This window comes from Citrus sinensis, chromosome 1 (genome assembly GCF_022201045.2).
Source record: "Citrus sinensis cultivar Valencia sweet orange chromosome 1, DVS_A1.0, whole genome shotgun sequence".
Lineage (NCBI taxonomy): Eukaryota > Viridiplantae > Streptophyta > Magnoliopsida > Sapindales > Rutaceae > Citrus > Citrus sinensis.
Window position 1 is genome coordinate 16,615,312 of NC_068556.1, and position 72,089 is coordinate 16,687,400.

A 72,089-nucleotide genomic window follows, 5' to 3' on the forward strand; every position below is an offset into this window, starting at 1 on the left:
TAACTAGATGTCGGATCACCATTTGACTGGTCAATATGACCGTTGGGCTGGATTTTCAAATTGTCGGATCGCCGTTATCTGGATGTCGGATCACCGTTTAGGTCCAGAGGCTAATCTTCAGTTCTGTTCGATATCGGCAAGCCATTTATCAAAATTGTCGGATCGCCGTTTAGGTCTAAAGGCTAATCTTCAGTTCTGTTCGATTTCGGCGAGTCATTTATCAAGCTTGTCAGATCGCCGTTTTCCACATTCATTGCTACAGTGAACTATTTTGCAAAAGAACAGTTTGTCTCCAAATCTTTATAAAAAAAAACTTTATAAAACTTATCAAAATAGATCCATTTACAGGATTTGAAACAATATTTGTTATTATCAAAATTCTCAAAGCTTTTTCAATTGAAACCATTAACATGAAAATAACCAAAAAATATTTTCATAGAATAAAAGTGAGAATGATGATTTAAAAGTATATGAAAATTATTTTGAGCTTTTAAAAGATTAATCAATCTTAATCAAGTTTGTTATCATCAAAATCAAAAATAACGAAATATTTATGTTAACAACTTGTAGTCTAGATTACCCGGTATCTTGGTGGGAGCATTTATGAGTATTGGAGTTATAGATTAACAATATAGAATTTGTACAACACATCTCTTGATGGGTTTTCGGCACTTGATCATAGAATTCTCTGGCCAGAGTGTGTCAACATATTTAGTATGTTGAAAATGATCATTAGAGAAAATCAGTAAGTATCAAGGAATAAGATGTAATTAAATCGATTGGACAGTTGAGATGTCAATTTAATTAACGATGTGGTACAAAAGATTATGTAGTAAAGAAATCAATGTGGCTTGGGACGAATTATCATTCGAGCATACAATTATGGAGGTCAGTTCCAATCTTTCATTGGAGTAGATTTGGAATTAAATAATTGAGCTAATTTAATTACAAGCCTAATTATTATAGCCACTATTGTATGTTCCCAAATGATCCCCGGATTAGCTCATTTAATTGACTGCACCACTATTGGATTAATAAGCAAGATAACTAGTCATTTGGGTCAAAAGCCTAAATATATCATTTAGTGGGAAGCTCCATTTAATATGCTTGTGTGTAAGGGGCTTTATGTTATTTTACAAGATGGGCCCCCTATAGAAAAAGCAAGTAACGTGGCTTTTGATTTTCATTATTTGGAGCCTAGGGTTTTCACTAAAGAGAGATATAAAAAGACTTATTTTCTTTAAAAGAAAGAGAGCAGTCACTTTATACAGATCAGAGAAAAAGATTTTTCTCTCTATTGTTGAGAGAAAAATTTTCTCGTGCTAGTTGCTTTAGTGGTGATAAAGGCGCCCACACGTCAAGTGCAGATCAAACTTGAGTCATAACCTGGAAGATCATTGGTGACAGTTCGTGATCTAACAAGCGTGGTGGTGACGGATCGTGATCTAACAGGAGTGGTGGTGACGGATCGTGATCTGGGAGCCTAAATCACTTCAGCGGAAAAAGCCAAATCGGATTTTCAAAGTACGATTTCTAGATTACAAATTCTTATATATTGTATAAGAGCGATCTTAAAAAATTTTATAAAAATTTAAAAAATTGATTTTTCTCCAACACTAAGAGCAATCAAATTACTCTTGATCAATTTCCTTAGTCTTTGGGGTGATAAGGTCCGATGGGAGGCATTTTGGCATGCGATGCTTCTTTTTCCAATATGAAAAACATAATGTGCATAATAAGGAAAATGCAAGCATAAAACAATAGGGAAGCTCGTTAGTCCAAGGGTAAGTTTGGTATTAAGTGGGTTTATTTTCAATTGGGGTGTTATTATGTAATTATGGGAAAATATCTCTACCCATAATTTTATCACAAAATTTTATTTTAAATGATGTGATATTCATTAAATGTGATATAGTGTAATTAATTTACTAGAATTAGTGAAAAATTATCAACCATTTACTCAATCACATATCACATGCCATATAATTTAAAATAAAATTAAGAATAAAATTTAAGATTTTATCATTACTTTTTTCAGAATATGATATTCAAAATATATTTAAGGTGCAAACAGCTAATGTTACTTAGATTATTGAAAGGAAATAATATCACCAATACGAAGATCACCACCCTATGGAAATTCATACAATGAATACCCTATTTGCTCCCATGGGCCCGGTTAGCATTAATGGTTTCAGCCCATAATTTCCATTAGACGAACGTGGTTTCCAAATTCCAACAAGAACTTGGAACATTAAAAAATAATGATAATAAAAAGGGAAAAAAAAAAGAATGGGATATGGTAAAAGAGAATCTTAATTATAGTTGCCTAGATGGGTGTCTTATATTTGCATACCCAACAAAATCTTGACATCTTAATTATGTGACAAAAAGGGCTGCTGTCATGCACGCTCAGAGGGGAGTGGGTGGCTGGGTTTATTAAGGACCAAAGTTTTGTTTTATTCTCGATAAATTTGAGAAAGTTTGTTTTGGCTAAGGTGGGCCAGCTTTGGAAAGTTAGACATGCCATTTCTCTTCAATATTTGATTTGAAGATCCACTCCATCTTTAGATCTCAACCTGTTTATTTTTTCTGCACTTTTGTTGCCTTTCTCTTCACTGCATCTAAAGTTTACTAGCTGGATATATTTTGACAAAGGAGTGGTTCCCTTAATCATGCTTGTTAGAGATGTATTTTGTTGGCGAATTTCAAATAATTATAGAATTATTTTATTTAACAACTATTTTAGTCTCTTAGACGATCAGACTTGATTTAAAAAAATACTACATTAATTAGGAAAATGCAGTTTAAAAAAAAAAAGGAAAGAAAATGAAGATGGTAAGTTGGTGTCTTTAATTGAGTTTTGAGTTTGATCCTACCATTTAAGGCATATATGAATTTATTAAAGGGGAAAGATGGTGAGGGGGTACGTGTATTATTTCAAACGATAAAATAAACGCTTATTTCAAACGACAAAATAAACATATATAATAAAAGCTAGTGCATACTTCTATAAGCACACATTTGGGAACAAGTTGGTTCAAAATATTCCGCTTACAATAAGAAAAAAGAAAAATAATTTAAATTTTTAAAAAAGAAAAACAAGCTGATTCAAGACTATCCTAATTGCATGTTGTAGGTATGCTGAACAGTTGGATGCATGTAAATAAACTATGGGCTTGTTTGGTATCTCAGATTGAATTGGATTGGATAACACTGGATTATATATAATATTATATTGTGTTTGATGTAATGTTGAATTGAACTATAAATAATCATGTCTTGTGTTTGGTATGCCTGGGATTGACGACTAACTAATAATATGCCATATATTAATTTATCAAAATTATCTTAGATTTATTTTTAAATGACATGAAATATAATCTAACTTAAATCAATAATTATTGGTAAATTTGTTAAAAAATACAAAATCTTCCTTTAATTTTTTTTATATTTAACATGTTATATTTTTTAAACTTATATTTTACTAAATAATATCATTTAACATAACAAGAATATTATCAACAAATATAATAAGAATATTAGTCTACAAATGAAAAACAATTACATAACAATGTCACTAGTTATATATATGAAAATATTACATATCATTAATATCAAAAGGGTGTCCTGGCATATATACTATTATTGAATGATGACATACCAAAAAAAAAACAAAAAAAAATAAAAGTCATCACCCAAATGAAATTACGACACAAAGAGTGCCAGCAAGTTAAATTATTATCAAGTTTCCCAAAAGTCACATCATGTAGCATATTTAACACATGATATCCATCTATGTCAACCACATATATAGTTACAAAAAAATTATATATCAACACTACCTTTGTCAACCATGAAATCCACCCCTCACAATTGACATAATGAATTCCATTTTGTCATGGTCATTACATAGTGTTTTAAAAATCTCGGCACTATTTGGTTCATTTAAAAACTTCTTCATTAACTCAATTCAATCATGAAATGGCAACCCCATTCTCTCGAATTGATCAGTGATTTTTTGGCTTTCACTTTCTTTCTCATTGGTCATACTTCGAACTAGTTGTGCTACATTTTTATTTGACCTCTCCATAACATCCTTAAATACACCAACAAAATTCTGAAATGTACTGTCAACTGGATCTTTTGACCTCTTTCTCTTCTTACCAATAGTTTGAGATTCATTTTGATTTATAAAAGTGGTCAGTTTCAATTTGATTAAATGATAGTGGAGAGAAACTCATACCTAAATCAAATTCATTACCATAAAATCCTTCCTCATTAGCATTAATCGTCATATCATTGGAAGTTCTTACTGCCCTTCTATTGGCACGATCTTTTCCCCATATTTTAGCGAATCTCTCATATAAAGGAAATGGTTTGCCTCTCCATCCTTTTGCATCTTTATGATTCTACAAAAATACTAATACTACTACTACTACTAATAATAATAATAAATACATCTAGACACATAACAATTAAAAATAATACAAACTAAATGATAATGTTTATTTAAAAATTATTGCAAACCTGCACATAAGATTCTCATGCTTCATCATTGTCAACTTCAATGCACTTCTTCTCATTATTCCATCCAAATCTACTCGTGTTCAGCATATAAAAAATGATTGAATATTGTCATTTCCAAGCCTTCATTTTCGAATCAATATGGGGGCTAGCCTTCAATCCAGATTCAGGAAGCAACTATTGTAGCTTCACCTCAATTTTTATTGTAGTCCCTGCTATAAACTACCCACAATCAGCACGCCCACCATTTGCTACTATTTCCTCCAACACATCCAATAAAGTTTCTTCTTCTTCTTTAGTTCGTACGCCTGCTCCCTTTTTTGTCTTGTTCATTGACTTGAGCATTACCACCTCCATCCTCCATTTCTATACAAGGTTAATTTCACTCACTTTTTATTATAATAATAATATGAAAAAAGAAGATATTACATGGAATATAGCGCCCATGTTCAATAACTAACCAATAAAAAATATTACATAATCAAATAAATTTCAAGAAATAACTTTCATGAATAATTTATAATTGAAATAAATATGAAAACAAATATATATTTATATATTAAAACAACTCTAATATTCAAATACAAAAAAAAAAAAGAACATCATCTTAATTGAAAAATCTTAAGTTCTACGACTTCCCTTCCACTCATTAAACATTTGTAAAGCTAAGTTGCTTCTCCATGTAGACAACTGCTCTAATGAACCAACTTCATTAATAGTGTTATAGTCAGCATGGCTTTCGCTATTAACAAGTTGATCTATCTCATGTTTCTCTCCTAAAAAGATTGTGTAAAAGACAACAAGCAGTTATTATTTTGCATTGCGTCATTAATGGATAAAAAGAAGAGCTTCTTAAAATTGCCCAACGAACTTTAAGAAGTCCAAAACAATGCTCTATTCCATTCCTTGCTGATGAATGTTCCATGTTAAAGTACTCCTCATGATTAACTGGGGCACATCTATCTTTCCATTCCGACAAATGATATCTTATTTCTCTATATGGCGCAAGAAATCATTCGGTATTTGCATACCCAGCATCCACAAAGTAATAATACCCTATCAAATGTTAAAAAAATTAATAAACATAAGTCAGTTATATAAACATTAATAAATAATATAGCATTATATTCAAAACAATATAATGCATTATTTATTTATTAGCTTATGAGTTGGTACTTTTAACCCATTTTGTCTAGATAATGCATCCTGAAGCACTCTTGAATTTGAATCTAAACCCTCCCAGCTAGGAAACACAAATATGAACATCATATCTCATGAGCAAACTCTTAAGACATTAGTCGTAATTTCAATTTCTTGTTCTATATCGTGGTTTATCAACTTTAGGTACATGTACTTTGATGTACGTATCATCTAATGCCCCCAAGCAATTCTATTAATCCATTCGAACATAAAAAAAAAATTACAATATAACATGGCAAACTCTCTTTATTAAAAGAGAAAATAAAAATCAAGAATTTAAGCATGTCATACCTTAAACCATGTCCATCTCTTGTCAATGCAATTTTCAGTTATAGAGTTAGGTGTTTTTAATAAGGTATTTTCCAATTGTAAAACTGCATTTAAAACCAAGTTGAAGTATCTACTAATTGTCTCCCTTGAACGTAAAAATCTACTATGAATTGTTCTGTTTTTTACATGATGGGCAAGTATATGTAGAAACATGCATACTTGTTCCTGAACAAAGACTATACCATCAGCCTTCAAACCCTCATTTATACAAAGTAGCTCACATAATAATCTGAATGTCCTCTTATCCATCCGTAGTTGATTCACACATTCTATGTCACTACCTAGATACTTTCTAGATAAATGAGGCATGTTGCATGCCTAGTGAATGTGCGATTTGCAACTGTATATCTTTCATTTTGTCGACTTCTGCGATATCAAAGTACAACAACCAATACACACAAACATAATTGTTGTAAATGTAACTTGTGTATAAGAGAGAATAATATAATTTCTCTTTCATCCATATCTAGACATTGGAAGATATATAGTGTGAGCATATCATATGAATATTAAAGTAAGTGAAGTAGATATCAACATGGAGAATTATGATAATTGGACAGATAAGGAACTCATCGAGATACATTTTATATGAACAAGTTATTAGCTCAGTTCCAAAAAACTTATAAAGCGACAATTTTCTTTTCAAAATATCTAAATCTTATCAACATAAGAGATAAAGTTTAATTATTGTATTCTTAAAAGCATAAAGATAAAGTTCTATTAAATAGCAAGCAATAAAGTAAATTCACATAGGTAAGAACAAATTTCTAGAATTGCTATCTTTTTTTTTTTAAATAGAAGAAATTCACTAAAGAACAAAATGACAAGATCCAACTTTAATCAAAAGCAAATCACATAAGCTAACAAAGAATCTAGACCACATGGCTAGAAATTGACAGCTAGATTTGCTAGCTTATGAACAATCCCATTAGGAAAAATAAAAGAAATTCTACATAAATGTCTCTTTTTAATTCATTCTGAATTTTAGTCAAAACCCAAAAAAAAATCCTTCATCAAGCTACTCTTTCCCATGAACAAATCTATAAAATAGCTCACTCAACAAACAATTAACTTCCCAAATTGATTTATAACATGAAAATTAAAATAGAAACTAAGAAACACTCAAATACCATATAAAACATGAAAATTTCATCCTATTGAATAATTACAACACAAACAATTAACTTCCCAAATTGATTTATAACATGAAAATTAAAATAGAAACTAAGAAACACTCAACTACCATATAAAACATGAAAATTTCATCCTATTGAATAATTAAAACAAATAAACTAAATTGAATTTTTTAATCAAGATTTGAGGAGACTAACTGCATGAACAGAGAAGATCTAGCGAGAAGAGAGATTGGCGTCGAGAGGGATGGAGAGAAATTTTGGGGCTTTTTTTTCTTATCCTGTGAACAGCCTATGGCTAAATTTTATCTTATCCCACACCCCCCCCTCGTTATAAAATTTTGAAACTGTATTGGATTAAATGGTGGGCTCCACTGATAACTACATTTATTTTTGGGCACCAAACACTGCATTAGAATAATTTTATCCTAAAATTATCCAATCCCATCATTTTATACTTGAGCCAAACGATCCCTATGAGTCTTGGATTGTAATAGTAACAAGCATTGAACTTACTTAATGCTTTCTATAGTCCACATATTAATAATAAGTGTGTGACATATAAATAATATCAAGCATCAACTCATAACAATTTTATATAAGTTGCAAGCTTTAGTCATTTTATAATTCAGTTGAGTTTAATTTGTTCTCCCATTTCAAATATTTTAATATGTATATTATTAGAAATCTATATAATTTAATTGGGACTAATTTAAATCAATTCTATTCATATTTATCATTTATGGAACATGTTCACTCTAACCACATTTTACTAGATGTAATATACGCTATCTTAATATAAAGAGGGGAATAAGAAGTAGATTCTCTATTACTGCAAGATTCGAACTCACTTATTTAATCTATGAGGATCTTCCAAGTTATATTAGATATAACTTACAACCAAGAAAAATTCACTGTTAGTTTTTACATTAAAAAAAAAAAACTCTAATTGTAAGTTACAATGATGGTGTGTTTACTTCCTAGATCAAAATCATGGGACCCATCCTAATTTGAGAATAGAGAATGGTGAAAATTAGTCTTCCATTCCTAGGATTCCCCATTTTGCCCCATCAAAATCTCAAAATTATGAAAATACCCTTATTCAATTAAAAAAATTAATAAAAAACCAAAAGTCTTTGTCATCTTTCCCAAATCATCGCTACCAAACGTAGTCATTCATCGCTAGTCATTGAGAAACAGCTATAGAGTCGTTGAGCACCACCACCACCACAATCCACCACCAGCAGCCATTGCCGATGATGATGTCAATGATGATGATGATGCCAATGACGACAACAGCGATGATGATGATGATCATCATCATCATTATTATTATTGATAAAAATCTTATAATTAATTAATATATTAATATATTGTTAACAATGATTATTAATAACAATAATTTTTGAATAAACAATCACAATAATTAAAAATACAAAATAATAATTATGACAACAGTTAATTTATAACAACATAACTCATTATGATTCTAATTATAAGACAAAATAAATACATTAATGACAATTTAGTTTATTTCAATTTCAATTCCTATAGTTTAAATAAATAATTTATTCTAAATTTCATTTCTCATTTCTATTTTAGTCCATTTTAACTTACGTTTTAGTAAACACATGATAAATATAACTTAGAAAAACCCAATCTTTGATATTACAAATGTTATGAAATTACAGTCATTTTCAAAGAGATGTGGTGGTGAATTTGATGAACGTGTTACGAGAATTGAGGGCCCCATGATTGAGGTCCAAAAAGCTGCCAGAAAGAAATCCCTCGCAATGAAGCTAAAGGTGACATTGCATACTTTGTAACTCATGGCTCCTAACTAGTTTTAGAACTCAACAATAAAATCTCAGTTGGGTTACTGAGAGAGAGTCAGTCTAGGAATCAAAACAGGAGCTGTGGAGCGAGGATTTGGGCGACAATTGAGAGAGAAATACATATTGAATATTATTATTATTATTGTCTTTTTTTTAATATCATTTTTGCATGGTTTTGAATTTTGAAACTTCGAACAATTATAGAAAAATAAAAATGTTGATCTACCTCTCAGACAAACCAGACAACTGGGTTTGGAGAAAAATCTGAAACATCTGAGATACTCATTCTCTCTCTCTTCAATCTTTTCATCGCTGAAAATTTGGCTAAGCTCATGGGTTTGACGAGATTTTGGGTCATCTTTTTCAAATTGGGATGTTGATATTCCACTAGATTTTGCTCAGGTAATCCTTTTTACCCCTAATTTCAAATCATGCTTTGTTGCTTTTTCCCCTTCCTCAAATTCAAGATTTGATTCTCCCCCTCTCTCTCGCTCTCTTTATAAATACCCCTCTCTCTCGCTCTCTCTTTAGAAATCCATCTATGTGCCTTTGCTTCTATCCCTTCTTCAAGAATGTATGTAACAAGTAGGTGAAATGATGGAAATTAAAATTTAGGGTCCTTCTCCAAATCTTTGTCCCCTTTTTTTGTTCTTTAAATTAATATTGTGTTTCTTGAAGGTGACCAAAATCTATGGGTCAGGAAGATCAAACGCAAAAGTGCAGCAATAGTAGTAGCGGTAATTGTAGTGGTGGTGGTCTTGGTAATATTGTTAGATCTGCAAAAAAACAAAAGCCTAAAAAAGTACCACAAAGAGGACTTGGTGTGGCACAACTTGAAAGAATTAGAATAGAAGAACAAAAAAGGAAAGATGCATCATTAACCGCATCTTCAAATCAACCTTGCTCTTCTTCAATTTCATCACCAAATTCAATGTTTATGCCTTCTTCTTGTTCATCAGTCATCCAAAATATTGAAATTCTGAATTCAAAAGCAAATACTGTTCCATCGACAAATAATCCTGCTGGTTGTTCATCATCAAGTGTTTCAATTCATCATGGACATGCTGCAAATGTTCATAAATTGCATAATTCTTGTGATTATAGCCTCGAAAAAGAGAGCGCTGGGGTGGATCCGGGATTGAATTTTCGATCAAATTTTAATAATTTGCCTTTTGACTCGGTCCCAGTTTGGCCTTTCCCTAGCTCGATGCAAAGACCACAGCTATTCCTGCATCCTTCTTCTTCAATGGTATGGCAATTAATTTCATGATTTTTCTTTACTTCTGACTTATTTTTCTTATAGGGGCTTTATTTTTATTTTGTTTTTATTTTTCTTGATGCATGGAATTTGTTTAGGTGTTTGAATCTTCATCAGCAACTTCATCATCATCTATAATAAATTTTCAGATGGAGCCCCCTTCAAACCAAAGCTATTATAGCAATAATTATCCACCTATGTGGCCAGAGGAAGATAAGGTATATAGATGCTCTATTTTGAAAAGATCTCATCTTTCATAATTTGCTCAGATTTAGTAATTTAATTCAATTTTTCTTTAACAATTGAATTTGGTTAAAATTTAGTATAGATGGTTGGCATGAAGAGGCCATATCCTTTTTCTATTGACCATCCACCAGCATTCTCAACTTTGCACTACAAAATACCACCCATTGTTCATCCCAGAGTGATCAGCAGATCAGAAGACTCAGCTTCATGTGGCAGAGGACACACACTCATTTTTGAACCCGGTTTCGCAATGTCCAGGTAACTAGCATAACTTGTAATTTTAGTTTCATCCCTTATATGGCAATTTAATGTGTGTATACTTTCTTTTTGCTTACATGTTCATTGCTTTTAATCATTCCAGAGAAGGCTCTTCATGCTCAGCGTTCATGTTAGAGCCTAATAATTCCAAGAAAAGCATAAAAGAAAATGGGGTTCTGAATGGAGGGTTTCTCACATTAGCTCCTCCCACAAGTACTTCATTGTGTCAAGGATCAAAATTCAAGCGCCCTCCACATTTTCTAGCTTTCACCAATAGTGAATTCCCTGATTTTGAATTGTTACCTTATCAAGTGAGTTTATTTTTAAAACAATAGCACTTTAATTTTTCATTCTACTAATTTATTACGGTTGATTATTACGTTCAACTTACATTTCTTGTTTGATTCTATCATTTGTGAAAAAGGGAAGTGTTGTAGATCAAATGCATCGGCCGGGCCAAAATCAAAGGCAGCCTTACTATAGCTTCTTCCCACAATCAATGGCTCAAACTGGCCAAGCAACAAGCACAATGACGAATTGTAACAATGGTGAAGTAGGTGAAAGTGTTGATCTCAATTTGAAGTTATAAGTTGTTACAATAGCTCATTTCTGTACCCAATTTTTTTTCCTCTGTTTACTAGGCCACTTGTTAGTATCAATGAGATCACATACTAGTAGTTGTTTTCCTTTTTCCTTTACTTCACAAGTGGGTTGACATATAAATTTGCTTATGTAAGCTTGAATGTGAAAGCAACCCCAAATCTTGCCCATGTGAAGATAGAGAGAAGAGGAAGATAGGGTGATGTAGATTTGTATGTTTTGATGCTATACTTTCATGAAGCAAAATTAATATTTGGTTGGCAGTTTCATAATTCATTGGTTTAATGCTTTAATTTGCATTTGGTTATCATAAAGTGAAATATTATAATTTTTAAACTGACATCAATCTACGTGTATTACAATGAAATTTTATGCATACACTTGTAGTATATCTCAATGGCTTATTAATGTAGCTAAAAATTTTACTATCACTATTATATGAAAGATCTACATCTATCTACTTATATTTTTACAAAAAAAAATGTTGGGGTCCCCATAACGACGACGAACTTGTGCCCTCAACTAGCCCTCACCATTTTGGCTAAGTCCCTAGTGGCAAAATGAAATTGAAATTTTTGTAACCTAAATTTCAAAACTTATGACATGAAATGAAAAATTAAGGATAAAAATCTTGTAAGTGTTGGATTTGTCATATAGATCTTTATATGTTAACTCTTAGGTTTGATCATTGAAGTCCGAAGATTGAAAGTAACCCCAAATCTTGAACACGTGAAGATTGAAAGAAGAGAGATACATGAAGCCATGACTTGGTTGTCTTGTGCCTTTGATTTTAGGCTTTTCTGCTTCTGTTGGTTTGGTTGGTTGATGAGTCAGGCAAGCCAGGCACTTGATTTGGTAACAAACTCTCAGTATGTGTGTTGTGTGGGGTCTTCTCTTTGATTCGGTGGGTTCCCTGAATCTGACTCTTCATTATGGTTATATCAGTGATAAAGGTGGAGGACCACATTACAAAAGAGAAATTTGCCAGCAAAATTTATACAACTGCCACAGAGATAAGCAAATTATTCCTCAGTCCCGCGGCCCGCCAGACTATTTCTATTTGCATACAGATTTTTACTTAATAATGTTTATGTAGTGGGAGTATCCTCACTTTACTTTAATAAATAAGAATGTTACTAAAAAAATAAAAATAAATTAAAAAAATACATATTTTAATAAACTAACAGATAAAAAAATATAATTTTTAATGTATTAAAATAGGTATTTTTTTTAATTTTAATGACATCCTTATTATATATATATATATATATATATATACTTTTATTATAATATTTTTGCATTATACTTCAGATATTTAGCAATAATTTTCCTCAAATCTATTTATCTTTTTCATTTTTTATACACGTCATTTAATTTGGTATTCTTGCTCGATTTGGATGAAGAAAAATTATCATATTGTCTGGTTCTTTCGGAGGATAGATCTAAAAGAATTCACTTATCCCAACAACACTGAAAAAAAAATAATGTCTGCTTACCTTGTAGAAAGTATCTGGCCAACTATGTTAGGTATTAGCATTATCATTATGGCTTTGAACCAAAGAGTTGGACGATTGACACCCCTCTAATCTTTTAATAAATCTCCTTTTCTAATCATTTTTATTTTAATTTCAAAAATGTCATTTTTTCTTTTAAATACACTCTTCTATTTTTCAGTTTATTTTGTTTATTGCTAAAATTCAAAGTAGTATTTCACTATCTTAATTTTCTTTTGTAATCTTGTTGTTACCCTAAACATAAATTAAAAATTTTCTGGATGATAGATTTTTTAATGTCAATTATTAAATTAAATTATACATATTTTAAATTACAATTTGAAAATAATCTTAGTTATAAAATTCTTAATCATTAAGAATTAATAAAATAACAATAGATTATTCTAGATTTTTGTAATTTATTTTGGTTTGAAGGAAAAGAACAATAGATTATTCTAGATTTTTGTAATTTATTTTGGTTAGAAGGAAAAGAACAATACATTATTCTAAATTTTTGTAATTTATTTTGGTTAGACGGAAGTGCTAGGTTGAAAACAAAAAGAAAAAAAAATGGATTGACTATGATGAAAGTGATTTGCTTGAAAAATTCTTAAATGTGTTTAATTTTTATTTGTCCTTAAATATAATTTTATTTGAAGTGTGATTCTATTTAGATAATCGAGGAGTGCCAATAACTTCACTCAACCTAAATACTTTTAAATTTCAACAGGCCAGGGAATACTATACTTTTATTTACCATTCTTAAGTTAATGCACCAAAACGATATCGATAATAAATGACAGGAATCAGGATATGATTGGGATACAATGATTAATGAAAAAGAGTTACTTTGAGGTTTCCTGTAAAACAAGGCATGGAATGAAGCCACTGCAAAGGAGTTCCAAAAGCTACGAAGGAAACTTTGCCTGTTATCCCTAAAGTAATTAACTTTTATCCATTGAGTGATGGTCCTTTCACTAGATGCCATCGGATCACTAAGACAAATGAGGCAATGAATTATCTACCAATGCTGGGATGGAGCGACACACACATGCATATATGTTTGAAATACGCTCAAATATCTATTTAATTAGCTTAGAATTCTACTCCCACTAATATTTGGGAAGAAATATTCTACCTCCGCCCATAAGTCATAGTGGCGCCCATAACAAAGAGCACCACAAAGCGAAGGCCTAAGTGGGTTATTTTTGTTTTAGCATTGCAACGTTTTCTCATTTTTTATTTCACTAAAATATTTTTGGAAAGGAGAAAAAAAGAAAAAAATTATCTGAATGTATGCTTTTATGCATATAATATCTACATATTTTGTTCTTAATCATATATTTTTTAGTTTTTTTTTTATTTTTTATTTTTAGTTAATTAAACCATTTTACTGTTGGAACTTGTGGGTAAAAAAAGGCTTAAAGAATAGTAATTTGGAAGCATTGAAGAATTAGTGGAAGCCATGTCTCAGGTCGAGTGTACAGCACGTAAAGAAAAATTTAATTTGCGTTAAAAAGGAATTTTAATTTTACAATTGTACTTCTGCTCATAAGTCTGTTACTTATTAAGTAATGGTGGATTGAATTTCATAAAAAGGATTCTTTTAGCTTTTTTTTTTTTTTTTTTTTTTTTTTTTGATGAGAAAATATAGCTTTCATAGGACTAAACTGAAAAGAGTGACATGATATGGGGCGGGAAAGATCCCTGCCAGACAGCTTGATGATCAAATACAAGAGCTTCTTTTGCCAAGGCATGAGCTATAGTATTACAATCTCTTCGGACACGCTGTACTCTTGACTGACTCATCCTAGTTAAATTGTCTTGAATTGATGACACAGTCCAGAAAATTTCTGTCTTGCTACCTTGTTCTGAATTAGATCAACCACTACACCCAAACCTGCAACCTGATCTTTGATTACATTAACTTTGAACCAACCTTCCGGGGGAGGACTCCATGTCTGCTGCCTTTTAACTTGCTGATTTTTGTATTTCTGAGTGTCTGGTATTTTAATTCTTCGATATGATTCCAGCATTGCTTCAGCTCTTGCAGCTGATAATTGCGAATCTTCTTTCTTCCATTCAAAGATGAGAAGATTCCTTGAATGCCAAATGGCCCAACATAAGGCAGCTATCAGCTTCAGCTCCTTTTTGCTTCTTTTTCTACCCATTTCATGCAAGACACTCAACATATCTTGGTGATTGAGCACCTTCACTTCCTCAGTAAAAACTGTGTTCTTCCAAACGTTTTGTGCAGCCTTGCATTCCATAAGAGCATGAAATGCATCTTCACTTTTCAGGCCACATCTATGGCAAAAAGGATTTGGTAGAACCTTTCTTTTCTCGAGATTTTCAGCTGTCGGTAGGAGGTTCCTTGCTGCCTTGCACATAAAAACCTTGACTTTTTCCAGAATTTCTACAGCCCATATAACTCCCCAATGGCTTTGAGAAGTATCTGAAATACTAGGCTTGTCTGGAAACTTTAGCTTCATAGCTAACTGATACCCACTTTTGACTAAATACATTCCATATTTGTCATAATGCCACATGTACTGATCCGGTTGGGGGGTTCTTGGTAGTGGAATCTTCAGGATGCTGTCAGCATCTTCCTCCATAAAGTGCTGCTTGATCTCTCTTTCTTTCAAGTTCTGTTCCTCATCAATCAAGTCAGATACCATAACATATTGATCAATTGTTTGAGGTGAGAATTTGAAAGTTTCTGGTCTTCGCAACCAGTTGCTTTTGTAAATGTAGACCCGATTCCCTGTACTAATTCTCCATCTGAGCCCTTTTTTGAGGATCTGTCTATCCCATAAAATGCTTCTCCACATAAAGGATGGATTTGATGGTAACTTTGCCTCCATTAAATCCACATGCTTAAAATATTTCGCCTTTAGAACTCTAGCCATTAGAGATTTGTTAGACCAATGAAAACTTGTGTAAAGCACAAATATAAAGGGGCAGAGGCAGTTTAGTAATTTTATTATTAATTAGGGTTCAGATATAACTAAGATATTAAGGAGTCATTTAGGATTTATGTTGAGTTTTGTCTAGTGTTAGGAGTAATTAGGAGTTTGGGTGAAATTGACCTACACCTTGAATTGTAGGTCAGGATTGTTCTTTCTTTTGATTTAATCAATAAAAATCAACCTTAATTTAGACTTAAGTCCTATCAAAGTGGTATCAGAGCAAGAATCCTAGGACAATGGCAGCAAAAAAAGTGGACGCGCTTGAAGAAAAATTGAAAGCAGAGATTGGATCACTCAAGGCCACCATTAACGAGCGATTTAATAACGTTCAACAACAATTTTCATCCCTTGAAGCCATGTTGCTGAAATTGATAGAACTCCACCTCAACCCACCACTGGCAATATCAACAAGCCAAGGCGGCATGGTGGGGAGAAGGATCTGGCGACACATGACTCGTGCTCGGCGACGGTACAGAGGGCGGAGGGCTGAAATCCACTAGTCTCGCACAGCCAGGGGCAACTGTTCATGGCAGATTTGATGGCGGGGAGATCGACCCAAGGGACTTACGGCCTAGGGGAGCCTTTCTTGGCATTGGGCGTGGCGAATGAGGCTAGGTTGCGGCTGGGGGCGGTGGATCTAAGGGTTACGTGGCTGGAGGAGGCACTTTAGGGTTGGGAATCGGCGTTTCGGCACCGAAATAGGGCGCGCAGGAATTGGGGGTGGCTGGGCTTGGCGACTCGACGACGTTTGAGGATGATGCACGACCTAGGCAGTCTGAATTTTGGGCTGGACAGGGCCGTTTTAGGCCAAGGTAGGTTGGGCAAGGTTGCTGTGGGCTAGGGCAGGGCGGTTTGGGGTCTGGACAGGTTGAATTTAGGGGCAGATGGCCGAAAGGATGGGTTACTGACAAGAGAGGGAGCGATTATGACCGGAATGCAGTTGGGCAAGGGATTTCAGCCCAATATGGGGCTGAGTAAGGAGAATTTTGGGCTGGATCTTAGGGATTTGTTGAAACTACAGTAAATTTGGGAGGTTGGAGAGCTTCGATAGTGCGAAATTGGGCGGAGCTAACTCAATTTAGAGTAGATTTTGGGGTAAGAAAACTTAAATGCCCATTTTTTAAGGCAATGAAGCTTATGGATGGGTGTGTAGGGTAGAGTGCTATTTTGCCATCAATGGACTCTCAGAAAGGGAAAAACTAATGGCGATGGCGTTATGTTTGGAGGGAAAGGCTCTTGCGTGGTTTCAATGGTGGGAACAACGATAACAATTGAGGTCGTGGGGTGAATTTAAGGATCGGCTGTTGGAGAGGTTTCAGGCCACTCAAGAGGGAGATCTACATGAACAGTTTTTTGCCCTGGACTAAGACAGAACGGTCATGGAGTATAGGGTGAAGTTTAAGTTGCTATCGGGGAAGTTAGGGGGAATCCTAGAGGTGGTATTGGAAGGGAATTTTATGAAGGGACTAAAGCCAGAAGTTCGAACCTTGCTATGCTTGCTAAGGCCAAGAGGATTAGGGGAAACAATAGAGTTGACACAAATGATTGAGGATGAGAACACAACAGAACGAGTTAATAGGAGCAATTCAATCAGTTTTTCATACCGAAACAACACACCTTTAGTAGGACAGAAAACCCAGACCTTCAGCGAGAGTTCTAAAGCACACAACTGGGAGGCCAAAAAACACAAATATTGGGGTTACAGAGAGATTCCCAAAGGGATCGAGTTAGTGGGGCACGACTAGGCGTGACTTTCAAACGCCTCACAGAGACAGAGATTTAGGACAAGAGGACAAAGGGATTGTGTTTTCAATGCGATGAGAAATTTTCACCGGGGTATTGATGTAAGGACAAATCACTACAAGTTCTGACTGTGTGTGATGAGAAGGAAGAAGCCAAGGAAGAAGAGGCAGTAGTTTCCTGGATTTCACCTTAAGGACAAGGTGTCATTTTGGGAGGGGAGTAATGTTAGACCAATGAAAACTTGTGTTAAGGGCAAATATAAAAGGGTAGGGGCAGTTTAGTAATTTTATTATTAATTAGGGTTCAAGTATAAATAAGATATTAAGGAGTCATTTAAGGTTTGTGTTGAGTTTTGTCTAGTGTTAGGAGTAATTAGGAGTTTAGGAAAAATTGACCTACCTCTCAAATTGTAGGTCAGGATTGTTTCTTTTGATTTAATCAATAAAAATCAGTTTTAATTTAGACCTAAGTCCTATAAAGATTCTGCGTATTGAAGAATCTGCCACCCTTACTTTGCAACTAAGGCCTAATTGAAGGTAGAAACATCCCTAAAGCCTAAGCCTCATTTTCTCTTTGCACGACATAACTGCTCCCATTTAGTCTAGTGTATACTTCTATGATCTGTCTTTGAAGTCCACCAAAATCTCGCAATAGCCTTATGGATATCTTCATTGACACATAAAGGGGTCTTGAAAACACTCATTGTGTAAGCTGGGATAGCTTGGGCCACTGCATTGATGAGAACTTCCTTCCCCTCGCTTGAAAAAAAATTGTTCTGCCAGCTTAATAACTTATTTAAGATTCTTAACTTGATGTCATTTAAGAAGTTAATTTTTTTCCTCCCCACCATAGATGGTAGACACAAGTACTTCTCATGTTTGAAAACTACATTAAGTTGAAAGATTCTCTTAATGTTATCCACCAGGCCAGCTTGTACATTGCTACTGAAAAACATGAAGGATTTATTGTAGTTGAAAATTTGGCCTGATGCTGAGGCATAACAGTCAAAAATACTCTTCAAGTTCTTGCAACCTTCACTTGATGCTTTTGTAAACACCAAACCGTCGTCAGCAAATAGTAAATGGGTGATTGAGATGTTGCTGCTAAACTTAAACTAGGGGTGGGCATGGGTTGGTTTGGGTTGGATTTTAAGTCAACCCAAACCAAACCATAAAAATTTGGATCCAACCCAAACCAACCCAAATATTTTTAACCCAAACCAAACCAAACCATTTGGGTTTGGTTTGAATTTTATTATTAAAATAATTTTTTTTTTAATAAAATTTAATTATATCAAAATTATAATAATTATTAATTGTTATTAATTATTAAATTGATATTAAAATATAAAAAATATAGTGGATAAAAATTATAAATTTTACAATAACTTAATCCTTAAATTAAAGAATACTAGAAAATCAAAATAAAGTTTAATCACAAAAATTATTATTTTTCAATAAATAAGAACCTACACTTTAATAATAAACTTTCACAAACATGACATTAACAATCTAGTAATAAATTTTGCCACTTGTTATTTATTTAATTATTCAATATTTATTTTTATTTATCGTTTTGGTAGTTTTACGTTATGTTGTCTACTTATATGTTTAATTTTAGGGAGATTGCCAGTTTCCCCCCTACAGTAATCAACATATATTGTTTTTCCCCCTTCTGCTTTTATAATGGCCAAAAACTCCTCTAATAGTATAAGTTTACAATATTACCCTTATTTTCAACTACTCTTTTATTTATATTTATTCTAAATTAAATAAATCACATGAATAGAAACTAAATAAAAAATAAAGCATTAAAAATAAGAAATATTTGTTTTGATATGAACAAAAAAATTAATAATAAAATTTTTTTATACTTATTTATTTTTTGAAAATTTTCTTATAATAAATATATAAGAAAGTTATTAGTCAAATGATAAAAAAATTATTATAAGAAAACTTCATTGACAAATAAAAATTTATTATAAGATAAATAATAAAATATTTTACCTATACTTTTTACATTTAATTTTAAAATATTACAAAATATTTATTATAAGAAAATGTTCACAAAATAAATAATTACAAGAAAAAATTTTATTATTAATTTTTCTACTCATATCAAAATATATATTTCTTGTTTTAATACTTAATATGGGCATTACATTCAATTATTAACCAAAAATTAGCCGACATCTAGCATATCGGACCTAGTCCAAGCCGAATTATTATTGATCATTAGTAGAGTCTCCTGCTCTTTCTATGATGATCTTTCCATGTGGGAGGAATTATTTTTGTAAATAAGAAAAAAAATTTATGTTATTTACAACAATATTTATTTAATATAAATTTATTTTTACTGTTATTTTTATTTTCTAACTGTTGACGATTAATCACGCCGTAAAAAATTTAATGGTGGTCTTTCACTTATTTGTGTTAATTTATTTTGTTTTCATTTATTTTATTTGAAAATTTAAGTGTTGGGGTTTTATCCATAACCCATGGGTAAACCATACCCAAACCATAATGAAATGGTTTTCTACATAAAACTCACATCTAACCCATTTTAATGATTTACCCAACCCAAACCATTTAATTTGGTTTGAGTTTCGATAAACCCATGGGTTGTGGGTTTATGCCCACCCCTAACTTAAACCCATAAACGACCTTGTTTTTCTCTGCTTGCACTAGGAGATTAGAAAATGCTTCTTTCTCATTGAGACCATACTAGAGCCGATTAAGAATTCGAATTAAAATCTAAGGATTCGACTACTAGCTTAGGTCACCTAGTATTTTATATAATGTTGAGACACAAAAATACAAGCTAGATCGCACAAGAGAGGCACAGGCAAAGACTAGCAGCAGTGTCGTCTAAAGCTTTCTACAGTTGGTTCTATTCATTCTATTGCTCTCTATTTAAGCATATATTGTTAATTTTCTTATATCGAAGTTAAGGATGAAACTCATTCAATGAAATAATTATCTTTTTGTTTAATTAATTTCTTACATATCGAAGTTAGATCGCACAAGAGAGGCACGGGCAAAGAATAGCAACAGTGCCGTCTAAAGCTTTCTACAGCTGGTTCTATTAATTCTATTGCTCTCTATTTAAGTATATATAGTTAATTTTCTTATATCGAAGTTAAGGATGAAACCCATTAAATAAAATAATTATTTTTTTATTTAATTAATTTCTTACATGTACTCTTTGATTATAGTGTTTGTTTCACATGATTAATTGAATAATTATTTTTTTCATATTTAATATCTTATATTTCTTGATGGTTAAGAGATTGTTTGATTAAATATAAGTTTGGTAAAATAATAATTAATGTTTCTCTTTGATTATTTATTTTTCAATAAATTAAATACATAGGATGCTTAAAAATGATACCTTGAAGCGTAAAAGGACTTACATTAGATTTACCAACTTGAGCTTAATTATTATATCCATGAGATTATATAGATTGATTTTAAGTTAATACTTTAAAATTAGGGTTTAATAATAATTAGATAATTACTAGTTGAATAGTAGTGAATTTTGAAACTTTAGTAATCTTTATATTATTGAAATCTCCCTTGCTTTAATTTTTTTCTTAGTTTAATCACTTTAATTTCTATCAAAATTGAATTTGTTCAAGTAATTTAGGATGACTATTGGTTTAGATTTAAATTAGACTTTTCAATGTTTAATAATTTATGTGCGTTCAATCTCATAACTGATACGACTCAAAAGTGTATTACTCTCAAGTATAAGAGTGTCTAGTTATAATATAATCGGGTGAGACCGGGGTTGAACCATAGGAAATTTTAAATCTAGTAAAACTAAGAAAATTAATTGTGGGGAAAAGAAATTATTTGAAATCAATTTAAAAATAACCTAAGTTTTAGGATCCACTCTCTGTATTCAAACTATAATTTTAATACTCTCTCATTTATATTTTGCCTCACTTTTACCAATTAATTATTATATCATTTTATTCTCAAAAAAATATTATATCATTTAATTCTATGTGTGTGGATAAATATAGAATAAAGTACCTAATGTGCCACACTATATTAATGTGTCGACATTATGTCAAAATACCATAAAATCCAGTGAGATTTATAAATTAACATGATATAAAAATAATTAGAAAAGAATTAAATAAACTTAAAAACTCATTTGAGAAAATAATAATAATTAATAGTTTGAAACATTGAGCTTCATCATTCACCTCAGCTTAATAAAATTAGCTACTCATATTAAAAGAAAACACAATACTCTTTTTATTTGATAAACTTTTTAAAATATATTATAAAGAAAATTGATACAAACGGAAACAAGAAAAGAAAAGAAAAAAAGATAGAAAGTCTTCAATCTCGGCTTCAACTCTCAAAACAGTTCTCTCCTTTCTGGCCTGCATCCCCTTGCCTTTTATAGGCAAGGGAATCGTCTTCTTTTCTTTTATTTTATTAATATTAATATGTTATTTTATTTTTATATTATATATATATATATATATATTGAATTGTGTAATGGTCAGGAGGCCATCACACCAACATGCTTTTGTTCGTTTGTTCTTTTTTTATTTTTTATTTTTTTATTTATTATTTATTATTACATCTTTTCAATTATGTTCCAGTAGTTCTTTTTTGTTCCCGCTTTTAATTCTAATTCCATCTTTATTCTTGAAAAATATTTACAAGATAAAAATTAACAAATTACGAATTAATTTAACATAAAATATATTTGGGGAGCATTAAAATAATTTAGAAATAACGAACGCATTAATCGACATAATAAGTAAAAAACTAATAATTTTATCCTTATTAAATGTATACTTTTTAGTTTCAATCACACCCCCCAACCAACTTATTGCTAGGCCCTAGCAATTTAAGAGATAAAAATTTAGAGAAATTTCAAAACCAAATTGAAAATCTTTTTTTTGTTTTTGAAAAATTGTGTTTACTTCCTTCATCAGATTAATGACAACAATCAAATAAAAGTATAAGCATTATCTTCAGCCCAAAGAAAATCACACCCGCTCAAAACAGTTCAGTAAAATCCTATAAAATGATCAATCATCAGAGCGACATTAATCAAGCCACTTTTAAGAATGATACATCAAACCCCAAAATCTCACGATTAAGAGTGACTCTCTCAAAAGAAGATATACCCCAAATTAATTTGTCACTCTAAAAAATGGTAAATTTGAGAGAATAATAAAACAATATTACACACTCTCATCAAGATGAAAAAATAATGCCCACACCTTAGAAATAAAATGATCTCAAGTCTAATGAATTACTAACAAAATTTATTTTTATTTTTATGCATCACCACATCTTTTAGTCCATATTACCAGCTTTTACTTCAGACTATAGTTCCCAAAAATCTAGAAAAACTTTATTAGGACGTAACGTAAGCTAGGGTTATGGCTAACAAAAAGAGTAATAGGGAAAACAAAAATATATGTTTGAAAAATAGGGGACTTTTGGAGATTATAAGGTGCTTTTTTTCTTTTTCCTTGGATATTTTTCTCTTTTTTTATTTATTAATTGATATATACATATCATCTTTTTTTTTATAGCACCATTATTAGGAATACATAATCATCCCTATTTTTAAACATAATTGGGTGATGGAAAACATAAAACATAAGATGATACTCCTCATTGGAGTAGGAAAATATGATAGGTTACCAAAGAAAAAGTTTTTTTTTTTCAAAGGCTCAAAGGGGTTAACTATAGATTCTTTATAATAGGGTTGGCTAGAAAGGCTCAAACGAATCAAAGATGGCATTCTGTCATCTTTGAGGGTTCTATATAATCTTTCATATCCACTAGTTCAATAGACTTTTAGATGCGGTTGCACAAACTTTCTTTTTTTTTTCTTTAGAAAATATTGAGATCTTGTACAATAAATTGTGAAGCTTTATAGGCAAACAAGGTTACTCTCCAAGGATAATAGGCTCAAAAACTCGCTTGGTCTTTTCATAACATGTACATTCCTCCAAATGGCTTAATCAATTTCACTCATTCAATTTCTCAATTTACGTTTCAACATGCAAAGGGAAAAAACATAGTGTAACATAACTCAAGGCCAAAGATAATACGAATACCAAAATTTGAAAATCATCATGTTATCCAATGTTAAAAGATCACACTGAAAAAGAAAATAATTTTTTTTTTAAGAAAACACTAAAAAATTGGGACTAATTACAGAAACTTAAGGGAGATGATTAAGAGAAAAAGAGAAAAAGACCGAAAATAAAAAGTTAGAAACATTTTTTTTTAGAAGAAAACACAAAAATTAAGAAGATGCGTTTCTAGAGACACTACATTCTATATTCTGCCATCTTCGACTCAAATTTTTATCCAAAGTTAGTCTTTACAACAAAAATTAGTAAAAACATCACTAGGACTGAGACATTCGACAATTATCAACAATTCTCTCCCCCCAACCTGAAGGAGACATTGTCCTCAATGTCTAAAGAAAGGAGTAAAGTTTATAAGATATCACCTGGCCACTGCTAGAAATATTTACAGACGGAAAGTTAAATTTAATTTACACTTTTTACAAGAGTTACTGCCATCGTCATCAGTTGCCCAATCCAAAGCCAAAGTCATGGGATCTGGCTCTGGTTTGTAAGCGATGGGTTTTTGATGGATAGTCAAATGGGCCTAAGAAGCAAATGTAATTAGCGCCTCCAAAGTTGCAAGGTCTCTTGGCAAGAAAATAAAAGCGTCAGCATGATTCAACATTTCAGATATTCTTTCTTACATACCTGAGACAACTAACTCTTCTCCAATTGGTGGGTCTAGTAGACATCCTAAAGGTTTTAAGGCTTTTGGAATGATGCCTAACACTTAACTTCCTCGAACGAAAGCAGCTTCAGAGACAAGTTTTGATAACCCGCAGTCACATCCTCCATATACAAGATGTAGTTTCCTCTCTGCTATAGCACGACCAAGATCTACAACTACTTGAACGAACTCCTTATACTTTTCATAGCGAAATCCAGAAAGCACACAAATGTTTTTAAGTTGACTGCTTGAAGTTGCTGCCATTAGAACAATTCTAAAAAGAAACAATTTGTGAGTGTTTGAAAAAAAGTTCTTATTTAAGGATCTTGGTGATGGACATAATGATATACATCTGTAAATGGAGTGGTGTATTTGTCAAATGACGCGTGAAGCTTTTAGCTTAATAATTCAAAGGCAAACAGTGAAAAGAAAAAGCAAACGGTGATTAGATAAAATAAAAAAAAACACACAATAATAATAATAATGCAAAAGATAAAAGAACAATAAAATAAAAGGATACTTACTGGTAGTTGTGATTGTGGCTCACATCTTCCTCTGGTTTTACGTCCAGTAACGGCTTGAACGCATTCTATGGGTTGAGGATAGACTTCCCATCCAGTTTTTTTATAAACTGGCAAACAGGGTCTTTTAGAGTCAGATTCCCAAGACTAAACCGTGTACTTTCCTTTTGGAACAGCTTCCACAAATTTTGAATTTCACGTTGAACATATCCGCTCGGATGCGTCTCAAGAGATCGTAAGATATCATCCAACGATTCTTTACTCATGCCATCCTTAACGAATTTGATTTTATCTTCACGATTTACAGAAACCATTCCTAAAGCTTTACAACGTGGATTTTTGCAAGCAAGTCTTACGCAGTGAGAACATTCAGAGCCAAGTCGCTTAGCTCTTCTTTTTGTAGCAAATGTACTTTTACCAAAATCAGGCATGTAAGAAATGAATGGATCAGAAAACTCACCTGCCAATCGGACATTTGCTTCAATTAACCAGCGAATGTCAACAAGAATCCTATTGATCATTAACAAACGCAGTCGTTCACAACGAGCTTTGTAAATCTTCTTAAGAGCATTTTGAGGGAGAGAAAAAAAATTTTAATGCAAATTTTGTTGTATTTCTTCTATACTTGACATTGAGGTTTCAGTTATTGTGAGAAACTGAGAATACCGACTTAAAAAGTCATGGAGTACCGTTATCCGCCATTTATACGGGAGAGTGAATCAAAACAAAACGAATCAAATCTGCAAAATCAAATCAAAAGTGAAGAAGAACAATAAAATAAAACAACAACACACAAGGAATATAACTCACCTTCGTCCTTTTATTGAATTTAGTTCTAATTGCAGATTATAAATACCATCATCTATTTCTTTGAGTTATCTTTCTAGATCTTTCACGTGAGATACTAACTCTGGTGGTTGCAGATCCCAAATGGGATGTAATTTACAAAATCAGAGCAATTTCCTCAGGTGAAATTTTACATGAAAAAGCGTTTTAAGATGATCGAAAAGGAAATTTCTCATGGAGGTACTCATGACAAGTATAAAAATTTGGTGAGCTAAATCACAATTGTCAAACAACACACAATTAAAACAATGCAATGCACTCCATTCAAGACATAGGGGAAAGGAAAAAGAAAAAAAATCAAATAATTCAAATGATAAAGTAACTGTAAATCAAATTCACAAAACGTTAAAATGAAAAAGCTTAATCAAAATTTTGGTGGGTCACTCAAATGGATTTCGGTATCTGCTTCATGTGGTTGGTATTCCAGATATGATTTCAATCTTTGGCCATTAACTTTAAATGTGACACCATTATTTGGATTTTCAATTTCTATGGCTCCATATGGATACACATTTTTTACAACAAATGGACCATTCTACTTTGACTTTAACTTCCCTAGAAATAAATGAAGATGAGAATTATAAAGCAATACTTTTTGACCAATTTCAAATGTTTTCCGAAAAATTCTTTTGTCATGAAAAAATTTGGTTTTTGCCTTAATAATTCTGGAATTCTCATATGCATCATTCCTTAATTCCTCAAGTTCATTTATTTGCAATTTACGCACATTGCCATCATCATCAAGATTTGAATTAAAAGCTTTAATGGTCCAAAATGATTTATGTTCAAGTTCTACTGGTAAGTGGCAAGATTTTCCATAAACAAGTCGATAAGGTGACATTCCTAAAGATGTTTTAAAAGCAGTACGATATGCCCAAAGTGCATCAATTAGTCGAAGAGACCAATCTTTACAGTTTGGATTAACTGTCTTTTTTAAAATTTGTTTTATCTCCCTATTTGCTAATTCAACTTGACCACTTGTTTGAAGGTGATAAGGGGTAGCAACCTTATGGGTAATTCCATATTTCTTCATTAAGGACTCAAATGGCTTATTACAAAAATGCTTACCTCCATCACTGATAATGGCTCGAGGTATTCCAAATCTGTTCAAAATATTTGCTTTTAAAAAGCGGATCACAATCTTGTGATCATTGTGCCGATAAGGAATCGCCTCGATCCATTTTGAAACATAATCAATAGCAACCAAAGTGTATACAAATCCAAATGATGATGGAAAAGGGCTCATAAAATCAATTCCCCAACAATCAAATATTTCAATGACAAGGATAGGGTTTAAAGGCATCATGTTTCGCTTTGAAATAGACCCTAGCATTTGACAATTCTTACACATTTTACAGAATGCATGTGAATCTTTAAATAATGTCGGCCAATAAAATCCACACTGTAATATTTTTGCAACTGTCTTTTTTAAAGAAAAATGACCACCACATGCTTCAGAATGACAAAATTGAATGACCATACTTACCTCGTCGTCTGGTATGCATCTTCGAAAAATTTGATCGAGGCAATACTTGAACAGGTATGGTTCATCCCCGTAAACGTTTTTCACTTCTGTTAAGAATTTCTTCTTGTCTTGGGAACTCCAGTCACATGACATTTCACATGTTGCAAGATAATTAACAATATTAGCATACCAAGGCATTTTGTTTATAGAAAACAAAAATTCATCAGGGAAAGAATCATTGATGGGTGTTGTTTCAATTGAAGACTCATTTGTAAGTCTTGAAAAATGATCTGCAACAACATTTTCAGCGCCCTTTTTGTCTTTGATTGTCAAATTAAAATTTTGAAGTAGCAAAATCAATCGTATCAACCTTGGTTTGGCATCCTGTTTTGACATTAAATATCTCACAGCAGCATGATCAGAATAAACAACAGTAGATGAACCAATTAAATACGAACGAAATTTATCCAATACAAATATTACAACAAGTAGTTCTTTCTCAGTTGTAGTGTAATTCATTTGAGCACTATTCAAAGTTCTACTTGCATAATAGATGAAAAAGGGCTTTCCTTCATTTCTTTGACCCAGAACAGCGCCAACGGCATAATCACTAGCATCACACATTAGCTCAAAAGGCAAAAGAGTAGTTATTTTTTTCAAAAACTTGTTGACAATTTTTAGTCCATTCAAATTGTGTGTCTTTTATTAGGAGGTTACAAATTGGTCTAGATAAGGCACTAAAGTCTTTTATAAACCTTCTATAAAATCCTGCATGTCCTAAAAAAGAACGGACTTCTCTAATTGTTTTTTGTGAGGGTAATTTTGAAATGACTTCAACTTAGGCTTTATCAACTTCGATTCTTTTTTAAGACACAACATGGCCCAAGACAATTCCAAAAGTGGTCATGAAATGGCATTTTTCTCAATTTAAAACTAGTCCTTTTTCTTTGCACCTTTCCAAAAAATTTTCTAGATTATCAAGACATGTATCAAAAGAATTACCAAATACAGTTAAATCATCCATAAAAACCTCTAGACAATTTTCAACCATGTCACTAAAAATGCTTAGCATGCACCTTTGAAATGTTGCAGGAGCATTATAAAGTCGAAAGGGCATTCTCCTAAATGCAAATGTTCCAAATGGACATGTGAATGTGGTCTTTTCTTGGTCTTCTAAGGCTATATGGATTTGATAATAGCCAGAGTAGCCATCAAGAAAGCAGTAGTAGGGATGTCCATCTACTCTTTCGAGAATTTGGTCTAGAAATGGAAGGGAAAAATGATCTTTTCTAGTGGCATCATTTAATTTTCTGTAATCAATACACATGCGCCAACTAGATGGAACTCGTGTTGGGATTGGTTCACTTTTTTCATTTTTTACAACAGTTATTCCAGATTTCTTTGGTACTACTTGAGTTGGACTTACCCATTGACTATCAGAGATATGGTAGATAATTCCTACATCTAGTAGTTTAAGAACCTCTTTCTTTACCACTTCTATCATATAAGGGTTTAGTCTTCTTTGTGGTTGACGGGTTGTTTTGGCATTTTCCTCCAAGTGTATTCGGTGTGTGCAAATTAAAGGATTAATGTCTTTTATGTCTTTTAAGGTCCAACCAAATGCAGTTTTATGCCTTTTTAGTATAGATAACAACTTACCTTCTTGATCATGCGTAAGCTGAGAAGAAATTACCACCATATATGTCTGCTGCTCTCTAAGATAGGCATACTTCAATTCTTCTGGTAAGGGCTTTAATTCGAGCTCTGGTGCTTCCTCTTCGTTTGCTTCTTCAGGTTGTATTGTATCTTCAAAGCTTGATTGGTCATCGTCACCTATAGGTACCTGCATAGAATCAAGTGTAGGGCATATTTTAGCAGTATCAAAATCTAATTCCTTACTTGATTCAACAGAACCAGCAAAACAAATTTTCGCAGATTTTGTAAAATTCTCATCCTAAATGTGTTCCTCAATGATTGGCTCGATGATATCAATTTCCTCATTCTCATTATCATCATCTTCTTGGTGGTGAGGTTGTTTACACATGTTGAACACATTGAGTTCCAGTGTCATGTTGTCGAAAGATAAGTTTATTAATCCATTCCTGTAATTTATCAAAGCATTGGCAGTAGCTAAAAATGGTCGACCCAATATAACAGGAATTTGTTTGCATTTATTAGCAATTGGTTCCGTTTCCAAAACAATAAAATCCACATAATATATGAATTTATCGACCTGGACTAATACATCTTCAATTATTCCTTTTGGAACCTTAATCAATCTATCAGCAAGTAAAAGAGTGGTAGAAGTTTGTTTTAACTCACCGAGATTGAGTTGTTGGTGCACTTAGTAAGGAAGTAAATTAACACTGGCACCAATATCAAGTAAAGCATGTCCAACTTTATGATCCCCAATAGTGCAAAAAATAGTTGGACAACCAGGATCCTTATATTTCAAAGCACTATCGGTTGAGAGAATAGAACTTACCTGTTTTGCTAGAAAAGCTCTCTTTTGCACCTTATGTTTCCTTTTCACCGTGCACAGATCTTTCAGAAATTTAGTATAAGAAGGTACTTGTTTAATGACATCCAGCAGAGGAATGTTGACTTTTACTTGTTTAAAAACTTCATAAATTTCTAGACTGTGATTTGATTTCTTTGGCTTTATTAGTGCTTGAGGAAATAGGGGTACAGGAAGAGAGTTGGTTATTTCTTCATGGTTTAAAGGTTCGACAGACTCTTCCTTATTTTCTGAAATTGAATCTTTACTAGTTTCACGAGGGTCCACAATGTGTTTTTCGACCACTTTACCACAACAAAGGGTTATAACCGATTTGACTTGACTCATATTTTGGTTTCCTGAATTTCCTATATGAGGATGTTGTTGACTCTTGGGGTTTGATTCAGGTTGAGCTGGAAACTTTCCTTTTTCATGTATGGTCAAAGCAGATGTAAGTTTGGAGATAGTTTCTGTCAAATTGGTTAAGGTTTACATCGTTTGGTTATTGATTGACTCTTATTTTTCAATAAACGAATGCAATGTGTCTTCCAGAGTTTTTCTTGGTGGTGAGACATATGGTGGGTAACTCTGGGAGTTTTAGAAATTTTGACGTGGAGTGACTGGTTGTGAAGGTTGTGCATGATTGTCATTTCTCCAACTGAAATTTGGGTGGTTTCTCCAACCAGAGTTGTAAGTTTGGGAGTATGGATTTGGATTTGGCCTTTTGAAATTGTCAACGACATTTACTTATTCATGCAAACTTTCTTTCAGAGCTGGCAAAGTTGGACTTTCCTGCGTAGAATGGTCAGTAGAATCGCAAACATAACATGAAATATTTTGAACAGACTTTACATGATCATTCTTTTTCGACTCTAATGCTTCAACTTTTCTAGTTAATGATGCAAATTTGGCTTGAAAATCATGGTCTTCCCTAAGGTTATGCATGCCTCCACCAGATGGAGATGACTGGGGTTTACTTGATGACTCATAAGAACCAACTGTATCCCAGTGTTGTGCATTTTCTGCTATATAATCAAGATAGTCTAATGCATCTTCAAGACTTTTATCCCTAAACTCACCATTACACATCATTTCAATGACTTGTCTACCTTGGGATGTTAATCCCTCGTAGAAATAAGACACTAATCTCCATGTTTCAAAACCGTGATGTGGACAAATGTTAAGTAGTTCTTTAAACCTATCCCAACATTGGTAGAGAGTTTCTCCTAATTTTTGAGTGAAAGTGGTGATTTGTCTTTTGAAAGAATTTGTTCTGTGGGGTGGGAAGAATTTTTTCAAAAATTGTGCTTGCATTTCATCCCAAGTCCGGATGGATTCTGACCTAAGATTTTGTAGCCAAGTTTTAGCTTTATCCTTTAGTGAGAAAGGAAAAAAATTAAGCCTAATTATATTCATGCTACAATTTTGATCAGTACATGTGTTACAGACTTCCTCAAATTCCCTCAAATGCAAATATGGATTTTTAGACTCAAAACCATGAAAAGTAAGAAGAAGTTGAATGATACCAGATTTGAAATTAAAACGTGATGCATCAGGAGGGAAGATTATGCATGATGGTGACCATGTTCTAGTAGGATGCATAAAGTCTCTAAAGGTCCTAGGTTGTTCATGAAGATTTTGCAAGGCTTGGTCATTTTCGTGCTTCGAAAAATTTTCAGCTCTTGTGTCAGCCATATCTAAGAGTGGTGAAGGTGATCTTCTAATTAATCTGTCATTATTTGTACGAGACCAACGACGCATGCAATGCTAATGATGTGTGCTAAACTAATGATGCAAAAAAACGCGAAATGAAAATTGCAGAAATAAAAATAAACTGGAAATTAAATAAACAAAAAATGCGAAATAAAAATAAACAAACTAAAAAATAAATAAAATAAACAAATTAGGTGGTGAAACCAGCCATAAACAAAGAAATTAAAAGAAACAGTTTAGGTGGTATTTTAAAACCAGCCATATAATAAAACATAAAATTAAATAAATTAATGCACAAAAATAAATGAACTGAAATTAAAATGTTAGGTGGTAGAATCGACCATATAAATAAAAATACATAAATTAACAAAATTTAAATAACAGTCAAGCGGTAAAACCGACCATTTAAAATAAATGCGGAAAGTAAATTGCAGAAATTTAAAGAAATAAATTTGATTTGGGGATTGATTTGCAAAGGTTTCTGGGCTAAGATAAGGTTTCTCACAAATTTTATGGATAATGTTAAGGTGTGAAAGGAAGAGGGGTGCTAACTGAAGTTTTACAAAAAGAGAATAAAATAGAATCACAGAAAAATGGTAACGACAAAAAAATTAAAATAAAATAAAAATAAAGAAAAGACAAACTAAAACCAAATTTAGAAAACTCCCTGACAACAGCGCCAAAAACTTGACACGACTCAAAAGTGTATTACTCTCAAGTATAAGAGTGTTTATTTATAATATAACCCGTTGAGATCGAGGTCAAACCACAGGGAGTTTTAAATCTAGTAAAACTAAGAAAATTAATTGTAGGAAAAAGAAATTATTTGAAATTAATTTAAAAATAAACTAAGGTTTAGGATCCACTATCTGTATTCAAACTATAATTTTAATACTCTCTCATTTATATTTTGTCTCACTTTTACCAATTAATTATTATATCATTTAATTCTATGTGTGTGGATAAATATAGAATAAAGTGTCTAATGTGCCACACTATATTAATGTGTCGACATTATATCAAAATACCATAAAATCCAGTGAGATTTATAAATTAACATGATATAAAAATAATTAGAAAAGAATTAAATAAACTTAAAAACTCATTTGAGAAAATAATAATAATAATTAATAGTTTGAAACATTGAGCTTCACCATTCACCTCAGCTTAATAAAATTAGCTACTCATATTGAAAGAAAACACAACACTCTTTTTATTTGATAAACTTTTTGAAATATATTACAAAGAAAATTGATACAAACGGAAACAAGAAAAAAAAAAAAAAGATAGAAAGTCTTCAGTTTCGGCTTCAGCTCTCAAAATAACTCTCTCCTTTCTGGCCTGCATCCCCTTGCCTTTTATAGGCAAGGGAATCGTCCTCTTTTCTTTTATTTTATTAATATTAATATTTTATTTTATTTTTATATTATATATATATATATATACCAGAAGGAAATAGGATCGAAGGATGGATGTGCTTTCGTTAGATCTCAATATTAAAAACTTTAAATAAATCAATTAATGGATCGGCTTTTCCAAATTTTATAAAATAATAAATTACCAGCTTTGATTATGGGATTCTTTGGATCATACAATGTTCAAACAAATTTGAACGCGGTTAGTCAATTTTAATAACTAATTGATACGTGGCGTTGTTAAACCAGATCGATGCTACACAGAGTGAAGCCTTTGGACCCAGATCTGACTTAGAACAGATCAATAGCCCGCACGTTCGGGTTTCCAGCCGATATACCAAATCAGTTTTAGTTTACCAAATAAAGTTAAGTTGCTTTAAACGTGGTTGATTCTTTTTATTGGGCTATTATCAGATTTAGATTAGGTTCTTTTAAAGGTTTGGGTACATACACAGTACCAGATCCGGATCCCGGAAATGGTGCTCTGAAGGAATGGAGGAAGAAGAGAAGATTTACAACTGAGGATCGAGATCCGGTCTCTTTGCCTCAGAGGAATGTAGAATTTATATGGCAGATCTGATACAGATCAGTCTGCTAACATGCTTTGAAAAGAAAAATGCTTTAAAATAAATTGCTGAAATTTAAATGTGCATAAAATTAAATTGCAGAAAAGTAAATGCTTTAAAGTAAATTACGAAAATTTAAATTACATTGAAATTTAAAGAACTGAATTTAAACATACATCTTTGCTTTCTGGCTTTACAAATTTTCAAATCTTTCCAGAAGGGAAGATTGAAAGACGGGAAGATTGAAGGTAAAGAACTAGTCTGATCACCCAAAGCTCTTGTGATAGAACTATTGTGTAAGCAGAAAACTTCTTTGGAACCCTTCGGAGAGAGAGAGAGAGGTTTTAGAGAGAAGGAAGAGAAGAAGAGAGAGAAGCTTTGAAGAGAGGAATGAAAAACCTGAGGAGTCTAAGTCTTCCTCTCGGTTTATATACAAAATCTTTAAACTGTTCACTGTAGCGGGATTTTAAGTGCACAGTAAACTCTGGAAAGTTGCACTGTTCACTGTAGCGGGATTTTAAGTGCACAGTAACAATTGGATCGTAGCTTTGAATAGTAGACTCTTTGTAGAAAAATACAATACGGGTGAAGAGACATGTGCGCTCTCACTTGTGTCCAGGGGACCACCCGAAAATACATCTCTTTTTTCTTTTTCTTTTTTTTTTTTTTTTTTTTAAGTAAATAATCAAATAATTATTTACAATGCTTTATCGGAGAGAAAATGCCGAAACAGTCATCTTCATTATCGTCTCCGAGAGAAATAAAAGGCTCTTCATCATCATCAACATCTTCATCTTCATCTTCAGAGGAATCTGCAGCTGAGGACTTTGATCGAGAGGCGAGGAGCTGTTCCATGGCTTTGAAATACTCATCTTCCGTTTTGGCGCTTGCCAAAAGAGACTGGGCTTTGGATTTTTGGGTTAGGAAGGTCTGTTGGGCTTTAGAGGCTTCCGGGGTTGGTTGTAGGAGGTTTTTAGAGGAGAGCCAATCTTTGATTATGTTGACAGTCAATTTGGACTGTTCATCAAATTTTGACCACCATTTGACTTTAAAGGTTCTTTGAAGGATGACTTGGGAATCTTGGTTGTGAAATCGTAGGTTCCACGAACAAACCCAAGGAAGAAAGAAATTTGCACAAAAGCAAAGAAAGGGGGGAAATCTTTTTTCTGAGACAGAGGGTAAATAATGGGCTTTGAAGAGGTTTAGGCAATTTGTAGCGTTTGGTGATAAGATTTGTGGAATTGGGCCAAAATGATTCCACCAATGCTGAAACCAATTTGGAAGGCTTTGAACGGTTATCTTTGTGTTGAAGAAAAATAACCAAGAGTGGGATTTTTTAGGGTTTTGGATAAAGAAGGTGTTATACCATGCTTGTTGGTAATCCCAGTAGGAAAAAGTCCGACAATGTGGTAAACGGGTTTCAAAATTTAGAGGGAAGGTTTTACAATTGTGGAGTAGGTCACCCCACTGATTTGGGCTCAATACTTTGAGGATTGTGGCCGTTGAATAAGCCGGTTCTGGATGGGCTTTGTCAAGAAAGAAATGTTTGAATTTAACTGATTCAGTTATTTCCAAAATGCTTTGATAATAAGACTGGGGTTTTGTCAAATCCCATGGTTTGAAAAACCAGCCTTTGGGAAAAAACTTTGAAATGCTTTGAAAAGGATCAGAATGGTAAAATCCATCTTCTAGAGAAAGAATGTTTTGAAAATGGGTTTTATCAAACCAATCGGAGGTTTTCTTTGAAGGTGTTGGCTGAGAAAGCACAATTTGGGAGGATGAGCTTTCAGAGCCAAGGGGAGGATAGTGTAAAGCAGTTTATAGTTTCGTGTTTAAAAAACTTGTGTTTTTATTTTGAAGTTTTGTTGTTTGGTGAATTTTTACTGGTAGTAAGTCCCGCCATAGGATAAGGACATCCGTTTAGGGCTGTAAACCCATACCTGTAGCCATTCTGACAAAGCCATAGATAGACCATAGGTTTCTATTCATGGACCATATACACTGTAGAACATCATCCTTTTCTAGCTCTTCTTCCGGGAAGACTAGTGATTCAAAGCATGTTGTGAGTTCAGAGGAATTCATTATTGAGAACTTTGATAAAGCAATTGATTGTTGGGAACTTCCAAAAATTTCCAAAGAAAAGATTTACAAAACAAAAATGCTCGATCTTTTAAAACATGATTATATTATAAAGACTGAAGAACGTGATATAACTCTTTCAGAGCCTTTTGAAACAATTTATTTGTTTTCAGAGAAATCTTTAAAGAAATTAAAAGAAAAGAATTTCAAATACATTCACATTGGTTTAATCCAAGTAGGAATAAAACCTTTGACCAAAGAAGGCTTGGATACTTCTATCCTTGCTGTCCTTAGAGATGGTCGATTCATCTCTTTTGATGATTCTTTACTAAGTAGTATTGAATGTAGTCTATGTAAAGGTCCCATATCTTTTGATTGCTATCCAAATATAACAATTTCTCTTAAAGACAAAAATATTTTAAAAAGCATGATTTTACAAATTAAAACCCATAATTATAATATGATTAAGGGATCCATCCCAGTTGCATTAATTTTTAAAATCTCTTACAAAGCCATGATTTCTGCATTTAGCACACAGCATAAATACCAGTCAAAAAGAGATGAAACCCTTCTCTTGCAGACTGATCTGTCCAAAGCAAACACGGTCATTCCCAAACCAATCCAATGGAAAGATGTAAATCTTCCAGAGGAATGGATCCTTGAAGGAGCCGCTCCACCAGCGATTCCGAAACAACTTGAGCCCAATACAGAGTTGCAAAATGTGACTCAGTATTCCGATGGTAAAGTCAAACTATCGTTCAGAAGATCTACCTCATCCAGATTTTCTGATAAAGCTTCATGCTCAAGTATTCCTTCCTTAGAAAGGAAATTTACAAAAGTCCCTTCAGTAATAAATCTTCCTTTCCAAAGTCACCCTAGGTTCTCTACTTCAGATGTACCTAGTACCTCCATCCGATCAGTCGATTACACCACTAGTGTTCCACATCCAATCTACACTAGTAGTCAACATATTCAAAGTCAGGAAGAGAAGGAACCTTCTCCTCCAACATCCCCTACATTTTCTGCAGTCACAGAAAATGTCATTAATGTCATCGAAAAAGAATTTGAATTGGATAAAACTCTTTTACATAATGATTTTTATTCTGATTTAAACAAAGAAAAAAGACTTTGGTTTTTCAAACACTTTTTAAACCAAAGAAAAGAAATCCAACAATTTTATTATGAATTTGTGAATCTTCATAAAGTTCATATATTGTTTTTTGATTGGTTCGAAATATATTCCTCTAATAACAACATTTCTTACCCTTTCAAAGAGTCAAACCCTATTACTATTAGGAAAAAGACCACTGAGTGGAAACTCTCCGATAGTAATAGAACAATCGATTCTGAGCATCCACCTCTCCGGAGTATAACCGTTGACCACGGCGAACCTCCTATAGACATTAGAGCTTCACCTTACAAAATCCCTAAACCAAATGATACTGATAGTAATTTAAGTAGTATTATTCAGCAGAATAATTTCTGCAGTACTAACTTAAATACTATAGGAAAACAGTTGACTAGAATAGAAAACCAATTTCAACAGTCAACCATATCTGTTTCTCCTAGTCAAAAGCCTATCCCTTCAAAATCAGATTCTGATAAAAAGCTTAAGGAACCTATTTTCAAACCCTTCCAGGTTTCGAAAATTAGCCAAAAGCTTGTCCATGAATCAAAATCGGATTTTGCCAAAGCCATTAGAGAACAACTAGATAGGATAGAAGCTGCTTCTTCCTCATCTAGTAAGGTTCAAATAGCTCCTGATACTCCTCAATCTAGCAAGATTGGAGTATTAGAACAAGACCAGGTTTCTATTGCCTCTTCTGACTTAGAAGCCTTTACCGAAGGACCTGTTTCTAAAGCCAATAAAATCCATTGGGAACTTGCTATCCCTACTTCCAAATCTCCACCTGATTTGACTATAGACAACAGGCCTAGTGCATTAAACCAAGCTCGATATAATGCATCCTCTGTCTATGAGTGGAATATAGATGGAATGTCTGAGTATAACATTTTAGGTGTATTGCAACAAATGACCATGGCAGCCAATGCCTATAAAACCCAATCAGGAACTTCTGACAAAGCCATTGCAGAAATCCTAATTGCAGGTTTTACTGGTCAACTCAAAGGATGGTGGGATCATCTTCTCACTAAATTGCAGCAATTAGACATTTTTAATGCCATCCAAACTGATGAGAATGGTGCTCCCATTCTTGATGAGTTTAATAACCCTATTCAGGATGCAGTTGCTACCCTGATTTTAACCATTTCCCTTCACTTCATAGGTGACCCTTCTCACCTTAGAGACAAAAACGCCGAGTTACTACACAACTTAAGATGTAGGAAACTCAGTGATTTCCAAGATTACAAAACCACTTTCTTTACTAGACTCTTCCTTAGGGATGATGCAAATCATGTAACTTGGAAGGAAAAATTCCTTGCAGGTTTACCTACCCTATTGGGAGAAAAGGTTAGAAATTCCATCAAAGCTCTCTATGACAATCGTATTCCTTATGACGAGCTCACTTATGGTGAACTAGTCAGTTTTGTCAATAAAGAAGGTTTAAAGATCTGTCAAGATTTGAAATTACAGAAACGTCTGAAGCAGGAGCTTAGGAGATCTAAGCAAGAATTAGGCGGTTTTTGTAAACAATTCAATTATGACCCCTTTAAAGCTTCTACTTCCAAAGATTGTAATGGTAAGTGTTCTTCAAAACCTTACAAGAAATATTACAAATCTAAAAGCCATAGGAAACCCTTTCACGAGTTTAGAAAACTTCCTTATAAGAAACCTTCGAGGCCTTATAAGAAACATAGTTTCTCTAAAAAGAAAGAGTTTAAAGCCAAACCTAAAACCCCATTCAACTTCAAAGATGCCACTTGTTTCAAATGTGGTATGAAAGGTCATACTGCAAAGTTTTGCAGAATGAACAAGAGACTCCAAGAGCTTGACCTCAATGAGGACATCCTTTCCAAAATAGCCCCTCTTCTTGTAGAATCTTCTGACTCTGAGTCTTCCATGTCAGGAGACAGTGATCCTCTTCAGGTCGATGAGTTATTTGACTCAGATACCTCTGCATCTAGCAGTAGCGATTCTGATTCGGATTCCTATTTAAAGAAAATCAATGTTTTGACTAAAGACCAAGAAATTTTTCTTGAACTTGTAAAGCATATTTCAGATCCAAATCTTCAAAAAGAATATCTTGATAAACTTTTGAAAACCATGGATTCTGACAAAGCCGGAACCTCAACTGAAATCTCTAAGGTTCCAATTATTAAGAAGAATTCTTATGATCTTACTCAAATTTTGGATAAGAAGAAAACAAAAAAGGCAGTTCCTAATATCCAAGATCTTCAGAAAGAGATAAAAGAAATCAAATGTGAAATCAGAGATTTAAAAGAAAAACAAAAAAGTGATTCTGAGACTATCCAACTTCTTTTACAAAAACAATTGCAAGAAAATTCAGACAATGAATCCAATCCTGATGATGGTGAGGATATTAAAGTAGAAAACATAGAGTTTGTACCCAATGATTTTCTATTTGTTTTAAAGCAAATCACCACAAGAAAGTATTTGATTAAAGTCACTCTCATCTTTTCTGATGATTTTGCTATGGACGCCATTGCCCTTTTTGACACTGGCGCTGATTTAAATTGCATTAGGGAAGATATCGTCCCCAAAAGATTTCATGAAAAAACAAAAGAAAGACTTTCTGCCGCTAATAATTCAAAATTGAATGTTAGTTCCAAAGTTGAAGCTTCGGTTTACAATGATAAAATTGAATTTAAAACTTCTTTTGTTCTTACAAATGATATTCACCATGCTATCATTTTAGGAACCCCTTTTATAAATCTTATTACCCCTTATGCTGTCAACTATGATGGTATATATTTTAAAGCAAAATCTAAAGACCTTGTTTTCCCGTTTATTGAGAAACCAAAAACTAGAAACCTAAACATTGTCAAAGCTTGTTCTGTTTACCAAAAGAAAATTAATGCCATTCTTAAATCCAAACAAGATGATTTATTTTGTTTAAAAAAGGATTTAAATTTTCGTAGAATTGAGAGTCAACTCCAAAGTAATTTTTTACAAAGAAAAATTTCCGATTTCAAAAGTCTTATTGAAAGAGAAATATGTGCCGATTTACCATCTGCTTTTTGGGATAGGAAACAACATTTGGTAGATTTGCCTTATGAAAAGTCGTTTGATGAAAAACAAATACCCACCAAAGCTCGTCCAATCCAAATGAATATGGAATTGGAACAGCATTGTAAAGATGAGATAAATGATCTTATTAACAAAAAGCTCATTGTAAAATCCAGATCACCTTGGTCTTGCGCCACTTTTTATGTTAATAAAAATTCTGAAATTGAAAGAGGCGTACCTAGACTTGTAATAAATTACAAACCCTTGAATAAAGCTTTAAAATGGATTAGGTACCCAATACCTAACAAAAAGGATTTGCTCCAAAAACTCTGTTCAGCTTTCATTTTTTCAAAATTTGACATGAAGTCTGGTTTTTGGCAGATTCAAATTCATCCAAAAGACCGTTATAAAACTGCTTTTACTGTTCCATTTGGACAATACGAATGGACTGTTATGCCCTTTGGTTTAAAGAATGCACCCTCGGAATTTCAAAGAATCATGAATGACATTTATAACCCCTACTCCGAGTTTTGTATAGTTTATATTGATGATGTGTTGATTTTTTCTCAAAGTATTGATCAACACTTCAAACATTTAAAGACTTTTCATCTTGTTACAAAAAAGGCTGGCCTGGCTCTTTCAAGTACAAAGATTTCATTATTTCAAACAAAAGTCAGGTTCCTTGGTCACCACATTTCCAAAGGCACTATTACCCCTATTGAGAGATCACTTTTGTTTGCGGATAAATTCCCAGACAAAATTCTTGACAAAACCCAATTACAAAGATTTCTTGGTAGTTTAAATTATGTTCTTGATTTCTGCCCTAATATCAATAGGATGTCTAAACCTTTGCATGATAGGTTAAAAAAGAATCCTGTTGCATGGACAGAAGAACATACCAAAGTGGTTAGACTAATAAAGCAATCTGTAAAAAACATTCCTTGTTTATTTCTTGCAAATCCTGCATTACCTAAAATTGTTGAAACCGATGCATCTGACATAGGTTATGGAGGAATTTTGAAACAAAGGGATAATGATAAAGAACAGATAGTTCAATATGTTTCTGCTCATTGGAATGACTGCCAGAAAAACTATTCTACTATCAAAAAAGAAATCCTTTCCATTGTTTTATGCATTACAAAATTTCAAAGTGATTTATTAAATCAAAAATTTTTACTTAGAATTGACTGCAAAGCTGCAAAACATGTTTTAGAAAAAGATGTTCAAAACATTGCATCAAAACAAATTTTTGCACGTTGGCAAGCTATTTTAAGTGTTTTTGATTTTGATATTGAATTTATTAAAGGTGACAAAAATTCTGTTCCTGATTTTCTAACTCGGGAATTTCTTCAAAACAGATAATGCCGCCAAAGAAGAATAAAGGTAAAGCAGTTCTCAAAGACACTGGTTCCCAAGAACCTTCCAAAGAACTCCAGTCAACCCCTTCTAAAGAAAAATTACTTTCTTCTGCCATGCCCATTAAATCTTGGATTGAAATGGTTGAAGAACATGGAGCCCAATACAAATCTATTTCTTCTGATGACCAAGTAAAGCAATGGATGAGTTCCATTACAAAATCACCTGAGCTCATGCTCGCCCTCCAAAACCTTTCTCAGAGCCAAATTTCTCCCCAAAAAGAAATTGAAATTTCAAAACCCTCTTCCCAAAATGTTGTTGTCTCTGCTGAAAGCTCATCCTCCCAAATTGTGCTTTCTCAGCCAACACCTTCAAAGAAAACCTCCGATTGGTTTGATAAAACCCATTTTCAAAACATTCTTTCTCTAGAAGATGGATTTTACCATTCTGATCCTTTTCAAAGCATTTCAAAGTTTTTTCCCAAAGGCTGGTTTTTCAAACCATGGGATTTGACAAAACCCCAGTCTTATTATCAAAGCATTTTGGAAATAACTGAATCAGTTAAATTCAAACATTTCTTTCTTGACAAAGCCCATCCAGAACCGGCTTATTCAACGGCCACAATCCTCAAAGTATTGAGCCCAAATCAGTGGGGTGACCTACTCCACAATTGTAAAACCTTCCCTCTAAATTTTGAAACCCGTTTACCACATTGTCGGACTTTTTCCTACTGGGATTACCAACAAGCATGGTATAACACCTTCTTTATCCAAAACCCTAAAAAATCCCACTCTTGGTTATTTTTCTTCAACACAAAGATAACCGTTCAAAGCCTTCCAAATTGGTTTCAGCATTGGTGGAATCATTTTGGCCCAATTCCACAAATCTTATCACCAAACGCTACAAATTGCCTAAACCTCTTCAAAGCCCATTATTTACCCTCTGTCTCAGAAAAAAGATTTCCCCCCTTTCTTTGCTTTTGTGCAAATTTCTTTCTTCCTTGGGTTTGTTCGTGGAACCTACGATTTCACAACCAAGATTCCCAAGTCATCCTTCAAAGAACCTTTAAAGTCAAATGGTGGTCAAAATTTGATGAACAGTCCAAATTGACTGTCAACATAATCAAAGATTGGCTCTCCTCTAAAAACCTCCTACAACCAACCCCGGAAGCCTCTAAAGCCCAACAGACCTTCCTAACCCAAAAATCCAAAGCCCAGTCTCTTTTGGCAAGCGCCAAAACGGAAGATGAGTATTTCAAAGCCATGGAACAGCTCCTCGCCTCTCGATCAAAGTCCTCAGCTGCAGATTCCTCTGAAGATGAAGATGAAGATGTTGATGATGATGAAGAGCCTTTTATTTCTCTCGGAGACGATAATGAAGATGACTGTTTCGGCATTTTCTCTCCGATAAAGCATTGTAAATAATTATTTGATTATTTACTTAAAAAAAAAAAGAAAAAAAGAAAAAAAGAAAAAAGAGATGTATTTTCGGCTGGTCCCCTGGACACAAGTGAGAGCGCACATGTCTCTTCACCCGTATTGTATTTTTCTACAAAGAGTCTACTATTCAAAGCTACGATCCAATTGTTACTGTGCACTTAAAATCCCGCTACAGTGAACAGTGCAACTTTCCAGAGTTTACTGTGCACTTAAAATCCCGCTACAGTGAACAGTTTAAAGATTTTGTATATAAACCGAGAGGAAGACTTAGACTCCTCAGGTTTTTCATTCCTCTCTTCAAAGCTTCTCTCTCTTCTTCTCTTCCTTCTCTCTAAAACCTCTCTCTCTCTCTCCGAAGGGTTCCAAAGAAGTTTTCTGCTTACACAATAGTTCTATCACAAGAGCTTTGGGTGATCAGACTAGTTCTTTACCTTCAATCTTCCCGTCTTTCAATCTTCCCTTCTGGAAAGATTTGAAAATTTGTAAAGCCAGAAAGCAAAGATGTATGTTTAAATTCAGTTCTTTAAATTTCAATGTAATTTAAATTTTCGTAATTTACTTTAAAGCATTTACTTTTCTGCAATTTAATTTTATGCACATTTAAATTTCAGCAATTTATTTTAAAGCATTTTTCTTTTCAAAGCATGTTAGCAGACTGATCTGTATCAGATCTGCCATATAAATTCTACATTCCTCTGAGGCAAAGAGACCGGATCTCGATCCTCAGTTGTAAATCTTCTCTTCTTCCTCCATTCCTTCAGAGCACCATTTCCGGGATCCGGATCTGGTACTGTGTATGTACCCAAACCTTTAAAAGAACCTAATCTAAATCTGATAATAGCCCAATAAAAAGAATCAACCACGTTTAAAGCAACTTAACTTTATTTGGTAAACTAAAACTGATTTGGTATATCGGCTGGAAACCCGAACGTGCGGGCTATTGATCTGTTCTAAGTCAGATCTGGGTCCAAAGGCTTCACTCTGTGTAGCATCGATCTGGTTTAACAACGCCACGTATCAATTAGTTATTAAAATTGACTAACCGCGTTCAAATTTGTTTGAACATTGTATGATCCAAAGAATCCCATAATCAAAGCTGGTAATTTATTATTTTATAAAATTTGGAAAAACCGATCCATTAATTGATTTATTTAAAGTTTTTAATATTGAGATCTAACGAAAGCACATCCATCCTTCGATCCTATTTCCTTCTGGTATCAGAGCCAAGGGGAGGATAGTGTAAAGCAGTTTATAGTTTCGTGTTTAAAAAACTTGTGTTTTTATTTTGAAGTTTTGTTGTTTGGTGAATTTTTACTGGTAGTAAGTCCCGCCATAGGATAAGGACATCCGTTTAGGGCTGTAAACCCATACCTGTAGCCATTCTGACAAAGCCATAGATAGACCATAGGTTTCTATTCATGGACCCTATACACTGTAGAACATCATCCTTTTCTAGCTCTTCTTCCGGGAAGACTAGTGATTCAAAGCATGTTGTGAGTTCAGAGGAATTCATTATTGAGAACTTTGATAAAGCAATTGATTGTTGGGAACTTCCAAAAATTTCCAAAGAAAAGATTTACAAAACAAAAATGCTCGATCTTTTAAAACATGATTATATTATAAAGACTGAAGAACGTGATATAACTCTTTCAGAGCCTTTTGAAACAATTTATTTGTTTTCAGAGAAATCTTTAAAGAAATTAAAAGAAAAGAATTTCAAATACATTCACATTGGTTTAATCCAAGTAGGAATAAAACCTTTGACCAAAGAAGGCTTGGATACTTCTATCCTTGCTGTCCTTAGAGATGGTCGATTCATCTCTTTTGATGATTCTTTACTAAGTAGTATTGAATGTAGTCTATGTAAAGGTCCCATATCTTTTGATTGCTATCCAAATATAACAATTTCTCTTAAAGACAAAAATATTTTAAAAAGCATGATTTTACAAATTAAAACCCATAATTATAATATGATTAAGGGATCCATCCCAGTTGCATTAATTTTTAAAATCTCTTACAAAGCCATGATTTCTGCATTTAGCACACAGCATAAATACCAGTCAAAAAGAGATGAAACCCTTCTCTTGCAGACTGATCTGTCCAAAGCAAACACGGTCATTCCCAAACCAATCCAATGGAAAGATGTAAATCTTCCAGAGGAATGGATCCTTGAAGGAGCCGCTCCACCAGCGATTCCGAAACAACTTGAGCCCAATACAGAGTTGCAAAATGTGACTCAGTATTCCGATGGTAAAGTCAAACTATCGTTCAGAAGATCTACCTCATCCAGATTTTCTGATAAAGCTTCATGCTCAAGTATTCCTTCCTTAGAAAGGAAATTTACAAAAGTCCCTTCAGTAATAAATCTTCCTTTCCAAAGTCACCCTAGGTTCTCTACTTCAGATGTACCTAGTACCTCCATCCGATCAGTCGATTACACCACTAGTGTTCCACATCCAATCTACACTAGTAGTCAACATATTCAAAGTCATGAAGAGAAGGAACCTTCTCCTCCAACATCCCCTACATTTTCTGCAGTCACAGAAAATGTCATTAATGTCATCGAAAAAGAATTTGAATTGGATAAAACTCTTTTACATAATGATTTTTATTCTGATTTAAACAAAGAAAAAAGACTTTGGTTTTTCAAACACTTTTTAAACCAAAGAAAAGAAATCCAACAATTTTATTATGAATTTGTGAATCTTCATAAAGTTCATTTATTGTTTTTTGATTGGTTCGAAATATATTCCTCTAATAACAACATTTCTTACCCTTTCAAAGAGTCAAACCCTATTACTATTAGGAAAAAGACCACTGAGTGGAAACTCTCCGATAGTAATAGAACAATCGATTCTGAGCATCCACCTCTCCGGAGTATAACCGTTGACCACGGCGAACCTCCTATAGACATTAGAGCTTCACCTTACAAAATCCCTAAACCAAATGATACTGATAGTAATTTAAGTAGTATTATTCAGCAGAATAATTTCTGCAGTACTAACTTAAATACTATAGGAAAACAGTTGACTAGAATAGAAAACCAATTTCAACAGTCAACCATATCTGTTTCTCCTAGTCAAAAGCCTATCCCTTCAAAATCAGATTCTGATAAAAAGCTTAAGGAACCTATTTTCAAACCCTTCCAGGTTTCGAAAATTAGCCAAAAGCTTGTCCATGAATCAAAATCGGATTTTGCCAAAGCCATTAGAGAACAACTAGATAGGATAGAAGCTGTTTCTTCCTCATCTAGTAAGGTTCAAATAGCTCCTGATACTCCTCAATCTAGCAAGATTGGAGTATTAGAACAAGACCAGGTTTCTATTGCCTCTTCTGACTTAGAAGCCTTTACCGAAGGACCTGTTTCTAAAGCCAATAAAATCCATTGGGAACTTGCTATCCCTACTTCCAAATCTCCACCTGATTTGACTATAGACAACAGGCCTAGTGCATTAAACCAAGCTCGATATAATGCATCCTCTGTCTATGAGTGGAATATAGATGGAATGTCTGAGTATAACATTTTAGGTGTATTGCAACAAATGACCATGGCAGCCAATGCCTATAAAACCCAATCAGGAACTTCTGACAAAGCCATTGCAGAAATCCTAATTGCAGGTTTTACTGGTCAACTCAAAGGATGGTGGGATCATCTTCTCACTAAATTGCAGCAATTAGACATTTTTAATGCCATCCAAACTGATGAGAATGGTGCTCCCATTCTTGATGAGTTTAATAACCCTATTCAGGATGCAGTTGCTACCCTGATTTTAACCATTTCCCTTCACTTCATAGGTGACCCTTCTCACCTTAGAGACAAAAACGCCGAGTTACTACACAACTTAAGATGTAGGAAACTCAGTGATTTCCAAGATTACAAAACCACTTTCTTTACTAGACTCTTCCTTAGGGATGATGCAAATCATGTAACTTGGAAGGAAAAATTCCTTGCAGGTTTACCTACCCTATTGGGAGAAAAGGTTAGAAATTCCATCAAAGCTCTCTATGACAATCGTATTCCTTATGACGAGCTCACTTATGGTGAACTAGTCAGTTTTGTCAATAAAGAAGGTTTAAAGATCTGTCAAGATTTGAAATTACAGAAACGTCTGAAGCAGGAGCTTAGGAGATCTAAGCAAGAATTAGGCGGTTTTTGTAAACAATTCAATTATGACCCCTTTAAAGCTTCTACTTCCAAAGATTGTAATGGTAAGTGTTCTTCAAAACCTTACAAGAAATATTACAAATCTAAAAGCCATAGGAAACCCTTTCACGAGTTTAGAAAACTTCCTTATAAGAAACCTTCGAGGCCTTATAAGAAACATAGTTTCTCTAAAAAGAAAGAGTTTAAAGCCAAACCTAAAACCCCATTCAACTTCAAAGATGCCACTTGTTTCAAATGTGGTATGAAAGGTCATACTGCAAAGTTTTGCAGAATGAACAAGAGACTCCAAGAGCTTGACCTCAATGAGGACATCCTTTCCAAAATAGCCCCTCTTCTTGTAGAATCTTCTGACTCTGAGTCTTCCATGTCAGGAGACAGTGATCCTCTTCAGGTCGATGAGTTATTTGACTCAGATACCTCTGCATCTAGCAGTAGCGATTCTGATTCGGATTCCTATTTAAAGAAAATCAATGTTTTGACTAAAGACCAAGAAATTTTTCTTGAACTTGTAAAGCATATTTCAGATCCAAATCTTCAAAAAGAATATCTTGATAAACTTTTGAAAACCATGGATTCTGACAAAGCCGGAACCTCAACTGAAATCTCTAAGGTTCCAATTATTAAGAAGAATTCTTATGATCTTACTCAAATTTTGGATAAGAAGAAAACAAAAAAGGCAGTTCCTAATATCCAAGATCTTCAGAAAGAGATAAAAGAAATCAAATGTGAAATCAGAGATTTAAAAGAAAAACAAAAAAGTGATTCTGAGACTATCCAACTTCTTTTACAAAAACAATTGCAAGAAAATTCAGACAATGAATCCAATCCTGATGATGGTGAGGATATTAAAGTAGAAAACATAGAGTTTGTACCCAATGATTTTCTATTTGTTTTAAAGCAAATCACCACAAGAAAGTATTTGATTAAAGTCACTCTCATCTTTTCTGATGATTTTGCTATGGACGCCATTGCCCTTTTTGACACTGGCGCTGATTTAAATTGCATTAGGGAAGATATCGTCCCCAAAAGATTTCATGAAAAAACAAAAGAAAGACTTTCTGCCGCTAATAATTCAAAATTGAATGTTAGTTCCAAAGTTGAAGCTTCGGTTTACAATGATAAAATTGAATTTAAAATTTCTTTTGTTCTTACAAATGATATTCACCATGCTATCATTTTAGGAACCCCTTTTATAAATCTTATTACCCCTTATGCTGTCAACTATGATGGTATATATTTTAAAGCAAAATCTAAAGACCTTGTTTTCCCGTTTATTGAGAAACCAAAAACTAGAAACCTAAACATTGTCAAAGCTTGTTCTGTTTACCAAAAGAAAATTAATGCCATTCTTAAATCCAAACAAGATGATTTATTTTGTTTAAAAAAGGATTTAAATTTTCGTAGAATTGAGAGTCAACTCCAAAGTAATTTTTTACAAAGAAAAATTTCCGATTTCAAAAGTCTTATTGAAAGAGAAATATGTGCCGATTTACCATCTGCTTTTTGGGATAGGAAACAACATTTGGTAGATTTGCCTTATGAAAAGTCGTTTGATGAAAAACAAATACCCACCAAAGCTCGTCCAGAAGGAAATAGGATCGAAGGATGGATGTGCTTTCGTTAGATCTCAATATTAAAAACTTTAAATAAATCAATTAATGGATCGGCTTTTCCAAATTTTATAAAATAATAAATTACCAGCTTTGATTATGGGATTCTTTGGATCATACAATGTTCAAACAAATTTGAACGCGGTTAGTCAATTTTAATAACTAATTGATACGTGGCGTTGTTAAACCAGATCGATGCTACACAGAGTGAAGCCTTTGGACCCAGATCTAACTTAGAACAGATCAATAGCCCGCACGTTCGGGTTTCCAGCCGATATACCAAATCAGTTTTAGTTTACCAAATAAAGTTAAGTTGCTTTAAACGTGGTTGATTCTTTTTATTGGGCTATTATCAGATTTAGATTAGGTTCTTTTAAAGGTTTGGGTACATACACAGTACCAGATCCGGATCCCGGAAATGGTGCTCTGAAGGAATGGAGGAAGAAGAGAAGATTTACAACTGAGGATCGAGATCCGGTCTCTTTGCCTCAGAGGAATGTAGAATTTATATGGCAGATCTGATACAGATCAGTCTGCTAACATGCTTTGAAAAGAAAAATGCTTTAAAATAAATTGCTGAAATTTAAATGTGCATAAAATTAAATTGCAGAAAAGTAAATGCTTTAAAGTAAATTACGAAAATTTAAATTACATTGAAATTTAAAGAACTGAATTTAAACATACATCTTTGCTTTCTGGCTTTACAAATTTTCAAATCTTTCCAGAAGGGAAGATTGAAAGACGGGAAGATTGAAGGTAAAGAACTAGTCTGATCACCCAAAGCTCTTGTGATAGAACTATTGTGTAAGCAGAAAACTTCTTTGGAACCCTTCGGAGAGAGAGAGAGAGGTTTTAGAGAGAAGGAAGAGAAGAAGAGAGAGAAGCTTTGAAGAGAGGAATGAAAAACCTGAGGAGTCTAAGTCTTCCTCTCGGTTTATATACAAAATCTTTAAACTGTTCACTGTAGCGGGATTTTAAGTGCACAGTAAACTCTGGAAAGTTGCACTGTTCACTGTAGCGGGATTTTAAGTGCACAGTAACAATTGGATCGTAGCTTTGAATAGTAGACTCTTTGTAGAAAAATACAATACGGGTGAAGAGACATGTGCGCTCTCACTTGTGTCCAGGGGACCACCCGAAAATACATCTCTTTTTTCTTTTTCTTTTTTTTTTTTTTTTTTTTTAAGTAAATAATCAAATAATTATTTACAATGCTTTATCGGAGAGAAAATGCCGAAACAGTCATCTTCATTATCGTCTCCGAGAGAAATAAAAGGCTCTTCATCATCATCAACATCTTCATCTTCATCTTCAGAGGAATCTGCAGCTGAGGACTTTGATCGAGAGGCGAGGAGCTGTTCCATGGCTTTGAAATACTCATCTTCCGTTTTGGCGCTTGCCAAAAGAGACTGGGCTTTGGATTTTTGGGTTAGGAAGGTCTGTTGGGCTTTAGAGGCTTCCGGGGTTGGTTGTAGGAGGTTTTTAGAGGAGAGCCAATCTTTGATTATGTTGACAGTCAATTTGGACTGTTCATCAAATTTTGACCACCATTTGACTTTAAAGGTTCTTTGAAGGATGACTTGGGAATCTTGGTTGTGAAATCGTAGGTTCCACGAACAAACCCAAGGAAGAAAGAAATTTGCACAAAAGCAAAGAAAGGGGGGAAATCTTTTTTCTGAGACAGAGGGTAAATAATGGGCTTTGAAGAGGTTTAGGCAATTTGTAGCGTTTGGTGATAAGATTTGTGGAATTGGGCCAAAATGATTCCACCAATGCTGAAACCAATTTGGAAGGCTTTGAACGGTTATCTTTGTGTTGAAGAAAAATAACCAAGAGTGGGATTTTTTAGGGTTTTGGATAAAGAAGGTGTTATACCATGCTTGTTGGTAATCCCAGTAGGAAAAAGTCCGACAATGTGGTAAACGGGTTTCAAAATTTAGAGGGAAGGTTTTACAATTGTGGAGTAGGTCACCCCACTGATTTGGGCTCAATACTTTGAGGATTGTGGCCGTTGAATAAGCCGGTTCTGGATGGGCTTTGTCAAGAAAGAAATGTTTGAATTTAACTGATTCAGTTATTTCCAAAATGCTTTGATAATAAGACTGGGGTTTTGTCAAATCCCATGGTTTGAAAAACCAGCCTTTGGGAAAAAACTTTGAAATGCTTTGAAAAGGATCAGAATGGTAAAATCCATCTTCTAGAGAAAGAATGTTTTGAAAATGGGTTTTATCAAACCAATCGGAGGTTTTCTTTGAAGGTGTTGGCTGAGAAAGCACAATTTGGGAGGATGAGCTTTCAGCAGAGACAACAACATTTTGGGAAGAGGGTTTTGAAATTTCAATTTCTTTTTGGGGAGAAATTTGGCTCTGAGAAAGGTTTTGGAGGGCGAGCATGAGCTCAGGTGATTTTGTAATGGAACTCATCCATTGCTTTACTTGGTCATCAGAAGAAATAGATTTGTATTGGGCTCCATGTTCTTCAACCATTTCAATCCAAGATTTAATGGGCATGGCAGAAGAAAGTAATTTTTCTTTAGAAGGGGTTGACTGGGGTTCTTTGGAAGGTTCTTGGGAACCAGTGTCTTTGAGAACTGCTTTACCTTTATTCTTCTTTGGCGGCATTATCTGTTTTGAAGAAATTCCCGAGTTAGAAAATCAGGAACAGAATTTTTGTCACCTTTAATAAATTCAATATCAAAATCAAAAACACTTAAAATAGCTTGCCAACGTGCAAAAATTTGTTTTGATGCAATGTTTTGAACATCTTTTTCTAAAACATGTTTTGCAGCTTTGCAGTCAATTCTAAGTAAAAATTTTTGATTTAATAAATCACTTTGAAATTTTGTAATGCATAAAACAATGGAAAGGATTTCTTTTTTGATAGTAGAATAGTTTTTCTGGCAGTCATTCCAATGAGCAGAAACATATTGAACTATCTGTTCTTTATCATTATCCCTTTGTTTCAAAATTCCTCCATAACCTATGTCAGATGCATCGGTTTCAACAATTTTAGGTAATGCAGGATTTGCAAGAAATAAACAAGGAATGTTTTTTACAGATTGCTTTATTAGTCTAACCACTTTGGTATGTTCTTCTGTCCATGCAACAGGATTCTTTTTTAACCTATCATGCAAAGGTTTAGACATCCTATTGATATTAGGGCAGAAATCAAGAACATAATTTAAACTACCAAGAAATCTTTGTAATTGGGTTTTGTCAAGAATTTTGTCTGGGAATTTATCCGCAAACAAAAGTGATCTCTCAATAGGGGTAATAGTGCATTTGGAAATGTGGTGACCAAGGAACCTGACTTTTGTTTGAAATAATGAAATCTTTGTACTTGAAAGAGCCAGGCCAGCCTTTTTTGTAACAAGATGAAAAGTCTTTAAATGTTTGAAGTGTTGATCAATACTTTGAGAAAAAATCAACACATCATCAATATAAACTATACAAAACTCGGAGTAGGGGTTATAAATGTCATTCATGATTCTTTGAAATTCCGAGGGTGCATTCTTTAAACCAAAGGGCATAACAGTCCATTCGTATTGTCCAAATGGAACAGTAAAAGCAGTTTTATAACGATCTTTTGGATGAATTTGAATCTGCCAAAAACCAGACTTCATGTCAAATTTTGAAAAAATGAAAGCTGAACAGAGTTTTTGGAGCAAATCCTTTTTGTTAGGTATTGGGTACCTAATCCATTTTAAAGCTTTATTCAAGGGTTTGTAATTTATTACAAGTCTAGGTACGCCTCTTTCAATTTCAGAATTTTTATTAACATAAAAAGCGGCGCAAGACCAAGGTGATCTGGATTTTACAATGAGCTTTTTGTTAATAAGATCATTTATCTCATCTTTACAATGCTGTTCCAATTCCATATTCATTTGGATTGGACGAGCTTTGGTGGGTATTTGTTTTTCATCAAACGACTTTTCATAAGGCAAATCTACCAAATGTTGTTTCCTATCCCAAAAAGCAGATGGTAAATCGGCACATATTTCTCTTTCAATAAGACTTTTGAAATCGGAAATTTTTCTTTGTAAAAAATTACTTTGGAGTTGACTCTCAATTCTACGAAAATTTAAATCCTTTTTTAAACAAAATAAATCATCTTGTTTGGATTTAAGAATGGCATTAATTTTCTTTTGGTAAACAGAACAAGCTTTGACAATGTTTAGGTTTCTAGTTTTTGGTTTCTCAATAAACGGGAAAACAAGGTCTTTAGATTTTGCTTTAAAATATATACCATCATAGTTGACAGCATAAGGGGTAATAAGAATTATAAAAGGGGTTCCTAAAATATATATATATATATATATATATATATATATATATATATATATATATTGAATTGTGTGATGGTCAGGAGGCGTGATGGCCTCCTGACCATCACCAACATGCTTTTGTTCTTTTGTTCTTTTTTATTTTTTTATTTTATTTATTATTTATTATTTATTATTACATCTCTTCAATTGTGTTCCAGTAGTTTTTTTTTTGTTCCCGCTTTCAATTCCAATTCTATCTTTATTCCTGAAAAATCTTTACAAGATAAAAATTAACAAATTACGAATTAATTTAACATAAAATATATTTGGGGAGTATTAAAATAATTTAGAAATAATGAATGCATTAATCGACATAATAAGTGAAAAACTAATAATTTTATCCTTATTAAATGTACACTTTTTAGTGTCAATCAATAACCATTAATTTATATTTATAAATTAATGTACTTGCAAGTATATTAAAATTTTTCACAAACGTATGTTTGTAGTAGGTCACAGGTTGTGTAGAGCTGGCAAAATGAGTCATCGAGTCGTGTTCGTATCATATCAAATTTAGGTCGACCCAAACACGATCCATTTTATAATCATGTCAAAATATTAAGACTCAAACCCGCCACGGAAAATAAACAAGTTACCCAATAACCCGCTTAATATCTATATGTTTAACAAAATTCACATTAAATACACACACACACACAATTTATTGATATTATAAATTATATATATCAACCAAAATATTACACATTTTTTACTATTAAAGTTTTAATACATATATGTAAATAGTATAATATATTAATCTTATAAAATATACATATCCACTAACATTTTACATATTTATACTATTGGAGTTCTAAATTGAAATAAAATTTTATAAATGAAATATTATATATATGTTCATCCTTAAAAAAAATAAAAAATAAAAATATAGAATCATGTCCAATATTTAAATTTTGATGATAAGAACCTACAAATTAATTTATAATAAAAAAATATAATTAAGTCATTGATCGGGTAAATGGGTCAAGAACTTTAACCGCAACCCGACACCGAAAAAATCGTGTCAACTAAGACCCAACCCATTTAATAATTGTGTCAAATTTGATTACTCATATTCATTTGTTCATATCGTATTCGTGTCAAATAATCGAATCGTGTTAAATTTTTTGTGTGACTTTTACATAATGCGCTCTAACACACAGATTTAGATACTGTAACACATCAAGCCCAAGATATCAACTATTTTAGATTTTGAGGGTTATTCAAACATTTTTTTTTAATTTTAAAAGCACCTCATTAATTATCATTTTTCTAACAAATAATATGATTTTATTTCCATTCCAAATTTATCTAATTAATCCCCCAATATCTTCAAAACTTTGACTGGTGAACGGAACTCTATTGTTGGTCCTATTTTTACCGTTGCGTAGCCTCCAATAATACTGAAATTTAATTCAAAGGACACCGAAAAACGATGGAACTTCACAACAGCATACAATACTCTTTGTAACGAAGCAAGTTACAAGTTGCAAGCTGGAATTGACGTATAAATTTGCTATCTTAAATTTGACCATCAAAGACTGAAGTAACCCAAAATCTTGGCCATATGAACCATGAGAAATGAGAGGAGAAAAGCATGTGTTGTATATAAAGTTTGGTTGGTGGAAGAGACAAGACAGGCACTTGATAGGTAACAAATTCTCTGCATGTGTAATGTGGGTTTTTGATTATGTTGTCTTCTCTTTGATTTGGTGGCGTCCTTTTTTGTAACCCAGCACACACTGTAAAAATCAAATTACAAAATGCAACTGTCTCATATCAAACAGAACGGTACCTTTCGATTAAAGTACAAAAGTAAAACAACGATACACAGGAAAAGTAATTACAAGGGGAGTATAAGTAATGACTAATCTATATGCCCAACTAAAAACAAGGTTGATAAAACTTAGACCAAATCCATAAAGCATCGAATTAGAAAATTCAACTGTCTCATATCAAACAGAATGGTACCATCCGATAAAAAGTACAAAAAGTAAAACAACAGTACAGGTACTGAATTTCATGATCTACGACCAACCAAAGAAGTAATCAAGAACGTAAACCAGCGCCAAGGAAAACGGGTAAAGGGCGTAGGCAATTGAGCATGTCCAAAGGGGGAAATTGGTTCGGAAACTGGCAAAGGCACCCATCACTAAGCAAACTATAAGAATAACAAGGACTTCAGATGAGAAGTCCCACGTCAATCCTCTTGCGTAGACAAGAGCTAAGAAAACTGATAAGCAGAGGATGTTATTCATTGTTACGGCTCCATATAGCTGCAGAAATAAAAGAGAAATAAGATATCATGTAACAATCGTTAGAGCAGAAATTAATTATCCTCGTCAAGGGAATTGCTGACAGAGCCTTTTAATCACAGAAGCAACTAAAATCACATGAAGCACTTGCAATTGCTTAGGGCCACAGATTAAAGTGATTAATTATGTATTTTTTAATGCAAAGAAATATGATAGAAGTTAGAGAGAAATGAGAAACAAACCTCAGAAAACGTCAATGAGGCAGTTCTAATCTTCTTACGGCTGGCAAAAATAATTGCTGATACCGCTTCACTTGAGTTGGTGGCAAAAGGCAATGCAATAAATGAGATGAAGAATGAAGGAATACTTGTTGCTGCTGAAAAGTTATCAACAGCATCTACAAGTGGATCAGCAAATGCGGCAGCAATAATGGTTCCAATCAACAGCATCAAAACCGCTTTAAAGGAAACCCACTTCGGGTTTTCAACCCCCTCAGCGACCTCGTCACTTTCCTCCTCTGCTCCTAACAAAGCATGCTCCCTCTTTGTTTGCTGCACATGATTTGCAAGATATCATGGACTCAGTAGTAGTAAGCTCTAGAGGTAGAACGGACACACAATTCTGCAACTTACCAGGTGAAAGTCATCTAAAAATTTCATTGTGTGGGGACCGGGATCAGCAGAACCAGTTCTAGCTTGCATTGCCTCATTAAGCCATTTCTCAATGCCATTGATGAACTCTTTGATATCAATGTGACTATCATTAGAGGTATCAAAGTCGCTCAATACTTTGCTGACAGCATCATCCTGATCCAAGTCTATCTCTTCAAACCGAATTCCTATGATCAATGCTTTTAGTTCAGAAGCCGAAAGACGCTCATCTTTATTCTCATCTATTGCATCAAATAATCTGTCACAAAAACACAGTTATTGCAACAAGTGATAGGAAGTATCAATGGAACAAATATTTTCTTTTTCCTTTTTTTGAGGTGCAACGGGGAATGACTAAGGAACCAAAGTGTTAAAAAATAAAAACTAACTTTTTAATAACATCTATGTTAGGTTCTCCACTATCAGTCAGGAGTCTTCCCAAAGCACGCTGTCTCAGATGTTTCAAAATTCCTGATATCACATGCTTATGCTTTGCAAAAGCAAGACGCCTCTTCTGAATCCAAGGCTGAAAGACCTGCGCGTTGTATATGGACAGAAAGTAAAGAGCCAACATATAGATTTAAAATTCCCAAAAGTTGTTAAACAGTGGAAGAAGGCCATCCTTCAGGATACAAAAAAGGGAATGAGACGTTATCTCATGCTACCAAAGATCGAGACTGAAGGTTCAAACCATCATCAAGCTTCCAAATATGAGCCAGCAACTGCTCACTTCCAAGACTTTTCTGACTACCATGTAAAAAACTTTAACTCAATTGGCCTTCTAAGACACAACTCAGTTGTTTTGTGTAATCCTTCTAACAATTCATTACAAATACCACAAATAAATCATCATTACACTATTATCAATATGAAGGATTAGACTGTCACATACTCACAAGTGGTTAAAAACGCATGTGCTTTGGAAGAGGTGATAGATCATGATAATAACAAACTGACAATCATATCAAGAAAATTTCACATGCTGACTGAAGCAATACAAAATACCAAAGATCACAAACTCACATATCCTGCAAATTTAGTTTGTTAAATAAATTAGCATATAGGATTAGATCCAACACGTTTGAAACTCTCCAAAGATGACAAGAAATAATAACCGTGGCTCGGCGACTTAAGATTACTAGAAAGTTCACATGTAATACCAACTTCACACAGAAAAATGTGCAATGAATGGTACTATGTGATTTAAGTTTTCAGCATATTCTATACTCCTAGCTTTGATAGTAAATGGAGAGCTCAAAAAAGATCGCTGATGAATGCTTTACTTGATAAAGTACTGTTCTCTGCGATCCAGACAACCCAATAAACGAATAAATAAATAAGAGAAACAAAGACTTTTTGGCCCCCATATTCTCGTCCATTTTATATGACTAAAACAATTTAAAATTTCATGAACCTTTCCATATAAGATTTGGATTGATAGTCTAATAATTAGATACTTCAATTCAAACAAATTACATGATGCTATAGACAATGCTTAGAAGAACCAATACCTGATAGAGGCAATAAGAAATCAGCATTGAGACAGATAAAATAAGTGCAATCAAGACTGCTAAGTGTCTTCCTGAGGTTGAATTGAGCATCTGTGGTAGTTGAACAACAACAAATGGGATGACAGAGATAGCCATTATCCTAGCAGCATAGCAAGTCCAAACATCAGTACTAACACCAGTACCTGTCATGAAGGAGAATTTTTTTTTCCTCTCAGATTAGAAAAACATAATTGCAATCTACAACTGAAATAATAAATTCATTTTAGGTTTTCAGGTGCCTGTTCAGTGGCGGCTTCTGAACTCCAACTGTAGTATGGTTTCCATTTTTAATTTCTGCTAACTCATGCTGGGATACTGCATAATGCATAACAGGACTACTCTGCAGCACCATCTGAAAGGATAGGGAAATGATGAAAATTCTCAGTAAAGTGACATACCAGTTAAGCGGAATCCTTTCGTGTTTTGGCCATCTATCGCGACTGAATCTGACTCGCGAAGGTCACACTTCCCCACAACAACACAGGTTCCCCATATTACTGTACTAAGCATGACAGTTGACCCAGCTAGCAAGCCCATTCCCACTGAGACCTGACTTTGAGCAGTTTCTTTAGTTCCAGAGAGTCCAGATACTGTAACAAACAAATAAGATTGAATCAGAGGCAATACAAAGACAAACAATAATATATAGATTTCCAATTTTAATAAAATCCAACAGAGCATAATGGCCTCCAGTTTTTATTCCTTCAAACACTATAGGTTTTCATTTATTTAACCTTTTTTTTTTATTTCCTTCAAATTTCTATCTTCTAAAACTGAGTAATAGCCTTCAAAATTCAAAATTAAGATCTTGCTCATCCAATTAACAGACCGTCATATCTATAAAATCTAAATTAAAATCCTCTCCTCATTTTTATCATTTTCCCTTACTTTCTCGGCATCCAATTGAAAAAAAAAATGAACAAAGAGATCACAATCGAATATTACTTCGTTCACCTGAATTATCACCAAAAAACGAGTATCAGAACTCTAAACTCAAAACTATCCTCCTCTTTTCCTACACTTTCTCAGCAACAAAACAAACAACAACGAAAATTTTAAATATGATTTCCCAAAAAAACAAAAGGGAAAAAATCAAACCGAGAATGAGCATTGCATCAGGAAGGGCGCCGAGGATGGGAAGAAACAATCCACCGACGACACCGGGGCCGAGAATCTCGAGCAAAAGCTCACTGCCATTGGACAAATAAGTAGCCGCCACGTACATGAGATAGCCATAAACAATAATCAAAAACAAGTTCCCCAACACCGTGGTGGTGCAAGGCAAGAACCCGTAGGTCTGCTCGCACGTGGAGGAAGACGATTCCTCCTCTGCCTTAATGAACGGATTGAGCAGTAAGTACTGCGGGCCCCGTTGGTTGTGGTTATTGTTGCTGTTGATCCCATCGGAGATCAGATCGGACGGCGTAGAATAGGGGACGGATCTCGGGTGGACGGCACTGATCGCAAGGAGGAAGAGTGAGAGGAGGAAGAGTTGGAGTTTGTTACTGTTGTTATCCATCGCCTTTCTTTTTTTCCTTTGTTGAGTTGTGGATGAATTTGATGAGACTACAACATTAATTTACGATAATCTACTGGATAGAGAGAGAGAGAGTGAGAGCGCGTTGAAGCCGCGCAATGGCCGTGCCGAATGACTGTGAGATACCGAGGAGAAACAGTGTCGTATCATTCGTTAGTTTGTTACTGTTAGAAGCTAGTGACTTTTAAATATTAAAGGCAGCAACGGAAAATGGTAAGTTCACTTACTTTTTTTTAATTTACTATATTGTCCTTGCTATTTTTTGGTTTCTCGGAAAAAAAAAAACGGCCGACTAATAATAATGTGTCACTTAAGTTTTTATATTTACTCGATTAAGAATTGGTTTTCTTAGTTGTATCAAATAGGGCCCTGACCTTGGTCCAAAAAAAAAAAAAAAAAGAGGGCCCTGACCCCCCGTAACATCATTAGGCTAGGTAACGGGACGGGTTGGGATTTTTCGATCCTAATTCTATCCTAATTATCAATCAAGAGAAAAAAAGATATATTCTGAATCCTATCCTGAATAATAAATTAGGATAAAAATATATCATAACCCAATCAAGATTTTGAATTGTCTCAGATGACATGATCATTTTTCTATTATACGATACAGATTTAAACATTAACAAATGTCATACGTTTATAATTGGAATGTCATACACTATGACCGAGGAGTATATTTATTATTTATCAAAATGACTTGTCATTAATAAATGACCAATATCCCAAATTCATGTGATTCATCAAACTGATACATTTTTGAAAATCCTGATTTTGGAGACATTTGGTATCCCAATCGAGATTTTTAAACTTCTCAAATCTCGTTTTAAACAGTGAATCGGGATAAATTTGAGTCTCAATTTCAGATCCGAATAATCAATCAAGATAAAATTTTGTTTTGAATCTCACCTCAAATGGATCAGGATCCCAAATCCTAATCAAAATTCGAGAAATTTTGCCAACGCTAAACATCACCCCTTCATTGTGAAGTTATAGTTTTCTAATTTCTATCACAAAACATATTGGATAACATATATTTTTACCTATAAATAATGTTATCATTTTTGTTTTTCAAATTCAAAATTTTTCAAAAAATCATCATCCCATGCAAATTTCAAAACATTTTATGACAACATGAGATGGTTATCAAAACTCAATAAAATATGATTGTAACAGTGTCCAATTTGTGGGGGCACGGTATCATAGTCACAACGGAAAGTTATTAATTTTGTTGCCCACTAGGAAAGTCCAAAGCGTCAGAAGCAATTGTGGGATCATCATGAACAAGTGCTAAACTTTTAGTGGTGGGAAGGAAGCCAAGTCAATCATTCACCCGTGTCCACAGGATATTTCCTCTTGATTGTGGCGGTTTGGAACCTGGAAACAAAACATAACAAAATAGACTGCTGGATGCCAACGATGCCATCTACGAAATCCTGTATCGTTGGCTCTCGCTCGACGTCTTTGCTATTATGCCCCACGAGAATCGTACTCTTGTACTTACTTGTGCCCTCTTTTGATTGCTTTTCTTCATTTATGATGCCAAAAGAAAGTGTAAGGTAGGCTCTCTCACACAGCTGAAAAGTGGATTCGTGTGAGACACACAATTAAATTTGTGAGTGAGGTGTAACTTACAAAATCTGTAAGTTAGTAAGCTTCGGATAAAATGATATAATACGAGGAATAATAAAAAAAGTAAAAATTTATTTAGTCTCTGTATTTTAAAATTAATATCTATTCAGTTCTCATATTTTTTAAAATATTTTAAAATATCTATGTCGTTAAAGTATTGATATCTCTATTATTATTTTTTATTTTTTTGACTTATTTTTACAATATTACCTTTTTATAATAATTTTTTATTTTGACATTAATAAAAATAAAATAATTAAATTATTAATTTAACTCTAAAAAATAATATATATATATATATATATATATATATATATTAATTTTTTTTACAAGCACCATTTGCACACTTGATAGTTTGCATACAATTTTTGACAATTTAATTTTTAAAAATTAAAAATTAATATAATTTTTTATTTTTAGGGTTAAATTGGTAATTTAATTATTTTCTTTCTATTAATGTCCAAACAAAAAAATTATTATAAAAGGGTAATATTGTAAAAGTAAGCCAAAATAAATAAAAAATAACGGTATGGGTATCAATACTTTAACGGTAGGGATGTTTCGAGGTATTTTTAAAAATACGGGGACTAAATGGACATTAATCTTAAAATACATGGACTAAATGAACTTTTACCCATAATAAAATCTAAAATTTAACAACATTGCATCGATTATATGATTCATTTCATATTATTTTCAACCAATAATGTTAGAGATTTTAGTATTTAAATATAAATTTGTATGTCAATTACATGTGTCACTAATTTATTAGATGGTGAATTTTATGACTAACAAAATTACTATTATACCATCCAATTAGATTAATGTGGCCTAATTATTCACATGCCCCAAAATTTTTAAAAAATTTTTAATAGAATGAAAGTTTTTAAATTATTAAAATAAAAATAAAAGTTGAGAAAAAAATTAATAATCGACAACTCCTAAACTTTGAAAACACATTAATACTCTTTCTACTTTATAGTCTTTATTATTTTATTTTTTATTTAGGTGGGGCTATTTGTACTTTAATAAATACTTTCGACACTATTTATTTAATAAATAAAATTTTATGTTGGTAAATTATGGACAATTTAATATTTCTTAATAAAATATAATTTCTCTTGATGCCCATATGAAATGACCATTGAATATATGCAAAATCCATAATTTGTTCTTAATACTAGATAGCATGTGTATTTTAACAAAGGAAAAGGACACAGAGACCCCCAACGTTTGAATAAGGGACACAAAACCTCTTAATGTTTCAAAAAAGACACTCAGACCCCCATTTATTAACAGAAATTATAATTTTAAAGTGCAATTACCATTATCCCCTTATAGCATATTAAAAAATAATTGTTCATTGTTCAATTTATTCCTATATTATTAATAAAATTACGAATATAACTTCATTATCCAATTTTTCCATTTAATTTTTGTCAAATTTTCTCTTCAAACTAAATAAATTTAATCCATTGCTCAAGAATAAAAATAAATTAAATCGATTACTAATATAATAAAAATAACAATTCTCCATTTAAACTTATATAATCAACAAAATAAAAAAATTGGTTACAACAATAATTACAAAATCTTAATTGTACTAAATAACATATCCAATAGATTGACATATGCAGAATTGTTATTTTTATTATATTAATAATCAATTTAATTTATTTTTATTCTTGAGGAATGGATTAAATTTATTTAGTTTGAAGAGAAAATTTGACAAAAATTAAATGGAAAAATTGGGTAATGAAGTTATATTCGTAATTTTATTAATAATATAGGAATAAATTGGACAATGAACAATTATTTTTTAATATGCTATAAGGGTATAATGGTAATTACACTTTAAAATTATAATTTCTATTAACAAATGGGGGTCTGAGTGTCTTTTTTGAAACATTAGGGAGTTTTGTGTCCCTTATTCAAACGTTGGGAGTCTCTGTGTCCTTTTCCCTTTTAACAAATTACAGATTTGGAAATTGCAATTTATTTACAACCTTCCATTTGTCTTGAGTGTGAGTGCGAGAGTGTGTGTACGTGTAAGTTAATTCGTAGGTGTGGTACTAAAGCTGGATCTTTTTTTTTCTTTTTTTCTTTTTGGAGTTATTAATGAGAAGTCATCACATTATTATCATTACAGAAGTCAGAAGATTTCTTTCGTTGAAGATTTCTTTCGTTTTTAGGGAAATGAGCCAACAGAATGAAATTCATAAGAGTTCTGCTATTTGCCCCGGGTCAAACCCCGAAAACTAAAGCAAAACGACGTTGTTTCCTCTTCTATTTGAAATGCTACCGTTTCACCCTAGCAAAAGCTCTCCTCTTCGTTCTTCGTTTTCGTCTTCTCCTCTTCATTTTTATCTTCCCCTCTTCGTTTCACCAGGGAAATTTGCCATTCGTTTTGTCCTCTTCGTTTTCGTCTTCCCCTCCTCTTCGTTTGTGATATCCCTCCAACTGGCCTGAAAATGGCATCAACATTTATTCGAAACTCGACCTCAATTCAGAAGATGTTCAAGCGTGTGAGCGAGCAGTTCACATCTATGTTTAGGAGGAAGGCTTTCCTTCATTGGTACACCGGCGAAGGTATGGATGAGATGGAGTTCACTGAGGCAGAGAGCAATATGAATGATTTGGTTTCTGAGTATCAGTAGTACCAAGATGCTACAGCTGAAGAGGATTATTATGAGGATGAAGAGGAAGTTCATGACATGTAGACCTGATCATGTTGTGTCTAATTTGGTAATGGTTGGTTAGAAGTTTTAATTTCTGGTTGCCAGTCTTTGGCAATTATAGATCCAGAAGGGGTATGCCAATTATGTTATCTAAAAGCTTTTGGTTTTGTTCTTTCATTTTCCATTTTGTCATTGCAAAGAACTGAGCAAGAAACTTAGTCTTATGTCAGAAAATATTAACAGCTGCTGAAAAATCGAAGAGGAAGAGCTTCAACACTGGTGACTGAAAAATCGAAGAGGAAGAGCTAAGAGTAGTTGTTTCTCTGCATAGCATCTTCGTTTCTCTGCCTTAGGAAAATGCTTTAGTTTGTTTTCTTTTTACTAGATGAAACGACTACATTTCATGCAACCAAAAAGAAAAAGAAAAAAAAAAGCCAAAACGACGCCGTTTTGAACTAATTCGGGGTTTGACCTGGGGAAAATAGCATTTTCCAAATATTATTTGTTGTGCTGTGAATATAACAATAGTCCACACATAGATTTTAATTTTCATAGTGAGATGGCAAATAAAATGAAAATCATTAAGTAAATTCAACAACAACAAGATTGGGCTGGTTCCAGCCATAATCGAATTTGACTCCCTCAGTGTAGTTAATCTCATTAGTAACAAAATTACAAGCAGGTACGAAGTGGGGTGGCTAATCTCGGAAATTCAAGAAGGTCTAACTTGTTCTCAAAGCCGTATTAAAGTACTCTTTGCACCACGATCTTGCAATGAAGTGGCGCATCATCTTGCCAAATTATCTCTATGTCATTCTACAGAGCAAGTTTGGATGGATGAAGCTCCTAGTGAGATATCTACTTAGGTATACAAAGACAAACATATGTAAATTCTCCCGATCAATGAAGTTCCAGTTTTAAAAATAAAAAATAAAAAGAATATATACAAATTTTTTATTATTATTATTATTTTTAGAAGGTTAGAATTTTTTATCTTTGGCTGTGCTGAATATTCTAATGGGAGTTAACAAAGATAATTAATTTAAAAGATTTATATGAGGACTTTTTTAGTATTTTAAAGAGTACTTAAAATAAAATTCATTTTCTAAAATTTTAAAGATGATTGTTTAAAGAAATAGAGTGTAGTGAATTTCAGAGTACAAATAGTTCCACCTATTTTATTTATAGAAAAATAGATTATCTAACCATTTTCACTTCCACCAAAGAGTCGTAATTAGCTCAGGCTCCTAATACTCAAAATTGACATTTTCATCTTCTTTTTCTTTTTGTAAGTTTATTTCACATGACATAATTAAACTAACCATTCAACTTCCAAGTTCATCATATATTAATATTTCAAAAATTCAAGAATGTAAAGTTCATTTAGAATGAAAGAGTGTAAAGTTCATTGGTTGGCCAAGAACCCCCCTATAGGGACATCTTGTTCATCATCAGAAATATGAATAGAAACCCTAGAGGGTTGAGAGACGGAGGAGGAGCAACACGGAACGCTCCTGGTAGCGCGTCTAAGTGAGCCTTCGCCCTTACTCAACTCACCATGTTTCACTTTGAGAAGGTCCATGGAAAGCAAGAAGAAAAAAGTGGAACGAGAAAAGGAAGAGAGAAGAGAGAAACGTACCTTGAGCAAGTAAGAGAAAATGAGGATGCCAAACGCTGTGGAAGAAAAAGAAAGAACAAGTTGTGTTTGGGAACGATACGTATCCCGAGAGTAATGAACAATTTTGAATTTCAAAATCTAGATTAAGGCTTTTAAACTTCTTAGTTCACGATAAGGATTTTTGAATTTCAAAAACTCTTATCATGAATTGGAGGTCTGTGTTGATGAAGTAATTGATGACGGATACCACCTCAACAGGGTAAGAGTCTCTAGAAAGGAAAATCGTATCCCTCAAAAGGAACTCTCAAGATGGAAAATATGGAAACCTTGATTTAAATAGTGAATAGGTCAAACTTGCCAAGCCAACAAGGCTAAAATGTCGGGATGATACTTATCACCAAGAAAGAATCACGAAAACATTGCAAGAAATGGATAAAGAAATTGGCCACAAGGCCACTACGCCTACAACACCTCCAAAAATAAGGGAAGAACACCCACTCCAATAATTATGCCCTATTTTCTTCTCCATTAAGGATTTTTAAGGAAAAATTGCCATCAGAAAGGTATGATCACTCAAGCAAACTAAACATTTTAATTTCAACTCTAAAGACACTCTACTGACTTAAGCATCGAAGTGGGCATGCCAGAGACCACCACCTCCGGCCCCATTTCACCCTTTTCTTGTTTGTTACTATTTGTGCAGGTTACCTCCATCTGTTGAACTTGGTTCGACCCCAGACGGAAGAAATCAATCGTTGATAGTATGTATCTGTAAATTGTAATAATTTGAAAGAAAAATATAATACTAGTATCTTACCATGTAAAACATTAAAAAAAATTAATTAATTCAAGATATATTTATATATAGTAAAATGAGGTTAGACTTTTTCTAAAATATTACATAACAGTATATATAGTGATATATATAATCAAATAACCTTGTTAGGACCTAAAGTCCACCTTAATGCCTATCTGCCGGATCTATCACCACATATCAAAGTTGAAGTTTATCTTATAAATAAATATGAAAAAAAAAGAGTAAATAAACTCTCATATCTATAGAGAGAGACTCGTATCATCAAACTTATGGTGTGTTTACTAATTAGTAATTGGAATGGGCTGAAATCGAAATGAAGTGGAATCGGAATGGGTTGGAATCGGAATGGGGAATGGGAATCAAAATAAACTATTTATTTTAGCTGTAGAAATTGGAATCTGAATGAATTGTATTGTCATTGATGTGTTTACTTTATCTTAGAATCGGAATAGATAGTTACAAGTTACTAAACTGACCTTAATTTATTATTGTCATAATAATAATAATAATAATAATCATCATCATCATCATCATTGTATTAGTAATAGTAATTGTTATTCTTATTGTTATTATTATTATAATTAATACTTATAGTTATTCCTAATAATAATAATAACAACCATTATTACTGTTGTTGTTGTTGTTTTATTATTATTATTATTATTATTATTATTATTATTATTATTATTATTATTATTATAGAAATACTATTATAATTGTTAATCATTATAATTAATATTAATAATAATAGTAATAGTAATTATTATAATTATAATAGCAATAATATTATAATTATTATCCATTAATATGATCGAAGGATGGATGTGCTTTCGAAGGATCTCAGTATTAAAACTTTAAATTAAACAATTAATGGATCGGTTATTCCAAATTTTAAAATAAGTTACCAGCTTTGAAATTAAGTAGATTTGCTTTGGATCATACAGTGATCAAACAAATTTGAACGCGGTTGGTCAAATTTTAAATAACTAATTAGTACGTGGCGTTGTTAGACCAGATCGATGCTACACAAAGTGAAGCCTTTGGACCCAGATCTGGCTTAGAACAGATCAATAGTCCGCACGTTCGGGTTTCCAGCCGATATACCAAATCAGTCTTATTTTACCAAATATGGTTAAGTTGCTTTAGACGTGGTTGGTTCTTTTTTATTGGGCTATTATCAGATTTAGATTAAGTTCTTTTAAGGGCTTGGGTACATACACAGTACCAGATCCGGTTCCCGGAAATGGTGCTCTGAAGGAATGGAGGAAGAAGAGAAGATTTACAACTGAGGATCGAGATCCGGTCTCTTTGCCTCAGAGGAATGTAGAATTTATATGGCAGATCTGATACAGATCAGTCTGCAAGCATGCTTGGAAAAGAAAAGTGCTTTTAAAAATAAATTACTGGAATTTAAATGTGCATAAAATTAAATTGCAGAAAAGTAATAATAATAAAAATTATTATTATTATCAACAATAAATTTTTCATAATAATAATAAAATAATATAAAAAATGATAAAATGAGAATTTCAAAATTTAAGTGAAGATAATATAGTCACTTTAAGGAGTGAGAATCTCATTCCCACCTCTCCCATGGGAATGAGAACTCTATTAATCATTTATAATTTTTAATGGGGCCACTCACTTTGATTTACATTCCACTTGAGTAAACATATTATTCATTCTCACTCTTTAATTCTCATTCTTATTCCCAATAAATAAACACACCATTAATAATGAAGTAAAGCTTATTGTCTAACCAATTTAAATAAGGAATTGTGCATTTGATAGTTATTATGTTTATAATTTCTTAATCGTGCTACGATACAATTACACTTTTTCCGAAATAGTTTTAGGTTCTGTTACATCCTAAAGTTCTCAAAATATCTTATTATCCTTTTATTGTGGAACTGTAACTTAAAAAAAAAAAAAGCAGAGATTTTGTGGTTGGACGAGTTTATCTCAAAAGCATTATTCTAGAAATAAATTAATAAAACGTATTTTCTTACCAACCGACGTGAAACTGTCAATGGACCTTTCAATGAGAATATCATTTCTTGTTTATCTCTATCAGTCAAATTCTCATAAAGGAAATGGCATTCAGGTAATTTGAAACTGCAAAAGGGGTAAAATAGTCCTGACATTATTTTGTCCATATCACTTCTGCCGAAACAAACACGGTGCAGAAGATAATGACGCAATAATGGAACGCAGGTTCTGGGCTTTTCAGCTCCTATTAGGCTATTATCAAGAACAACGAGCGACACGTGTAAGGTGCACCAACTAACCCCTAACTGCCCGGGTCAAAATCAGACGAAGGCGCTTTCATGGAATGAAGTACGAATCCCACGTGTTCACATGACGGAATGTCAAAGCTACCAGCGTAACGTTACTTGTGGCTTTGCCTTTGGTGAGAAATAAAAGGACACCCCCACTTTTTTTTTTTTTTTTTGTGAGAAGAAATGACACCCCCACTTCAGATAAAAGAAGTGCAATAAAAATATATTATTTTTAAAAATTTATAAAATAAAAATGAAGTTTTCGATAATTAATTAATTAAATTATTTTTAATTAGAGATAGTAATCGGGATAAATGGATATGGAATTTGTCAAACTTGATCCCATTGAATTATGTAATCGGGACCTCATATCCTACCAACAAAAATACAATTTAATTTTGTTCTCATAAACTCTAAATATCATCCCAATTGTCTAGATTTTTTCTCCTTTGTTTTTATTTAATTTTTTTCATTGTTTAGTTTATCTCAAAGTAAAAAAAAAACTGCAAATTGATTTTTTTTCCTAGTTAAGCAAAAAAAAAATTTCAATGGTAGAATCAGGATTGCAATCGATACAATTGGTATTTAAAAACAGGGTAAAGTTATGGTACCACAACTGAATCCAATCATTAGATCTAGCCCATAATTGTCATCAAAACAAGATCCAATGGCTGGATCCAATTGTGGTACCATACAACTGTGGCACCATAATTGGACCCTTAAAACAATCTCAATCACTTATTGATTTGTTCAATGGTACATAATTTCACTACAGTCTCAATTGATTTTAAATCTATCCTAAAAAATGTGGAATGATAAGTTCTATAATCAATCTTGATGTGTGATAGAAAAAAATACAAAAAAATAATATGTTATCACTTGAAAATAAAAAATTATCTACAAGATTTAAAAAATATTAAAAAAGAATTTTTTATTTTTATATTTTTTATACTCTTTTCGGTATATTATTATTCTTTTGTAATTTATTTGAAATTTGGGATTAAGAATTTTTGTCGTCCGTATACTTAATTTCCATTGTGTCTTAAATCCACATTATGATCATATTTCTAATCACATGAAATATAAGGATTGACACGTTTAGGATTAGTTGTCACATCCTATCAAAAGCCCCCCAAAAAAAAGGACAAAAAGGATGGATTAGTTGTCATATCTTGCTTTGTATGTCAACTGATGCTAACTACTGAACCTATACCATTGGAAAGTGTGATGCTGGCAGCACTGATGTTTGTCCCAGGTCAAATCTCGGGTCAAACCCCGAAACGGGCTAAAACGACATCGTTTCGTCTATTAATTTTTTTGTTTTTATTCGCTATGAAACGACGACGTTTTGCTTGGATAAATCACAAAAGCAGCAATAGAACCAAGTTGTTTCTTTGTCTTCGTTCTCGTTTCACCAAACAGCAAGAACCCATGGAAAAAAGAAAAAGGGAAAGCTTTTGGAATGACAGATTTCAAATCTAAGCACAATCTCTGTCCGTTCCTTTAATTTCTCTTTATCTACATAGATTTATCATCACATTACTGATTACATAACGATAGTTAATTAATATTCTCTCTTGCCCTGTAAACAAATCTTAGAGAAAATACAATTAATTATCTCTCAAAAACACTTAAATGACCATCGATTAATTCAACATCACCCAGAACAAACTGGCTCTTCCTTTATATTTTCCGACAACGGCTTCCTTAACCTACATGAAACTAATCTATACTTGAACTCCGGCACCGGAAAGTACCCATCATGAACACCCTCCAAGGAAAATGATGTTTCCGTTAAGAGAACAAAGAGGAAGAAGCAGTTGGATTAAGAGACCGAAGAGGAAGGAAGAAGCAGCTGGTTCTGTTTTTTTCACTCTTTACGTTGGCAAAGGAAAATGATGTTTGTGTTACTAAGGGTTCTGCAGCAACGAAGAGGAAAGGAAACAGCTGGGTGAAGAAAACGAAGAGGAAAAGTTCTGTTTTTGCACTTTATACAAGCCAAAATGACATCGTTTCTCAGCAAATTAAAATGAGAAAAATAAGTGCCAAAACGACGCCATTTCAATTGTTTCGGGGTTTGACCCGGGATTTGACCCGGGACAAACATCATTTTCCGTGATGCTGGAGATGAACTAATAAACTGTAGCTGAAAAAGACCAACAAAGTGTTGTTCCATTAATAATGGAATCCTCTTAAGTGATTTGATTTGATTTACTCCTCAATTCGAGTCGCAGGAAAGTCGTCTTTGTTGGGAGAATTTGTGCCTCTCAGTTCGAGTGAGGACTTTTAATCTGAGTTATGGTACGGGTTTAAAAGTACCTCCCACAGTTGGGGCTCTCTCCAAGATACCTCGTGGTCAAAATTAAAAAAAAAAATTAACCCTCTCCAAGATACCTCGTGGTCAAAACTAAAAATAAAAAATAAATTGTAGCTGGAAAAGAATTTATCACTTCATGAATTTTCTTTTTTTTTTTACAACAAAAGTTGCATTCATTACACCATAACATTACAAGAGGCATACAAAATCCGCATAGGGTGTGTTTAATTATAGTATTAAGAGAATATTAAATTACTATTTACATTAAGTTAATACCAAACTCATGTTTGGGAAAAGATCACAAGGGATTGAGGTGGGAGGCTAATGCGTCAACTGGCACATTAGCTAATCCCGACTGTGAGTCGGGAAAAGCTAATGTGTCAGTTGACGCATTAGCTTTGTTTTTTTTTTTTTTTTCTTTGGCTTTTAACTTTTGCTTTTTGTTTTATTATTATTATAATGCTAAAATAATAAATAAATATAATTTTTAATTTAATATAATATTTTATTTTATTTATTTTTATATTATAATTTATTAATAAATTTATAACTTATTATAACTAATAAAAATATTTAAATATGAATAAATTTGAATAATATTAATTTAAAATTAATAATAATATAAATAATAACATAAAATATTAATGCAATTTAAATATATTAATATAATATAATATTTAATTTAAATTAATTAAAAATAATAATACAGTACAGTGTAGCACCAAACATTGTACAATATTATTATAATACAATGCTAATACAATACAGCATAATACAATACACCAGTATTAAAATAATATAATACAATATAATACAATACAGTGTGCCAAATGCACCCATATGAAATTAGAACCGGGCTACCCCATAATCGTGATTTGATCATCATTAGGTGGTGAGAAACCACGCCTTATGACGAAAGGGGAGCATTACGTCCATGCAACAATGTGCACGACTCAAAATGATCAAGAGCCATTTTAGCAGTTTTGTGAGCTGCTGAATTATAAGATCTTCGAATTTGTTTTACAGTAAACACATTTTTCTATAAATAAAAGCTCTAATATCATATATTAGTCAATCAATCTCTAGATTTCTATCAATTCTTTTAGAAATTAACTGAATCGGACTCAATCACCGGTGGAGGAAGCAATCATCATTATTATTGGATTAAAAGTGGATGTATATTTATAAAATAAAATAAAATCACCTAAATATCGTTTCTTTAATTTTCTATTAGCAGAATTAAAAGTGGATGTATAATGTGGTCAAACTGATATGGATGATACTTTAGAGATAAGATGGTAGTTTTGGTTGAATAAAAAAGAAGTTTATTTAAGATCTATTTATGTAATTAAAGAGTAAGTTTACTTTTTAGTACTTTTGTGGTAAAAAATTGTTTAAATATCTACTCAAACTTTATTTAGTTGGATACTTTTCAGAATTTCATTTTAAATAATGGAATTTTCTTAAGTTACATTTATTATAACTTACAACTCAATAAAAACATGAAAAAATGAGTAACACGAGAGGTGGATTAGGTGGGCCGGTGTGTGGTCTTTAAATTGTTTTAACTGGAACGTAAGTTACAACAAATGTAACTTAGTAGGACTGGTGGGATTGGTAGCTTCTAATTTTTTACATAAATTTTGACACAAAATTTTAGCCCTTTAATGTATTCAATCCAATGATTGAAATTAGTGTTGATGTGAATTTCTTTTCTAAATAAAAATCAATAAACTTAACTCCACCAAATATTATATGCTCGTTCTATTATCTTTTTCTCTTGTATTTTAACCTATTTTTTTTCCTTATTTCTCTGTTTTCTACGTATTCTTCTCTATCAACAAAGGAAAATTAAAAGTACAAAAAAAATGTTGTTCACATTATATAAGGTAAAGAAAAGCTCACTGATACTCTATAATTTTCTTTTTATTTCTCATAAAAATATTAGCTATAAAAAGTTTGCGTGCATGTATATCTGTTTGTGGAGTGATTGCTCTATTATCTAATTCCTATTATTAAAAAGGATGTAAAAAAAATCAAATTGATGCAAAGTGTTGTATGAATATATTAATAAGGCTAGATCATTTTCTCTTGGAACATTTTCTCTTGGAGCTTGAAATAGGAACATTAGATCGTCCCTAAGTTATTTATTTATTTTTTTAAAATTTATTGCTATTGAGAATCACACCATAAAGAGAGAAAAAGAAAATAAAGGGAAGAAATAATATTTAGTAGGAAC

General features: G+C 32.8%; 3 protein-coding genes across 4 annotated transcripts; 1 reads left to right on the forward strand and 2 right to left on the reverse strand.

Annotated features, from left to right (window-relative positions):
• Nucleotides 1–8,917: 8,917 nt before the first annotated feature.
• LOC102617986 (uncharacterized) lies at nucleotides 8,918–11,659 on the forward strand. Of its 2 annotated transcripts, XM_025100547.2 has the most exons (6): nucleotides 8,918–9,427; nucleotides 9,704–10,274; nucleotides 10,382–10,501; nucleotides 10,612–10,787; nucleotides 10,891–11,098; nucleotides 11,212–11,659. In XM_025100547.2, the coding sequence occupies exons 2-6, from the start codon at nucleotides 9,717–9,719 to the stop codon at nucleotides 11,374–11,376; spliced, it is 1,227 nt and encodes a 408-aa protein (XP_024956315.1). In that variant the 5' UTR covers nucleotides 8,918–9,427; nucleotides 9,704–9,716; the 3' UTR covers nucleotides 11,377–11,659. The 2 variants fall into 2 exon arrangements, with proteins under 2 accessions (XP_024956315.1, XP_024956314.1); XM_025100546.2 differs by having other exon boundaries at nucleotides 8,918–10,274.
• Nucleotides 11,660–24,440: 12,781 nt separating this feature from the next.
• On the reverse strand, nucleotides 24,441–30,795 carry LOC112498917 (uncharacterized). Its single transcript, XM_052443944.1, has 5 exons — nucleotides 30,468–30,795; nucleotides 29,695–30,176; nucleotides 28,869–29,052; nucleotides 26,813–27,070; nucleotides 24,441–24,634 (listed from the first exon to the last, which is right to left on the reverse strand). The coding sequence occupies exons 1-5, from the start codon at nucleotides 30,793–30,795 to the stop codon at nucleotides 24,441–24,443; spliced, it is 1,446 nt and encodes a 481-aa protein (XP_052299904.1).
• Nucleotides 30,796–54,291: 23,496 nt separating this feature from the next.
• On the reverse strand, nucleotides 54,292–58,676 carry LOC102612450 (hypothetical protein). Its single transcript, XM_006494784.4, has 7 exons — nucleotides 58,071–58,676; nucleotides 57,371–57,562; nucleotides 56,934–57,115; nucleotides 55,812–55,957; nucleotides 55,405–55,681; nucleotides 55,015–55,323; nucleotides 54,292–54,793 (listed from the first exon to the last, which is right to left on the reverse strand). The coding sequence occupies exons 1-7, from the start codon at nucleotides 58,489–58,491 to the stop codon at nucleotides 54,545–54,547; spliced, it is 1,776 nt and encodes a 591-aa protein (XP_006494847.1). The 5' UTR covers nucleotides 58,492–58,676; the 3' UTR covers nucleotides 54,292–54,544.
• Nucleotides 58,677–72,089: the final 13,413 nt, after the last annotated feature.

Coding starts and splice junctions, on each gene's coding strand:
- LOC102617986 (XM_025100546.2), top strand. CDS start 9,717: ATGGGTCAGGAAGATCAAACGCAAAAGTGCAGCAATAGTAGTAGCGGT. Junction 10,275..10,381: donor TGCATCCTTCTTCTTCAATG/GTATGGCAATTA, acceptor GAATTTGTTTAG/GTGTTTGAATCTTCATCAGC. Junction 10,788..10,890: donor CCCGGTTTCGCAATGTCCAG/GTAACTAGCATA, acceptor TAATCATTCCAG/AGAAGGCTCTTCATGCTCAG.
- LOC112498917 (XM_052443944.1), bottom strand. CDS start 30,795: ATGTGTAATGGTGAGTTTAGGGATAAAAGTCTTGAAGATGCATTAGAC. Junction 30,177..30,467: donor TTTGCCAGCTCTGAAAGAAA/GTTTGCATGAAT, acceptor CCAATTTGACAG/AAACTATCTCCAAACTTACA. Junction 24,635..26,812: donor AGCCATTATCAGTGATGGAG/GTAAGCATTTTT, acceptor TTCTAATGGCAG/CAACTTCAAGCAGTCAACTT.
- LOC102612450 (XM_006494784.4), bottom strand. CDS start 58,491: ATGGATAACAACAGTAACAAACTCCAACTCTTCCTCCTCTCACTCTTC. Junction 57,116..57,370: donor GAAAGGATTCCGCTTAACTG/GTATGTCACTTT, acceptor CCTTCATGACAG/GTACTGGTGTTAGTACTGAT. Junction 54,794..55,014: donor CCTCATTGACGTTTTCTGAG/GTTTGTTTCTCA, acceptor TTATTTCTGCAG/CTATATGGAGCCGTAACAAT.